This window comes from Oreochromis niloticus, unplaced genomic scaffold (genome assembly GCF_001858045.2).
Source record: "Oreochromis niloticus isolate F11D_XX unplaced genomic scaffold, O_niloticus_UMD_NMBU tig00007295_pilon, whole genome shotgun sequence".
NCBI lineage: Eukaryota > Metazoa > Chordata > Actinopteri > Cichliformes > Cichlidae > Oreochromis > Oreochromis niloticus.
The window spans coordinates 1-56339 of NW_020328469.1; the positions used below are offsets into that span (position 1 = coordinate 1).

Here is a 56339-nt window from a genome sequence, read left to right on the forward strand (position 1 = left end):
CTTATTACAGACATGGAAATATTAACAGCAGTAAAATATAAAAACACACCCTCTAACCGGTTGCAGCAGATAGCCGCCCCTCCCTGAGCCTGGATCTGCTGGAGGTTTTTCCTGTTCAAAGGGAGTTTTCCTTCCCACTGTCGCCATGTGCTTGCTCATAGGGGATCATTTGATTGTTGGGGGGTTTTTTTCACAACAACAGTTGTGAAAATATCAAACTGTTGTTGTGAAAATATAACTGTTGTTGTGAAAAAATTCACAACAACAGTTATATTGCAAATTCTTCACCATCCATCAGCCATTACAATACAATTAATAAAAATCTTGAAATACATAAAAATGTTGATGTTTGATTTTGTTTACTACTACGTGTCTGATAGTGATTATCTGAGTAGATAAAACAGTGGTCCTGTACCACCAACATCATTATGGAGATGTGTGAGAATGACTGGGAGATACTGGGACTACTGTGAAATCAGAAAAAGCAGAGTGGGGAGGTACATTGCTCTCCAGCTGTGTAAATTACATTTTTCTCAGCAGCAACAGCTTTGGGGTTAGGAGAATACCAGGACCAGTCAGTGCACAATTACCAATTCATCAGCTGCATAACAGCAGCTGGAGCCTCACAGCTGGAGCGCACTGTACTGAGTGAAACATTTTCACACTTCGGCGGCTCCGCTTTGTGTTGTCTTTTTTGCACTAGATTCTGAAGCTGCAGGTTTGATCTATCTTCAAACAACCTTGACTGAACCAGCAGCAAACTGTGTGTTGTGAAATATTTATTCCCACTATACAACTTGTAGTCTGCAGAGGTTATGTCTGACCAATAATTCAGACAAAATAATTACAAAGATCTGTTAGTTTATACTTAAACCACAAAGGAGCTCATTTCAGTATCCAGTCAAAGACTCTTGGTTATAGAAAACTTTAGCAATTTTCTTTAGCAGCTGAATTGAATTCGAAACAAATATCACACACAATGGCCTTCGCTCAGTGTTTTACATTGTTTCAACCACTTTTTTTTAACAGTACACAACATCATTAAATCTCACAGTTTACAAAAAGACTTGTAAAACCTGCTCATTTTTTGCCAAAGATTTTATAAGAAAATGGATATCTCGAAGCCATAAAACCAGGGCGTATATTAATATAGGGTGTGTCCTTTTAGTTTTATTTCCTCATAGTTTCTAGAGAAATTTGTTTTAGGATGAACTTTGTTTTTTCTGACAAAGTGTGTTAATCACATTTTTTTTAATGTGAGAACTTTTTTGGTCAAAATGACTACAATAATAAAACACGTTCGTACAAGCCTCACTGTTCAAATCATACTTAAGTGGTGTGGTCATAGCGTGAATGCCAGGTTATGTAATCGTGTCTGTGTAAACTCTAAATCTCCGGAGCAAAGTCAATGATAACGAATGTTCCAGAAAAATCACCCCGAGGCAGTCTAAGCACCTTCCTCTGCCCTTCCCTCAAACAAATGAACTGATTTAGAATCTGTCCGGGACTTTTGAGACTGAATTAAATGTCTGGAAAGGTCTCTTGTGATTCAAGTTTATTTTCTAATGTTCTCCCAAATGTAGAGTAAGACATATTTCCTAATAAGCTCATGAGAAAACAGCTTCTAAAAATATTTATCTATAACATATTTTTATGCACGTGTGTCAGGCTTAAGGCAACGCACTTCGGAGACTTTCTTTCGGTACTTCTTTTTAATGTTTTTAGAAAACCACCTTCCTCAACATCCATCCGGTGTCAGAAAAATAAGAGCACGACTCACCTTCCGGTATACCTTTTCCAAAATAAAACTGTAACCGACATTAAGTTTAACAACAATCCCAGACAATTAAGAATCTCGAATGCAACGAAAAGATAGGGGTAGAGTAGCTTCCAGTGAGCTTTTTAAATTTTATAATACAGAAAAAGCAAATCGTCGTATTTCTAGCAATTATTATTTCACATGAGTACCCCATATGCACGTTAGGTTAACTGGTGACGCTAAATTAGCTGAATGAATGGTTGCCTGTGTGTCTGTATCGACAGACTATCACCTGTTTCAGGTAAAAAAAAGGTAAAAAATGTATAATGGTGGTGGCACACCATTGTTTATTAATTATTAGCTCTAAAGACAAAGGTATTTGTGTGTGTGTGTGTGTGTGGGGGGGGGACTCAAAAGTACCATATGCACTTTCATGGCCATGTGAGGCCTGTTCCCTCATTATCACAATAAAAGCAGATAAACAATCTGGGATTGATTCCGAGGGCTGAATTTCCATTTCATAGCTTTTCACTGACAAACTTAATATAAAGTTGAAAGAAATGTTGATGAAAGTGAAGGAGGCCATCAGGTTTCGTCTCCTGTCCAAGCGCCTTCTTTAGTTTGAGAACAACTGTGGAGACACACAGACCAATATCTCCTCTTTGACTCCCATCACCCACTGAAACACAAACATGGGGTGATCAGGATCCAACACCACTGAGCAGAGAACGTTCCATGTACCTGAGGATTTATACGGGTAATTACGCTGTAGCTACGTTATAGCCACAAAACTCTCTGAAACCCTACGCCAGGGGTCTGCACCTTTTACACCCAAAGAGCCACTTGGACCCGTTTCCACGCAAAGAAAACACTGGGAGCCGCAAATACTTTTTGACATCTAAAATGAAGATAACACTGTATATATATTGTTTTTTGTACCTTTGTGTGAACAACTAAGGTGTGCTGCTTATGAATCCATGAAGTGCTACAGAGAAAATTACATTTTATTTATGTAATCAACACATTTGAACTCTTAAAGAATATAACAAAAGCAAAGACACCCAGCTGAACTAAAATGATCCATGTAGCAAACAAAACTGTTGTGAGCCGCCTCCCTTATATCTCCTTTGGGCTTTTGGAGCCTTGACCTGACTTTTAAAAAATAATTGGTAAAAAAAAGCTCTATGCTGCTGAAAAATTGAAAATAGATATTTGCAAAATTCTGCCTAAATATGTATTTTACCTGGTTAATTCGTGCGGCGGGGGCGTGTCTGCAGCGCCGCTGCAGGGAAGGCGGACGCACCTGAGCGGCACCCCAATCACGCCTCGCCGCCTTAAGTCTGCGCTATCTGTGCTGTTGTGTTGGTGGTGTGTGTCGGGCTGTGAGCTGCGAAGCTACAGCCGGCCGTATGCGTACAGCAACCGCGTGTGAAAAGCGCGTTCATGCAAACATCGTCGGGTCTGCCGTGGTATGTTTACAATGGGACTTCTGCTCCTGAACCTCTGCGCACAGCGTCTGCTAATCGGTGCTGTGCGAAGTCAGTTTACGCAGGACTGTAAGCTGTCATCTGTCGTCTGTGAGGCGTGAGCAGTGTTTGTCTTTAACATAGTTCACGGTGCAGCTGCTGACATAATGTGGATCCGAAGATCCATAATGGCCTACCGGGGTTGAAAGTCTCGATAATGCACGGTGTTTCGGCGGAATACCGGCTTCCGCGAGTGTGACGCTTATATTGAGCGAGGAAAAAATAATAGAATATAATTTTATATTTATATTTCAATATCACAATAATCTTCCAATTTAGAACTACAAGTTTAAAGAACTAACATAAATAAATACACTTCAGCGAAATACTTCTAATTTATTTTCCCAAACCACGCGGAGCCGCACTATAAGGACTAAAGAGCCGCATGCGGCTCCGGAGCCGCGGGTTGCCGACCCTGGTCTGGCCTAATGTCTGTATAGCTATAAGTCAGCACAGGATTAGGATAGAAGGAGGCTGCTGAATGAGTGAGCTTTCACCCAGCCAGCAGACTGGTGTTGATGTTACACCAGCCCATCCATAATTTGTAACAAGAACAAATAGCATTGTTAGCTACTGACACCTGATTGTTTGCATCGTCTGCTGTTTATTAAAGATTCTTCAGGAAGACAGTTTTGGTATCTCAGATTTGTATGCACTACTTTTCATTTGATGTCTAGACTAGAATTTAGCCAGTTACAGTCTGTTGTACAATACACAGAAAATCACTCCTCCCAATTAAGATGCTAAATGGTTACCAACCTGGTCGGTAACAGTAAGATTTAATAAAGATAAATAGGAGGGGAAGTTCCCTCCCTGGGCTCCCGCTTACAGGGATGTTTAACACAGCTATAGCTAAACAGCAGTTCAGAGTTCAGCACCATCATCTGTAATACAGCTTCCTGTCTGTGTTCACTGGCAAGTTAACTATCTCCACATTAAGCCAGAGCTCAAGTAAAAAATGTACAACAAGGTGCATCATATTCTAGGTGGATTATTGGACCCCAACTTTTACAGTTTCAGACTAGTTTTTGGCCTGAATGATGTCCAATCAACTTTTAATGCTCAAAGCAGTGAGCTCAAAATCACTCAGGCAACATGAAGTCTGCCCTCTTTGTTTTTTTAATAATGAGGTGTCAGAGTTTTCCCAGTTTTTCAATTGTTGTGGGTAAATGGCGATTTCACCAAGGCGGGACCTTATACCAGGGTCACAGACTTTATATAAAAGATATACTGTGACTTCACCAATTGATTAGCGTTGTGGCATCATCAGCCAAGGGAGGGGTGGATCTGAATTAGAATCTAAGGGACACTGCCTCTTCCTACGTGGGTGACTTGTAAATCCCATGATGAAGCATACCCTGCTTTATCCTCTATCCTCAAAAGCTACAAAATGACCTTCATGTTTTTTTTTATGTCATCTAAAATTACCAATTAAGAGCATAAATGCATCAGCAAGGTGATGGAGCTCATGTACAAGTCTCATTTCTGCAACCTCAAGAGTTCCCACCTTTCTGGTGATTTAAAGAATTTCATTCAGAATGGCTTTATTTCCAGACCTGGTAGCTACATCTGTTTTTATACACAGTATGTACTCAGTGTGCATTTGTTACATTGTATCTTCGCCCCAAAAGTTAGTCAGATAAATAAGAAAAGATTCATTCCTCTTCTTGCACACAAACAGCACATAAACAGCTGATTCATCACAGAGACGTTGCCCTTAGCCAGAGAGAGCAGAGTAGCAGCAGAGCTGTGGGAACACCCTACCCCGGGTCGCTGAGGTGTTTAATCATCATTATTGTCTAGTCCTACACCCACCTCTCCTGGTCCCTGTAGCCCAGTGTGTTTCCTCTTATTGTATTCAGACAGCATCTACAGCATGTCATATGCGCAAAAACATGCTAGCTTGTAATGTTGTTGTTTTATTGTGTCACTTCCAAAGGCATTGATCTGTAAATGTTTTATAGAAAAACACATTGAGGAAAATAGTCATCTGTTCTTATGGAAACACCAATCTGTCAGTCTGTCATTGAGTTCTGTGTGACAGTGTGATTTAACTGAAATGTAAAACCGTAATAACATTCCAGCTAAATTATGCTAAAGGAGAAAAGATGCTTGAATTAGACGTAATTCAATCCCTAAAACAAAGCACCAAATGTTGCTGTAAACTGCTCCTCCAATCAGTAAAACATATTAGCATGCTTCTAGTCTGTAGTGTAATAAAATAATAAATCTAATATTTTAAATAGCCGCCTTTTTCAGGCATGAAGGGTCAGGTCGGTGGAGGTCAGATTTGTAAGTGAAGGCCACCATCTAGTGGAAGCAACAGATCTCTGCAGACAGTCAGTTAACTGTATTCCTTGAAGCATATTTCCATGTGTAGCTGTGATATTTTTATTATAAAAATGTTTCCTATATCATTAATTACAACTTTCATAGCTTTTTACAGGAATTAGCCCCTGTTATGGAGTGGATAATGAAAAATGTTGTGTTTTTGCCATGATGGGTTTTGATTTCATTGTGTTTTGTTATGTTAAATAAAAGATTTTTTTCCCACAAAACAAGGACAATCGGGTTTGTATGAAGTAAGAGATGATTTAGAAATATGTAATAGGTAAAGGACCCAGTAAAGTATGATAAAGATTTTTAAAAGTATTCCTGTGCAAAAGTCAAAGACCGCTCTGTCCTTTAAGGTGCTATAATAGTTTGGTCACTTCAGGGTTAGAGAGCTACGACTACAACAGAACATTTATGGATTAATATCCTGCCACGCCATGAAACTGGCAGGACATAAATCCCACACATCACCTACAGAATCAAAAAGTCCTTCCTCGTGACGGTTCAAACCCAGGTCACTACTGTGTCCAAACCCCTGAGTACTCTGAGTAGTATGACCTCCGTGCTGTTTGTAACTTGTAAAAAATATCACTGTGTGTTTGGCTCCTCCAGGTGATGGCGATGATGACGAGGAGGAAGGTCGTGAGGAGCGCCTTCCATCTTGTTACGACTACGTCATGCATTTCCTCACCGTCTTCTGGAAGGTTCTGTTTGCCTGCGTCCCGCCAACAGAGTACTGGAACGGCTGGGCCTGCTTCTTCGTGTCCATCAGCGCCATCGGGCTCCTCACCGCCATCATCGGGGATTTGGCATCGCATTTCGGCTGCACCGTGGGGCTGCGGGACACTGTGACCGCCGTGGTGTTTGTGGCGCTGGGAACTTCCATTCCAGGTGAGTAAATGTCCCGTTTCACTGTGTGAGAGCAAGAAAAGGCAGAAAGGAGCGTGGATGATTTGATTGTTTTGAGTATTGGATGGATTATGGGAGAATACCCAGATTTATGAGTGCATGTAGTGTCACTTTGTAACTTTGTAGTTGTTTTGTGTCCTTCAGTCATTTTGCATCATTTTGCATCTGTTTATAATCATCTATTTGTATCTTTTGTGTGATTTTGTAGGTGGTTTGTTGCTCTTTCTGGCCATTTTATGTCTCTTTGTCATTTTGCATCTTTTTAATTGTTTTTAGTCACTTTTTGTCATTTTTGTGTCTCTGAATCATTTCAATCATTTTCAGTCATCTTACTGGACACAAGCTTTGCGCCTCTTTAAAGTAATTTTGGATCTCTCTGTAGTTGCTTTGACTTTCTGTCAATCATTTTGTACCTTTGCAGTTGTTTTTTGTATCTTTTGGTCATTGTTTGTCTCTTTGGAATCATCTAATTGCTTTCTATTTAAAAAATTTCTGGGGTGTGAAGGTGTGTGACTCACATTTTCCACCTTTTCCTTCTCCAGACACCTTTGCTAGCAAAGTGGCTGCCATACAAGACCAGCATGCCGACGCATCGGTTGGAAATGTCACTGGCAGCAACGCAGTCAACGTGTTCCTGGGGATCGGAGTGGCATGGTCAGTGGCCGCCGTGTACTGGAGAATTAAAGGAAAGGAGTTCCGGGTGGATCCTGGATCACTGGCGTTCTCCGTCACGCTCTTCACCATCTTCACGTTCATCTGCATGTCCGTGCTATTGTTCAGACGCCGGCCCTCCATCGGCGGAGAGCTTGGCGGCCCGAAAGTGTCCCGCCTCCTGACCACCCTCCTGTTCCTGGGTCTGTGGTTCCTCTACATCCTCTTCTCCAGCCTAGAGGCCTACTGTCACATCAACGGCTTTTAAAGAGGAGATGAAGAATGTTCCAGAAGAATTTTGCACAGCAGCACACACAAAATCGTTGACTCTCAGTCCATTTAGTCCACGGTTTAACACAAAACAAGTGTAAGATTCATCTGGTTAATAGGGCTTCAGATACATGTTCACAAACACTACATTTAAGCATGTGTAAACAGCGCATTTTAAACACATTCATTGTTACTTGGAAGATGAGGGTTAAGAGGAAGTATTTTTGGAGGGTGAGAGCGTGAAAACGAAAGGTTACTGCGGATAGTTAACGGGGAGCAGACGGAGAGTGACAGAGAATGACTGTGACGGGAGATTCAGAGGTGAAAAGAAGGTCAGGTCAGTCAGAGGAGTGCTGCTTTATTCACTTTAAAGCCAGGTGTGTTTATTTTGGGTTGAGGAGCTCACTTCCAGGATCAGACCACTGAGACGGATCACAAACCTGTGAGCATTGAAGGAAAAATACCTTTGTTTTCCTTTAGTCTCTCATTCAAACCATCAACTCTGCAGCTTCATGTTTCTTCACTGAGGAAGTGGAGGAGCACTGCATCAAATAAGGAGTCGAATGTTTACAACAACATTACATTTGTTTACTACTAGAGGTTCTTGTATAGTGGTGATGCTTGTCTAATACGCAGTATAGCTGAAGGTGGCTCTCCACACGCGCTGTAAATAGTACAAACCGTTGTACATATAGAGTGTAGTAATTTCACAGGGCAGGCTGCCACACAAAAGGATGCAGAGACAGAAATGCCAGGTTTCTACTGTCGCTGTCAGCAAAGCTTCGATGATTTTCATTGCACAGGCTGGAACACTGGTAGTTGCAAATATTACAAATGTCAGCGGCTTTAGTTTTAGCGACATGCTAAGTGGAAAATAAAAGTTTTAGCAACCAAAACAAGTAAATAAGAAGCTGCATAAGTGTAACACTGACTAAAAGAACATCTTTGTACTAATCTCTTTACCGGACCACAGCCTCTGACAGGGGCTTGCATATAAAGCTGAAGGATTAGTTTTTGCATGTATAGCCATGTACAGAGCATCTTCACATTATATGTCATGTACATGCTATGAAAAAGGGAATAACCAGCCTAATTATCCACCTGTAAATTACATCCCTGTGTTTTTGTGTCGACTCGGTGAACAGAAACTGTCAGCTAGTCCTTGATGTTAAATCTTCCTGTATAAACAGAAGAAGCCGTTTGGTCCGGGAGGAACAAAAAGGACATTTTCCTCTCCTGAAGGACCAAATATGCGCTCACACACTCCTGATGTGTGCAGTGTCATTTAAAAACTTTGTCTGAGGCAGTCAGATGGGCTGATGAGCTGCAGTCAGCCATCGCTGTGTTACTGTTAGTGGCAGACTCGTCCATTCCTTTATCTTAAGTGACAGCAGCATGGGCAGACAAACATGTACGGGTGGTTAACAAGACTCAACAGTGTTAGTTTACTCTCAAAAATAAAGTCTCTAAAGTTGCTGATTGCCATCATCAGCATCCGGTCTGCAGCGTTTGTTAGGAAAAAGCTAATAATCTACACATTAATTAGGCTGCAGGACTGTAGTCTACAGCACACTAATGCTTTAAGATAGCAAACAAAGAATGCCTTAAGGGAAGCTCAAGTAAAAAAATCTAGTATTCAAGATTTCTGCTGTACAAACTGCCCAGGCTGCACTTTATTTAACGTAACTAAAACACTGTGTTGTGCTTATCTTTTCCTCCATCATTCTATAAGTGGTTACTGTGCAATATACGAAGGGAGAACTGTCTCGTGTTTCCACTGGTTCGGATAACACCAGATCCAGGTGGACCCATCATGTTGTCTATTCATGTCTGCTTAGAGCACATGTACCAAACATGTTAAAAATTTACTTTCCTTCTTTATGGAAAGCCAGCGCATCGTTTGTAATAACAAAAAAAGAAGGTTCTGATTAAAGACCAGAGGGTCTACCTGAAACGAGGATGTCTACACGGGAGCAGCACAGTCATCATAGTGCCACAGCAGGAAACATGGCTCTGCAAGGCATGCATGTGTTGCTCAGTATTGCATGGCAGACTTGGAACAAATGTTCACAAGCTACTGAAGAAACCGGCTGCTAAATACACCATAAAACACTGGATGGTGTGCGAACACGCTCTAATTCGTTTCGACATTTCCACGCTGGCACTTCAGGGCTACTATGTTCAGCACTGAGATGCATGAAGCAGGAAAGCCAGCGTGTGAAAAATGTCACAACAAACAGCAGTAAGATTGTCTTATAATAATAATAATGACTAGAAGCTTTAATTATTATCATTATTATTATTATTATTATAACTGCCTAATTTCAGTCCCATTAAATATATTTCTTTGAGGACATTGCATTATAAACCTCTCACCCACAGATGATAAGTGCTATACAAGTGGAACTCTTTATTATTGTTGTTAAACATGATAATTTGAAAAGGATTTGATTGGTTAACCCTGACTAACTTTGTAAACTTTCTAAAATCCAGTTTTGTATCTTTTTCCTTGCAGATGTAGCCAAGGTAGATTATTTTGTATTTCTAAACAACATTTAGGATAGTTTCAGTGTATAAAGCTGGTATGTAGACTACATGGTGTCTGAATTTAGTGGGTTAGACTTTGATATATTTTCCACAGTGAGAAATCTCCCCTTTAACGGTGTAGTAGTGCATCATAACCAAACTTTAAAGCATCTAATTTACTGAAATAGATGGTCCGCTAACTCATTTGTGTCTTTGTTTTTCATGTATAGTAGATAATTTATATATTTATTTATTTATAGAAGATTATTTCTCTAAGCATAAGATGTGCTGCAGGTCCTTGAGGAGAACAGTTTGGAGTTTATTTGAGCAATTAGGTTTCAATGTGCAATACGAGAAAAGGTTCCGCTGCAGCTTACATTGTTCGAGCTCAGTCCGTGTCTTTTTTTCTGCCGCAGTGTTTGTCATAACCCTCCGCCAGTGTACACTTCTTCATGTCGTCCTTGTGACGGAGGAACTTTGAGTGTAAGTAGCATGTTTACATAAAGAAACAGTGTGGAACATTGCCAGTATAATTGTCAGTCTCAGGCTGTTGTGAGCTGAAGTTTTGTAGATATTAGCCGTGGCTGTGAGGCAGGTTTGTTGTGTGTGAGGTTCAAACAATCCCCTGAACAGTAGTTTACTCACTCAAACCACCAGGTGGGACCAACAATAGATATGACACACACACACATGCAGAGGTCTGCTGAACTCTTGTGTAATGACCAGCACCAGCAGGAACAGAGCGAATCACCTCCACAATGTGTGCATTTGTGACCTCGGTGTGGCCCAGGAGCCAAAAACAGAACTGTCTACAATGTCCGGACAATGTTCCATGTTTCCACAAACTTCTGTACTAACTGTCGGCCTTTGGCCTTCGCTGTTCTGTAGCTAGATGTAATGCCCCCACCCCCAGCTCTTTTCAGCCTCCCCTCCTTACCTGATCCTTCCCAGTGTGCATCCATGTTTGCTTCCCCTCCTGTGTTCCCCTGCACATGCATGATGAAGCCCGGTGTACGTACGTTATAGCAGCATGGTCTACTGTGATGGATGCCTGTAGGTTATTCTGTCGGATCGATTCCCCACAGTAGGATTTCAAAACATCTGAGTCTTCTTGTGAAATAAAGTGAGCAAGTGTGACACGCACAACCACAGCTCGGTTCAGACAGACTGAGCAGAAACACAAACAAGCGCCATTCCTGGAGTCAGTCTCCTCCTCACCTGTTTCTGTAGAAGCTGTGAAAAGAGATCCTGCTGTGCTGGGTCCAGGCTACATCCCAGGTCATCTTTTTGTTTTTTGGTGTATGATATTTCAGTGTCTGTGTTTGTGTTCAGCCTCCTCTCCTCCCCTCCCAGGTCTTGCTCTCTTCAGTGTGTCTCTTTGTGAAGTCGTTTCCTGTGATGATGAAAATTTCTCTCTGCCTGAATCTTTGTAGGGAAATATTGACTGAAATTACTACAATGTCATGTGATAGACATATACATTTATTCGATACTGTAATAAATTAACTGAAGATGATATTTAAGGTTTTCTTTATGAAATGCAAGAAAAAAAATCTTAGAAAAAACTCGGTTTTGAATCATGGCATGAGGTGTAACGTGTTCCTGAAAGAAAACGAAGGTCTTTAATCAAGTGAAGTTGACCTTATTTAAATATAGTTTATTTATTTTCAAGGTTCAACGTGTCTGAGTCATTATTTTATAACTGAACAATATAACAATCAAAGTCAGTGATTCATCGAGTCATCCAGCTATCAAACACCTGTAATCTGAAACTTAGAGGACATTTTTCATGTCTCGACTCATAAATACAGTGAAACTTTTTGCAGATTAATAAGTAGTGATGGTCGCCTCACAGTAAGAGGGTCCTGGATTTGAATCAGTGAGCTGGGCCTCTCCCATGTGTACGCACATGAGTACCCCATATGCACGTTAGGTTAACTGGTGACGCTAAATTAGCTGAATGAATGGTTGCCTGTGTCTCTGTATCGACAGACTGATCACCTGTTTCAGGTAAAAAAAGGTAAAAATGTATAATGGTGGTGGCACACCATTGTTTATTAATTATTAGCTCTAAAGACAAAGGTATTTGTGTGTGTGTGGGGGGGGGGGGGACTCAAAAGTACCATATGCACTTTCATGGCCATGTGAGGCCTGTTCCCTCATTATCACAATAAAAGCAGATAAACAATCTGGGATTGATTCCGAGGGCTGAATTTCCATTTCATAGCTTTTCACTGACAAACTTAATATAAAGTTGAAAGAAATGTTGATGAAAGTGAAGGAGGCCATCAGGTTTCGTCTCCTGTCCAAGCGCCTTCTTTAGTTTGAGAACAACTGTGGAGACACACAGACCAATATCTCCTCTTTGACTCCCATCACCCACTGAAACACAAACATGGGGTGATCAGGATCCAACACCACTGAGCAGAGAACGTTCCATGTACCTGAGGATTTATACGGGTAATCTACGCTGTAGCTACGTTATAGCCACAAAACTCTCTGAAACCCTACGCCAGGGGTCTGCAACCTTTTACACCCAAAGAGCCACTTGGACCCGGTTTCCACGCAAAAGAAAACACTGGGAGCCGCAAATACTTTTTGACATCTAAAATGAAGATAACACTGTATATATATTGTTTTTTGTACCTTTGTGTGAACAACTAAGGTGTGCTGCTTATGAAATCCATGAAGTGCTACAGAGAAAATTACATTTTATTTATGTAATCAACACATTTTGAACTCTTAAAGAAATATAACAAAAGCAAAGACACCCAGCTGAACTAAAATGATCCATGTAGCAAACAAAAACTGTTGTGAGCCGCCTCCCTTATATCTCCTTTGGGCTTTTGGAGCCTTGACCTGACTTTTAAAAAATAATTGGTAAAAAAAAAAGCTCTATGCTGCTGAAAAATTGAAAATAGATATTTGCAAAATTCTGCCTAAATATGTATTTTACCTGGTTAATTCGTGCGGCGGGGGCGTGGTCTGCAGCGCCGCTGCAGGGAAGGCGGACGCACCTGAGCGGCACCCGCAATCACGCCTCGCCGCCTTAAAGTCTGCGCTATCTGTGCTGTTGTGTTGGTGGTGTGTGTCGGGCTGTGAGCTGCGAAGCTACAGCCGGCTGTATGCGTACAGCAACCGCGTGTGAAAAGCGCGTTCATGCAAACATCGTCGGGTCTGCCGTGGTATGTTTACAATGGGACTTCTGCTCCTGAACCTCTGCGCACAGCGTCTGCTAATCGGTGCTGTGCGAAGTCAGTTTACGCAGGACTGTAAGCTGTCATCTGTCGTCTGTGAGGCGTGAGCAGTGTTTGTCTTTAACATAGTTCACGGTGCAGCTGCTGACATAATGTGGATCCGAAGATCCATAATTGGCCTACCCGGGGTTGAAAGTCTCGATAAATGCACGGTGTTTCGGTGGGAATACCGGCTTCCGCGAGTGTGACGCTTATATTGAGCGAGGAAAAAATAATAGAATATAATTTTATATTTATATTTCAATATCACAATAATCTTCCAATTTAGAACTACAAGTTTAAAAGAACTAACATAAATAAAATACACTTCAGCGAAATACTTCTAATTTATTTTCCCAAACCACGCGGAGCCGCACTATAAGGACTAAAGAGCCGCATGCGGCTCCGGAGCCGCGGGTTGCCGACCCCTGGCCTGGATGAACCAGCTCCCCCTGCTGGATTCAATCCAGTTTCAGCAGGCATTCAGTCTGGCTGCCAACGTCACCCTACTAGCTGTCAACATTCGTAATGACAGGCTCATCATGACAGGAAGTGGCATCTACACCCCTTTTTCTGCCACCTACCACCACGCCAGGAAAGGGGACCCAGAGGAGGGCAGGCTGCTGGTGGCCAGAGTGCCAGTTTTGGAGCCACTTGAGGTAAAACAAAGTGCAGCCAAAGAGGTGGAGGCTGGTGGTGGGGAGTCAACAATATCAGCGGCTACAGACTCTGGATACTGCTACCAAGATAGCTGTGATGACCCTCCTCCTCCCTCCTACCCCACCTTCATCTCCTCTATGATGTATGACACATTTACATTTGTCCTCTTAAATGAGACACAAGGCGACATTAAAGTGTGCAACGGCACTTTCTGCTGCCGCCTGCAGTACAGGTGGTTACTGCAAGACCATAAAGAGCTCTATGCTTTCGGCGCACTTGCAGGAACACACACCGTCAACGGACGTTACGCATGCAGGCAAGAATCACATGAATTTGAATATTTCTAAAAAGGTTAAAACTGACAACTCACTACTTTTATTTGCCACATGTTAAATATCTACAGGTTTGTGCAGTAGTCTGTTGTGCAGGGTTGGATCAGAGCTCTTGTGGACAGGAAGCGGAAGAAGCAGAGTCTAAAATGGACTTCCTGTTGGAGGGGAACTTTGACACCAAATACGTGTACCCATCTATTCTGACAAGCCGAATGTTCCTGGAGCAGCCAGAGAGTCTGGAGAAAGCTGCAGACGGGAGACTGACCATGAAACATTCAAACACGAAGGGTGGCCTGGTCACTGCCTGCCTGTATGGACGAATGTACCACCTGGACAATGAATAAACTTTAGAGGGATCAGGAAAATAAAGTTCAGTGTTATGGTTAAGAGCTGCTCCAACCTTCAGCTGTTACACATTTCTTTTATCTCTTATAAAATAAACCAAAACAAATGTCTTTATTCATCTGTTACTTAATCTTTACAGTACAAACATTCCACCAAGTAGCATTTATCCTCTGTTTGAATGTTGCATATTCCTCAAAAGGCAATATTTAATAGTTTCTCTCTCTCTCTCACACACACACACACACACACACACACACACACACACAAACAAATCCACACAGTGACAGCCACCTTCTCTTGTCTCCTGTACACAACACAAACATTAAGAAGTTACAGCATTGCAAGTTATCCATTCCTTGGGCTGCTCATTCAGTTCATCAGTTGTACAGTACATTGGTCTTACATCCACCTGCTGTCACAATCTGCTCTCAACGATTCAATCTCCACCTGGAATAAATACGTAGGTTTCAATATTGACTTTCTCTCCTAGGAATCAAGAAGTCGATCCTAATCATGAATGCAGCATTATAAGTGTCCCAGAGTGACAGTCAGTGGCTGCTGTGAAAGCTCAAAGAACTCTGAATAAAATCTCAAGTACAGTAGGGAAAACGCTTCTTCAGCTGGTCCCATAAGATTGTCCCTCAGTTTCTGTATCTTAACAAAGAAAAAAAAAGCAGTCCTCTGAGCTTTTCTTCACCAGATGCTCCATTAGTAAATGTGAATGAAAAATCTTTGAAAAGATTTAAAACTGTATCCTCAAACAGAAAGAGTTCAACGTAAAAATAAAACCACTGCTTTACATTGAAAAGGACGCTGACCATGTTACTGATCGTACAGTGATGCCGTGGAAAAAAAAAGTGGCAAATTATTCTTTATTTTACCAAATTATTACATTAGTGCATCTTTTCCACTGTGTATGCACCTGAAGGAAGCAAGCATGTGGTTCAGACGAGGATTATTTTTAGATTTGAAGAGACTTACCTAAGAATACTCTGCTTGTATTTACTGCCCTGTCAAGCTTTTGTCAGTGATCTATTAAGGCTCCTGAGTGGCTGGCTAACCTGCCAGTATTGAGGTTCCACTAGTCCTCAGTACGTTTCTGAATCTGAGTCATTCATTTCATCATCTCCGGAGACAGAGGACAGCAGGCGTTCTGGCCTGCAGTAGGAGGCGTGGTCAGGTCTCAGTGGGGCTGGAGTATCAAAGGCCACACCTTTGGAAATGTGGTTTGAGATAGGGTGGTGGTTGATGACTGTTTGAGTAAGCGAGAGAGTGGGCAAAGCTGCTATGGTGACCATGGGTGAGGTGGGCATCATTGAGTTGAGGATGAGGGCCAAGCAGTCAGCTACATCCCGATTGGGAGCACAAGCCAAAGCTGGAGTGTAACCTGGGAATAAAAGGAGGAAAAGGGTTCATAGTACACATTAGAATTACACCTGAAGAGTATGTGTGAGTACAGTGAGATGAAAGCTGACCATTCTCATCCACAGCTAACACACTGGCTCCTTTCACCAGCAGCTCCTGGACCACCACTGTCAATCCCTTCCTGGCTGCTACATGCAAGGGCCTGCAGGTAGAAGAGTGTTACAGTAAGTTCACAGTGGGTTTTGCAGGTTATCCTACTGTTTACAGTAGGTGCAACCTTCAGGTTCTACATACGTCTGCAGAGCAGCGTTGGTGCAGTTAATGAGATTCCTGTCGCTGATTTTCTCCAGAATCAACAAGGCACTTGTCTCGTGACCCTGAGAAGAACAGAGAGTACCAAAGTCATCTGCAGTGACCACATGAGATGTGCAACAATCCTGCCTTTGTCAGTATGTTAAAGAGATGACGTTCTGAGCTTCACATAAACGTTAATCTCGCGCAAAGCTTTAAAAGCTCTTTGTGTGACAGTTACGGACCAGTGCGTGTGTGTGTGGCAAATATTATTGTTCACAATAATATGACATTCTCCAAATTGTGCCTTTAGTGATGCAAGTGAAACATGTGATGATGTGGTTAAATGTGTCTGCCAGATGTGTCCAAAGTGATACATAAATGTTCCAAGGGCCAGGGCCAAAACATACACGTCCCACACATTGCAAAAATATAAAATCTGAATTGTAACTACTTTCAACTTTAAATTTTTAATACTGAATGACTAAAGAACATTTCCTGTCTCTGAATAGCCCTTACCTTGCTGCAAGCCAAATGCAATGCTGTGTTCCTGTCTGCATCTTGCAGTGCCAAGTCTGCCTTAGCACCGCTCACCATCACCTCTGTAACACAACACAACAGTGGAGATAAATACAAGTGAAAGGTTAAGAAATCAGGGACCATTATTTCCACAAGTTTATCCCAGGATCAGTTAGTGTACTGACCCACAGCATTGGTCTGTCCATTTAGAGCTACCATCATCAGTGGTGTTCTGTGCATGTGGGTGTCAACAACATTTGCCTGAGCTCCATGGCTCAGAAGAAGGGAAACGCACTCCACATGGTCAGAAAAAGCTGCAGCATGAAGAGGAGTCCTGCATCAACATCAACACAGTTATTGTAATACGTTCCTGCTCACTAAGAACAAATACAAAAAAAAAACCCCTTCCACACAAGATGTTAAGTCTGTCTGCATCTCTTACCTGCCCTTGGAGTCCGTTGCATTCACAATATTTGCACCCAGGGAGTCAATTAACATCTCTGCCACTCCCTCATTATCGTTTATCCTAAAACACATAACGCAGCCTGTCACACACCCTCAGAGCAAATCGATCCTCATAAGCATTCGGTCACTATTGAAAAGGAAGCCCTTGCTTTGTTGTTAGCCCTGCAGCATTTCGAGGTGTATATTGGATCCAGCTCTATACCTGTTCAAGTATTCACTGACCACAACCCATTGGTGTTTCTCTCCCAGATGCAAAACTCAAATCAGAGACTTATGCGTTGGTCCCTTCTTTTGCAAGATTTTAATCTGCAAATCAAACATAAGAAAGGGACGGAAAATGTTATCGCTGATGCCCTGTCTCTTAGTTTGGAAATTAAACAATAGGAGGGTTGTTTAATTCTTATGGAAGGGGGTGTTACGAACTTGTATTTTCATGTGTTTGTTCTGGGCAGGTAATATTTGTTTATGTTAATTCAGCTGTGCCAGGGCTCTGCTCCGATTGGTGCGTGGATACACCGCCCTGACGCGACTGGTTCCAGCTGGAGGACCCGCCCATTAAAAGGAGGCTGGAGTGCTACGGCTGGAGAGGTCCTCGCGTTTCCCCTCAGCACCCAGCAGTGTACCTGTGGCAGTCGTTGGCTGCAGTGTTGTCTGAAAAGTTGTGGAAGTGGAGTGGGTAGGGGTGAGCTGCCGTTTCTTTTGATCACCCGTTTTCTCCTGTTTTGAATTAGTTAAGGAGGTCAGACTCTGTCTTTATTTTTGACTTTATTTTGGTAAGGTCAGGGGTGCGGGATTTGTGTAGATTTGTTTTGTTTATTATTTTGGCCTTGGCTCGCCCTGAAGTGTTGACACTCCCGTTCTGTTGTTCCTCTTCTTTCTTCCACCTTGTAAATAAATCACAATATAACGAACGGATTTGTTTCCTGTGGCTGCTTGGGTCTTGGGGGGAGCGAGTGCCTCGTTCATGTTATTGCCTGGCCCTAGACGGGTCGTAACAGTAGCTTCCAGTGAGTTTTTTTTTAAATTTTATAATACAGAAAAAGCAAATCGTCGTATTTCTAGCAATTATTATTAGATTTGACTTGTATATATCAGTAGTTGTTTGTTTTTTTTGTTTTTTTACAGTACTTAGTTTTTAGAGCACATGTTCCTACTTTGGGAAGTACCCCTGATATGCCTCTTTGTAACTAAAACAAAGTCATTCTCCTGCTCAAGAGAGTAGCTTTAATGCGTGAAAACTGGAAAGGTGTTGAAGACAGTGTGTTGGTTTTACACTCATTAGGGGTATTTAGCACTGGACTCTATAAGGTTCAGTTGTTAGTTCAGTGTTGGGGGTGTTTGGGGAGGGATGAAATTTTATTATGTATGTATTTATTTATTTGCAACGGAAACAAAACTATACTGCTAGCAGGAATAACAACGACGTATGACTGAAAAATAACGCTTTTAATTTCAATTCAAGTTAGATTTTTTCTTTGTGCGCAACGCAGATTTTCTGTGCGCAGAGACCGTGCCAGCGCACTGCGCAGCTTAGAGGGAACATTGGATACAGCCTATGGCGTTTGGTGTGAACAGAGACGTTGCACCTGCTGCTAATTAACAGCACAAGGGGCGGGGCTTACGCTCAGCTCAAAGGCCTTTGCAACGTCACAATAAAGGAACTTCAAAGGAGCTTCCAAACCAAGGGCTTAAATAGAGCCTTAGCGACGCTATACTCTCTACACAAGTGAACTACAAAGTTGTTCCGTCTAAAATACCGCTGAAAGTCTAAAATACCAGTGAAAGTCAACCTTTATTAAATATGTCTCACATTTATGCTAGAGCTAATGATCGCCATGGTCCAAACTTCAACAAGGCCCTCCAAACGTCCTCAGTTCAAATGCCAAACAAGGTACTGGCAGAGCTTAAAAAATTCAGAGCTCAAAAAGAGAAAGAACTAAAAATTAGAGAGGGAATGAATATATCCGACATATTAATTCAAAATAATCAGCACAACGATATTCTAAGAAAAGCCAGGTTTAAGTCACTCCACAACAGCTGGGAGGACGCAATCAGGCTAAAGAAAGAGATAATGCAGGAGGAACAAAGGGAAAGTCGGGAGTGGAGAGAGGCCGGCAGGAAGGCTGACGTGATATTATTGGCAAAGCATATGGAAGAGGCGCAAAAAAGGCGTGAAAAATGCATTGAACTTTGCCAATATAATAACGAGACAGTCAAAGAAAAACGTGCTTTGGCTGAACTTGAGAAAGAAATTGAAACACAGCATTTGTTAAAGCAACGACGTCAGGCCACCGAGAACGAACGCCGTCTTCGCGATATGGAGCTGGAACTTCTCAAAGCCGCTCGTAAAAACATCCCAGTTTTAGACAGAACAGAGGGGAAGAAACATAGTGTGGTTTTAGAAAAGGAAGGTTCAGATGACTTTCAACCAAAGCAAAAGAAGCATTCCTGCAAACTTGTACTGGTCGGGTTCGTTTCTTCCGTTGTCAGCAACGCAGCAGCTCAGAACAAACAACACCTAAAACGGACGAGTTCGGCTGCCAACAATTAATAAAACAAACAGGCTTGTGTCTGTAGCGAAAGACTCGCCAGCTAATGCTAAAAAACTCATTCCCACACCCCCCCCCCTGTCTGAGAAACCACAGAAAACACAGCGTGCCCCCATTATTAAAAACCAATACAAGGTTGTTGCACTTTACGCACCACGCTTATTAGAGACGTGGGACATAAACACAAATAAAAATTTACTCCCACCCCCGCCTCCTCTTCCTATTAAACCACAGAAAACACTGTGTGCCCCCATTATTACAAATTAAGACAGGGTTCTTGCACCTTGCTTATCACGCTTATTACAGACATGGAAATATTAACAGCAGTAAAATATAAAAAACACACCCTCTAACCGGTTGCAGCAGATAGCCGCCCCTCCCTGAGCCTGGATCTGCTGGAGGTTTCTTCCTGTTCAAAGGGAGTTTTTCCTTCCCACTGTCGCCATGTGCTTGCTCATAGGGGATCATTTGATTGTTGGGGGGTTTTTTTTCACAACAACAGTTGTGAAAATATTCACAACTGTTGTTGTGAAAATATAACTGTTGTTGTGAAAAAATTCACAACAACAGTTATATTGCAAATTCTTCACCATCCATCAGCCATTACAATACAATTAATAAAAATCTTGAAATACATAAAAATGTTGATGTTTGATTTTGTTTACTACTACGTGTCTGATAGTGATTATCTGAGTAGATAAAACAGTGGTCCTGTACCACCAACATCATTATGGAGATGTGTGAGAATGACTGGGAGATACTGGGACTACTGTGAAATCAGAAAAAGCAGAGTGGGGAGGTACATTGCTTCTCCAGCTGTGTAAATTACATTTTTCTCAGCAGCAACAGCTTTGGGGTTAGGAGAATACCAGGACCAGTCAGTGCACAATTACCAATTCATCAGCTGCATAACAGCAGCTGGAGCCTCACAGCTGGAGCGCACTGTACTGAGTGAAACATTTTCACACTTCGGCGGCTCCGCTTTGTGTTGTCTTTTTTGCACTAGATTCTGAAGCTGCAGGTTTGATCTATCTTCAAACAACCTTGACTGAACCAGCAGCAAACTGTGTGTTGTGAAATATTTATTCCCACTATACAACTTGTAGTCTGCAGAGGTTATGTCTGACCAATAATTCAGACAAAATAATTACAAAGATCTGTTAGTTTATACTTAAACCACAAAGGAGCTCATTTCAGTATCCAGTCAAAGACTCTTGGTTATAGAAAACTTTAGCAATTTTCTTTAGCAGCTGAATTGAATTCGAAACAAATATCACACACAATGGCCTTCGCTCAGTGTTTTACATTGTTTCAACCACTTTTTTTTAACAGTACACAACATCATTAAATCTCACAGTTTACAAAAAGACTTGTAAAACCTGCTCATTTTCTTGCCAAAGATTTTATAAGAAAATGGATATCTCGAAGCCATAAAACCAGGGCGTATATTAATATAGGGTGTGTCCTTTTAGTTTTATTTTCCTCATAGTTTCTAGAGAAATTTGTTTTAGGATGAACTTTGTTTTTTCTGACAAAGTGTGTTAATCACATTTTTTTTAATGTGAGAACTTTTTTTGGTCAAAATGACTACAATAATAAAACACGTTCGTACAAGCCTCACTGTTCAAATCATACTTAAGTGGTGTGGTCATAGCGTGAATGCCAGGTTATGTAATCGTGTCTGTGTAAACTCTAAATCTCCGGAGCAAAGTCAATGATAACGAATGTTCCAGAAAAATCACCCCGAGGCAGTCTAAGCACCTTCCTCTGCCCTTCCCTCAAACAAATGAACTGATTTAGAATCTGTCCGGGACTTTTGAGACTGAATTAAATGTCTGGAAAGGTCTCTTGTGATTCAAGTTTATTTTCTAATGTTCTCCCAAATGTAGAGTAAGACATATTTCCTAATAAGCTCATGAGAAAACAGCTTCTAAAAATATTTATCTATAACATATTTTTATGCACGTGTGTCAGGCTTAAGGCAACGCACTTCGGAGACTTTCTTTCGGTACTTCTTTTTAATGTTTTTAGAAAACCACCTTCTTCCTCAACATCCATCCGGTGTCAGAAAAATAAGAGCACGACTCACCTTCCGGTATACCTTTTCCAAAATAAAACTGTAACCGACATTAAGTTTAACAACAATCCCAGACAATTAAGAATCTCGAATGCAACGAAAAGATAGGGGTAGAGTAGCTTCCAGTGAGCTTTTTAAATTTTATAATACAGAAAAAGCAAATCGTCGTATTTCTAGCAATTATTATTTCACATGAGTACCCCATATGCACGTTAGGTTAACTGGTGACGCTAAATTAGCTGAATGAATGGTTGCCTGTGTGTCTGTATCGACAGACTAATCACCTGTTTCAGGTAAAAAAAAGGTAAAAAATGTATAATGGTGGTGGCACACCATTGTTTATTAATTATTAGCTCTAAAGACAAAGGTATTTGTGTGTGTGTGTGTGTGGGGGGGGGGGACTCAAAAGTACCATATGCACTTTCATGGCCATGTGAGGCCTGTTCCCTCATTATCACAATAAAAGCAGATAAACAATCTGGGATTGATTCCGAGGGCTGAATTTCCATTTCATAGCTTTTCACTGACAAACTTAATATAAAGTTGAAAGAAATGTTGATGAAAGTGAAGGAGGCCATCAGGTTTCGTCTCCTGTCCAAGCGCCTTCTTTAGTTTGAGAACAACTGTGGAGACACACAGACCAATATCTCCTCTTTGACTCCCATCACCCACTGAAACACAAACATGGGGTGATCAGGATCCAACACCACTGAGCAGAGAACGTTCCATGTACCTGAGGATTTATACGGGTAATCTACGCTGTAGCTACGTTATAGCCACAAAACTCTCTGAAACCCTACGCCAGGGGTCTGCAACCTTTTACACCCAAAGAGCCACTTGGACCCGGTTTCCACGCAAAAGAAAACACTGGGAGCCGCAAATACTTTTTGACATCTAAAATGAAGATAACACTGTATATATATTGTTTTTTGTACCTTTGTGTGAACAACTAAGGTGTGCTGCTTATGAAATCCATGAAGTGCTACAGAGAAAATTACATTTTATTTATGTAATCAACACATTTTGAACTCTTAAAGAAATATAACAAAAGCAAAGACACCCAGCTGAACTAAAATGATCCATGTAGCAAACAAAAACTGTTGTGAGCCGCCTCCCTTATATCTCCTTTGGGCTTTTGGAGCCTTGACCTGACTTTTAAAAAATAATTGGTAAAAAAAAGCTCTATGCTGCTGAAAAATTGAAAATAGATATTTGCAAAATTCTGCCTAAATATGTATTTTACCTGGTTAATTCGTGCGGCGGGGGCGTGGTCTGCAGCGCCGCTGCAGGGAAGGCGGACGCACCTGAGCGGCACCCGCAATCACGCCTCGCCGCCTTAAAGTCTGCGCTATCTGTGCTGTTGTGTTGGTGGTGTGTGTCGGGCTGTGAGCTGCGAAGCTACAGCCGGCCGTATGCGTACAGCAACCGCGTGTGAAAAGCGCGTTCATGCAAACATCGTCGGGTCTGCCGTGGTATGTTTACAATGGGACTTCTGCTCCTGAACCTCTGCGCACAGCGTCTGCTAATCGGTGCTGTGCGAAGTCAGTTTACGCAGGACTGTAAGCTGTCATCTGTCGTCTGTGAGGCGTGAGCAGTGTTTGTCTTTAACATAGTTCACGGTGCAGCTGCTGACATAATGTGGATCCGAAGATCCATAATTGGCCTACCCGGGGTTGAAAGTCTCGATAAATGCACGGTGTTTCGGCGGGAATACCGGCTTCCGCGAGTGTGACGCTTATATTGAGCGAGGAAAAAATAATAGAATATAATTTTATATTTATATTTCAATATCACAATAATCTTCCAATTTAGAACTACAAGTTTAAAAGAACTAACATAAATAAAATACACTTCAGCGAAATACTTCTAATTTATTTTCCCAAACCACGCGGAGCCGCACTATAAGGACTAAAGAGCCGCATGCGGCTCCGGAGCCGCGGGTTGCCGACCCCTGGTCTGGCCTAATGTCTGTATAGCTATAAGTCAGCACAGGATTAGGATAGAAGGAGGCTGCTGAATGAGTGAGCTTTCACCCAGCCAGCAGACTGGTGTTGATGTTACACCAGCCCATCCCATAATTTGTAACAAGAACAAATAGCATTGTTAGCTACTGACACCTGATTGTTTGCATCGTCTGCTGTTTATTAAAGATTCTTCAGGAAGACAGTTTTGGTATCTCAGATTTGTATGCACTACTTTTCATTTGATGTCTAGACTAGAATTTAGCCAAGTTACAGTCTGTTGGTACAATACACAGAAAATCACTCCTCCCAATTAAGATGCTAAATGGTTACCAACCTGGTCGGTAACAGTAAGATTTAATAAAGATAAATAGGAGGGGAAGTTCCCTCCCTGGGCTCCCGCTTACAGGGATGTTTAACACAGCTATAGCTAAACAGCAGTTCAGAGTTCAGCACCATCATCTGTAATACAGCTTCCTGTCTGTGTTCACTGGCAAGTTAACTATCTCCACATTAAGCCAGAGCTCAAGTAAAAAAATGTACAACAAGGTGCATCATATTCTAGGTGGATTATTGGACCCCAACTTTTACAGTTTCAGACTAGTTTTTGGCCTGAATGATGTCCAATCAACTTTTAATGCTCAAAGCAGTGAGCTCAAAATCACTCAGGCAACATGAAGTCTGCCCTCTTTGTTTTGTTTTAATAATGAGGTGTCAGAGTTTTCCCAGTTTTTCAATTGTTGTGGGTAAAATGGCGATTTCACCAAGGCGGGACCTTATACCAGGGTCACAGACTTTATATAAAAGATATACTGTGACTTCACCAATTGATTAGCGTTGTGGCATCATCAGCCAAGGGAGGGGTGGATCTGAATTAGAATCTAAGGGACACTGCCTCTTCCTACGTGGGTGACTTGTAAATCCCATGATGAAGCATACCCTGCTTTATCCTCTATCCTCAAAAGCTACAAAATGACCTTCATGTTTTTTTTTTATGTCATCTAAAATTACCAATTAAGAGCATAAATGCATCAGCAAGGTGATGGAGCTCATGTACAAGTCTCATTTCTGCAACCTCAAGAGTTCCCACCTTTCTGGTGATTTAAAAGAATTTCATTCAGAATGGCTTTATTTTCCAGACCTGGTAGCTACATCTGTTTTTATACACAGTATGTACTCAGTGTGCATTTGTTACATTGTATCTTCGCCCCAAAAGTTAGTCAGATAAATAAGAAAAGATTCATTCCTCTTCTTGCACACAAACAGCACATAAACAGCTGATTCATCACAGAGACGTTGCCCTTAGCCAGAGAGAGCAGAGTAGCAGCAGAGCTGTGGGAACACCCTACCCCGGGTCGCTGAGGTGTTTAATCATCATTATTGTCTAGTCCTACACCCACCTCTCCTGGTCCCTGTAGCCCAGTGTGTTTCCTCTTATTGTATTCAGACAGCATCTACAGCATGTCATATGCGCAAAAACATGCTAGCTTGTAATGTTGTTGTTTTATTGTGTCACTTCCAAAGGCATTGATCTGTAAATGTTTTATAGAAAAAACACATTGAGGAAAATAGTCATCTGTTCTTATGGAAACACCAATCTGTCAGTCTGTCATTGAGTTCTGTGTGACAGTGTGATTTAACTGAAATGTAAAACCGTAATAACATTCCAGCTAAATTATGCTAAAGGAGAAAAAGATGCTTGAATTAGACGTAATTCAATCCCTAAAAACAAAGCACCAAATGTTGCTGTAAACTGCTCCTCCAATCAGTAAAACATATTAGCATGCTTCTAGTCTGTAGTGTAATAAAAATAATAAATCTAATATTTTAAATAGCCGCCTTTTTCAGGCATGAAGGGTCAGGTCGGTGGAGGTCAGATTTGTAAGTGAAGGCCACCATCTAGTGGAAGCAACAGATCTCTGCAGACAGTCAGTTAACTGTATTCCTTGAAGCATATTTCCATGTGTAGCTGTGATATTTTTATTATAAAAATGTTTCCTATATCATTAATTACAACTTTTCATAGCTTTTTACAGGAATTAGCCCCTGTTATGGAGTGGATAATGAAAAATGTTGTGTTTTTGCCATGATGGGTTTTGATTTCATTGTGTTTTGTTATGTTAAATAAAAGATTTTTTTTCCCACAAAACAAGGACAATCGGGTTTGTATGAAGTAAGAGATGATTTAGAAATATGTAATAGGTAAAGGACCCAGTAAAAGTATGATAAAGATTTTTAAAAGTATTCCTGTGCAAAAGTCAAAGACCGCTCTGTCCTTTAAGGTGCTATAATAGTTTGGTCACTTCAGGGTTAGAGAGCTACGACTACAACAGAACATTTATGGGATTAATATCCTGCCACGCCATGAAACTGGCAGGACATAAATCCCACACATCACCTACAGAATCAAAAAGTCCTTCCTCGTGACGGTTCAAACCCAGGTCACTACTGTGTCCAAACCCCTGAGTACTCTGAGTAGTATGACCTCCGTGCTGTTTGTAACTTGTAAAAAATATCACTGTGTGTTTGGCTCCTCCAGGTGATGGCGATGATGACGAGGAGGAAGGTCGTGAGGAGCGCCTTCCATCTTGTTACGACTACGTCATGCATTTCCTCACCGTCTTCTGGAAGGTTCTGTTTGCCTGCGTCCCGCCAACAGAGTACTGGAACGGCTGGGCCTGCTTCTTCGTGTCCATCAGCGCCATCGGGCTCCTCACCGCCATCATCGGGGATTTGGCATCGCATTTCGGCTGCACCGTGGGGCTGCGGGACACTGTGACCGCCGTGGTGTTTGTGGCGCTGGGAACTTCCATTCCAGGTGAGTAAATGTCCCGTTTCACTGTGTGAGAGCAAGAAAAGGCAGAAAGGAGCGTGGATGATTTGATTGTTTTGAGTATTGGATGGATTATGGGAGAATACCCAGATTTATGAGTGCATGTAGTGTCACTTTGTAACTTTGTAGTTGTTTTGTGTCCTTCAGTCATTTTGCATCATTTTGCATCTGTTTATAATCATCTATTTGTATCTTTTGTGTGATTTTGTAGGTGGTTTGTTGCTCTTTCTGGCCATTTTATGTCTCTTTGTCATTTTGCATCTTTTTAATTGTTTTTAGTCACTTTTTTGTCATTTTTGTGTCTCTGAATCATTTCAATCATTTTCAGTCATCTTACTGGACACAAGCTTTGCGCCTCTTTAAAGTAATTTTGGATCTCTCTGTAGTTGCTTTGACTTTCTGTCAATCATTTTGTACCTTTGCAGTTGTTTTTTGTATCTTTTTGGTCATTGTTTGTCTCTTTGGAATCATCTAATTGCTTTCTATTTAAAAAATTTCTGGGGTGTGAAGGTGTGTGACTCACATTTTCCACCTTTTCCTTCTCCAGACACCTTTGCTAGCAAAGTGGCTGCCATACAAGACCAGCATGCCGACGCATCGGTTGGAAATGTCACTGGCAGCAACGCAGTCAACGTGTTCCTGGGGATCGGAGTGGCATGGTCAGTGGCCGCCGTGTACTGGAGAATTAAAGGAAAGGAGTTCCGGGTGGATCCTGGATCACTGGCGTTCTCCGTCACGCTCTTCACCATCTTCACGTTCATCTGCATGTCCGTGCTATTGTTCAGACGCCGGCCCTCCATCGGCGGAGAGCTTGGCGGCCCGAAAGTGTCCCGCCTCCTGACCACCCTCCTGTTCCTGGGTCTGTGGTTCCTCTACATCCTCTTCTCCAGCCTAGAGGCCTACTGTCACATCAACGGCTTTTAAAGAGGAGATGAAGAATGTTCCAGAAGAATTTTGCACAGCAGCACACACAAAATCGTTGACTCTCAGTCCATTTAGTCCACGGTTTAACACAAAACAAGTGTAAGATTCATCTGGTTAATAGGGCTTCAGATACATGTTCACAAACACTACATTTAAGCATGTGTAAACAGCGCATTTTAAACACATTCATTGTTACTTGGAAGATGAGGGTTAAGAGGAAGTATTTTTGGAGGGTGAGAGCGTGAAAACGAAAGGTTACTGCGGATAGTTAACGGGGAGCAGACGGAGAGTGACAGAGAATGACTGTGACGGGAGATTCAGAGGTGAAAAGAAGGTCAGGTCAGTCAGAGGAGTGCTGCTTTATTCACTTTAAAGCCAGGTGTGTTTATTTTGGGTTGAGGAGCTCACTTCCAGGATCAGACCACTGAGACGGATCACAAACCTGTGAGCATTGAAGGAAAAATACCTTTGTTTTCCTTTAGTCTCTCATTCAAACCATCAACTCTGCAGCTTCATGTTTCTTCACTGAGGAAGTGGAGGAGCACTGCATCAAATAAGGAGTCGAATGTTTACAACAACATTACATTTGTTTACTACTAGAGGTTCTTGTATAGTGGTGATGCTTGTCTAATACGCAGTATAGCTGAAGGTGGCTCTCCACACGCGCTGTAAATAGTACAAACCGTTGTACATATAGAGTGTAGTAATTTCACAGGGCAGGCTGCCACACAAAAGGATGCAGAGACAGAAATGCCAGGTTTCTACTGTCGCTGTCAGCAAAGCTTCGATGATTTTCATTGCACAGGCTGGAACACTGGTAGTTGCAAATATTACAAATGTCAGCGGCTTTAGTTTTAGCGACATGCTAAGTGGAAAATAAAAGTTTTAGCAACCAAAACAAGTAAATAAGAAGCTGCATAAGTGTAACACTGACTAAAAGAACATCTTTGTACTAATCTCTTTACCGGACCACAGCCTCTGACAGGGGCTTGCATATAAAGCTGAAGGATTAGTTTTTGCATGTATAGCCATGTACAGAGCATCTTCACATTATATGTCATGTACATGCTATGAAAAAGGGAATAACCAGCCTAATTATCCACCTGTAAATTACATCCCTGTGTTTTTGTGTCAACTCGGTGAACAGAAACTGTCAGCTAGTCCTTGATGTTAAATCTTCCTGTATAAAACAGAAGAAGCCGTTTGGTCCGGGAGGAACAAAAAGGACATTTTCCTCTCCTGAAGGACCAAATATGCGCTCACACACTCCTGATGTGTGCAGTGTCATTTAAAAACTTTGTCTGAGGCAGTCAGATGGGCTGATGAGCTGCAGTCAGCCATCGCTGTGTTACTGTTAGTGGCAGACTCGTCCATTCCTTTATCTTAAGTGACAGCAGCATGGGCAGACAAACATGTACGGGTGGTTAACAAGACTCAACAGTGTTAGTTTACTCTCAAAAATAAAGTCTCTAAAGTTGCTGATTGCCATCATCAGCATCCGGTCTGCAGCGTTTGTTAGGAAAAAGCTAATAATCTACACATTAATTAGGCTGCAGGACTGTAGTCTACAGCACACTAATGCTTTAAGATAGCAAACAAAGAATGCCTTAAGGGAAGCTCAAGTAAAAAAATCTAGTATTCAAGATTTCTGCTGTACAAACTGCCCAGGCTGCACTTTATTTAACGTAACTAAAACACTGTGTTGTGCTTATCTTTTCCTCCATCATTCTATAAGTGGTTACTGTGCAATATACGAAGGGAGAACTGTCTCGTGTTTCCACTGGTTCGGATAACACCAGATCCAGGTGGACCCATCATGTTGTCTATTCATGTCTGCTTAGAGCACATGTACCAAACATGTTAAAAATTTACTTTCCTTCTTTATGGAAAGCCAGCGCATCGTTTGTAATAACAAAAAAAGAAGGTTCTGATTAAAGACCAGAGGGTCTACCTGAAACGAGGATGTCTACACGGGAGCAGCACAGTCATCATAGTGCCACAGCAGGAAACATGGCTCTGCAAGGCATGCATGTGTTGCTCAGTATTGCATGGCAGACTTGGAACAAATGTTCACAAGCTACTGAAGAAACCGGCTGCTAAATACACCATAAAACACTGGATGGTGTGCGAACACGCTCTAATTCGTTTCGACATTTCCACGCTGGCACTTCAGGGCTACTATGTTCAGCACTGAGATGCATGAAGCAGGAAAGCCAGCGTGTGAAAAATGTCACAACAAACAGCAGTAAGATTGTCTTATAATAATAATAATGACTAGAAGCTTTAATTATTATCATTATTATTATTATTATTATAACTGCCTAATTTCAGTCCCATTAAATATATTTCTTTGAGGACATTGCATTATAAACCTCTCACCCACAGATGATAAGTGCTATACAAGTGGAACTCTTTATTATTGTTGTTAAACATGATAATTTGAAAAGGATTTGATTGGTTAACCCTGACTAACTTTGTAAACTTTCTAAAATCCAGTTTTGTATCTTTTTCCTTGCAGATGTAGCCAAGGTAGATTATTTTGTATTTCTAAACAACATTTAGGATAGTTTCAGTGTATAAAGCTGGTATGTAGACTACATGGTGTCTGAATTTAGTGGGTTAGACTTTGATATATTTTCCACAGTGAGAAATCTCCCCTTTAACGGTGTAGTAGTGCATCATAACCAAACTTTAAAGCATCTAATTTACTGAAATAGATGGTCCGCTAACTCATTTGTGTCTTTGTTTTTCATGTATAGTAGATAATTTATATATTTATTTATTTATAGAAGATTATTTCTCTAAGCATAAGATGTGCTGCAGGTCCTTGAGGAGAACAGTTTGGAGTTTATTTGAGCAATTAGGTTTCAATGTGCAATACGAGAAAAGGTTCCGCTGCAGCTTACATTGTTCGAGCTCAGTCCGTGTCTTTTTTTCTGCCGCAGTGTTTGTCATAACCCTCCGCCAGTGTACACTTCTTCATGTCGTCCTTGTGACGGAGGAACTTTGAGTGTAAGTAGCATGTTTACATAAAGAAACAGTGTGGAACATTGCCAGTATAATTGTCAGTCTCAGGCTGTTGTGAGCTGAAGTTTTGTAGATATTAGCCGTGGCTGTGAGGCAGGTTTGTTGTGTGTGAGGTTCAAACAATCCCCTGAACAGTAGTTTACTCACTCAAACCACCAGGTGGGACCAACAATAGATATGACACACACACACATGCAGAGGTCTGCTGAACTCTTGTGTAATGACCAGCACCAGCAGGAACAGAGCGAATCACCTCCACAATGTGTGCATTTGTGACCTCGGTGTGGCCCAGGAGCCAAAAACAGAACTGTCTACAATGTCCGGACAATGTTCCATGTTTCCACAAACTTCTGTACTAACTGTCGGCCTTTGGCCTTCGCTGTTCTGTAGCTAGATGTAATGCCCCCACCCCCAGCTCTTTTCAGCCTCCCCTCCTTACCTGATCCTTCCCAGTGTGCATCCATGTTTGCTTCCCCTCCTGTGTTCCCCTGCACATGCATGATGAAGCCCGGTGTACGTACGTTATAGCAGCATGGTCTACTGTGATGGATGCCTGTAGGTTATTCTGTCGGATCGATTCCCCACAGTAGGATTTCAAAACATCTGAGTCTTCTTGTGAAATAAAGTGAGCAAGTGTGACACGCACAACCACAGCTCGGTTCAGACAGACTGAGCAGAAACACAAACAAGCGCCATTCCTGGAGTCAGTCTCCTCCTCACCTGTTTCTGTAGAAGCTGTGAAAAGAGATCCTGCTGTGCTGGGTCCAGGCTACATCCCAGGTCATCTTTTTGTTTTTTGGTGTATGATATTTCAGTGTCTGTGTTTGTGTTCAGCCTCCTCTCCTCCCCTCCCAGGTCTTGCTCTCTTCAGTGTGTCTCTTTGTGAAGTCGTTTCCTGTGATGATGAAAATTTCTCTCTGCCTGAATCTTTGTAGGGAAATATTGACTGAAATTACTACAATGTCATGTGATAGACATATACATTTATTCGATACTGTAATAAATTAACTGAAGATGATATTTAAGGTTTTCTTTATGAAATGCAAGAAAAAAAATCTTAGAAAAAAACTCGGTTTTGAATCATGGCATGAGGTGTAACGTGTTCCTGAAAGAAAACGAAGGTCTTTAATCAAGTGAAGTTGACCTTATTTAAATATAGTTTATTTATTTTCAAGGTTCAACGTGTCTGAGTCATTATTTTATAACTGAACAATATAACAATCAAAGTCAGTGATTCATCGAGTCATCCAGCTATCAAACACCTGTAATCTGAAACTTAGAGGACATTTTTCATGTCTCGACTCATAAATACAGTGAAACTTTTTGCAGATTAATAAGTAGTGATGGTCGCCTCACAGTAAGAGGGTCCTGGATTTGAATCAGTGAGCTGGGCCTCTCCCATGTGTACGCACATGAGTACCCCATATGCACGTTAGGTTAACTGGTGACGCTAAATTAGCTGAATGAATGGTTGCCTGTGTCTCTGTATCGACAGACTGATCACCTGTTTCAGGTAAAAAAAGGTAAAAAATGTATAATGGTGGTGGCACACCATTGTTTATTAATTATTAGCTCTAAAGACAAAGGTATTTGTGTGTGTGTGTGTGGGGGGGGGGGGACTCAAAAGTACCATATGCACTTTCATGGCCATGTGAGGCCTGTTCCCTCATTATCACAATAAAAGCAGATAAACAATCTGGGATTGATTCCGAGGGCTGAATTTCCATTTCATAGCTTTTCACTGACAAACTTAATATAAAGTTGAAAGAAATGTTGATGAAAGTGAAGGAGGCCATCAGGTTTCGTCTCCTGTCCAAGCGCCTTCTTTAGTTTGAGAACAACTGTGGAGACACACAGACCAATATCTCCTCTTTGACTCCCATCACCCACTGAAACACAAACATGGGGTGATCAGGATCCAACACCACTGAGCAGAGAACGTTCCATGTACCTGAGGATTTATACGGGTAATCTACGCTGTAGCTACGTTATAGCCACAAAACTCTCTGAAACCCTACGCCAGGGGTCTGCAACCTTTTACACCCAAAGAGCCACTTGGACCCGGTTTCCACGCAAAAGAAAACACTGGGAGCCGCAAATACTTTTTGACATCTAAAATGAAGATAACACTGTATATATATTGTTTTTTGTACCTTTGTGTGAACAACTAAGGTGTGCTGCTTATGAAATCCATGAAGTGCTACAGAGAAAATTACATTTTATTTATGTAATCAACACATTTTGAACTCTTAAAGAAATATAACAAAAGCAAAGACACCCAGCTGAACTAAAATGATCCATGTAGCAAACAAAAACTGTTGTGAGCCGCCTCCCTTATATCTCCTTTGGGCTTTTGGAGCCTTGACCTGACTTTTAAAAAATAATTGGTAAAAAAAAAAGCTCTATGCTGCTGAAAAATTGAAAATAGATATTTGCAAAATTCTGCCTAAATATGTATTTTACCTGGTTAATTCGTGCGGCGGGGGCGTGGTCTGCAGCGCCGCTGCAGGGAAGGCGGACGCACCTGAGCGGCACCCGCAATCACGCCTCGCCGCCTTAAAGTCTGCGCTATCTGTGCTGTTGTGTTGGTGGTGTGTGTCGGGCTGTGAGCTGCGAAGCTACAGCCGGCTGTATGCGTACAGCAACCGCGTGTGAAAAGCGCGTTCATGCAAACATCGTCGGGTCTGCCGTGGTATGTTTACAATGGGACTTCTGCTCCTGAACCTCTGCGCACAGCGTCTGCTAATCGGTGCTGTGCGAAGTCAGTTTACGCAGGACTGTAAGCTGTCATCTGTCGTCTGTGAGGCGTGAGCAGTGTTTGTCTTTAACATAGTTCACGGTGCAGCTGCTGACATAATGTGGATCCGAAGATCCATAATTGGCCTACCCGGGGTTGAAAGTCTCGATAAATGCACGGTGTTTCGGTGGGAATACCGGCTTCCGCGAGTGTGACGCTTATATTGAGCGAGGAAAAATAATAGAATATAATTTTATATTTATATTTCAATATCACAATAATCTTCCAATTTAGAACTACAAGTTTAAAAGAACTAACATAAATAAAATACACTTCAGCGAAATACTTCTAATTTATTTTCCCAAACCACGCGGAGCCGCACTATAAGGACTAAAGAGCCGCATGCGGCTCCGGAGCCGCGGGTTGCCGACCCCTGGCCTGGATGAACCAGCTCCCCCTGCTGGATTCAATCCAGTTTCAGCAGGCATTCAGTCTGGCTGCCAACGTCACCCTACTAGCTGTCAACATTCGTAATGACAGGCTCATCATGACAGGAAGTGGCATCTACACCCCTTTTTCTGCCACCTACCACCACGCCAGGAAAGGGGACCCAGAGGAGGGCAGGCTGCTGGTGGCCAGAGTGCCAGTTTTGGAGCCACTTGAGGTAAAACAAAGTGCAGCCAAAGAGGTGGAGGCTGGTGGTGGGGAGTCAACAATATCAGCGGCTACAGACTCTGGATACTGCTACCAAGATAGCTGTGATGACCCTCCTCCTCCCTCCTACCCCACCTTCATCTCCTCTATGATGTATGACACATTTACATTTGTCCTCTTAAATGAGACACAAGGCGACATTAAAGTGTGCAACGGCACTTTCTGCTGCCGCCTGCAGTACAGGTGGTTACTGCAAGACCATAAAGAGCTCTATGCTTTCGGCGCACTTGCAGGAACACACACCGTCAACGGACGTTACGCACTGCAGGCAAGAATCACATGAATTTGAATATTTCTAAAAAGGTTAAAACTGACAACTCACTACTTTTATTTGCCACATGTTAAATATCTACAGGTTTGTGCAGTAGTCTGTTGTGCAGGGTTGGATCAGAGCTCTTGTGGACAGGAAGCGGAAGAAGCAGAGTCTAAAATGGACTTCCTGTTGGAGGGGAACTTTGACACCAAATACGTGTACCCATCTATTCTGACAAGCCGAATGTTCCTGGAGCAGCCAGAGAGTCTGGAGAAAGCTGCAGACGGGAGACTGACCATGAAACATTCAAACACGAAGGGTGGCCTGGTCACTGCCTGCCTGTATGGACGAATGTACCACCTGGACAATGAATAAACTTTAGAGGGATCAGGAAAATAAAGTTCAGTGTTATGGTTAAGAGCTGCTCCAACCTTCAGCTGTTACACATTTCTTTTATCTCTTATAAAATAAACCAAAACAAATGTCTTTATTCATCTGTTACTTAATCTTTACAGTACAAACATTCCACCAAGTAGCATTTATCCTCTGTTTGAATGTTGCATATTCCTCAAAAGGCAATATTTAATAGTTTCTCTCTCTCTCTCACACACACACACACACACACACACACACACACACACACACACACACAAACAAATCCACACAGTGACAGCCACCTTCTCTTGTCTCCTGTACACAACACAAACATTAAGAAGTTACAGCATTGCAAGTTATCCATTCCTTGGGCTGCTCATTCAGTTCATCAGTTGTACAGTACATTGGTCTTACATCCACCTGCTGTCACAATCTGCTCTCAACGATTCAATCTCCACCTGGAATAAATACGTAGGTTTCAATATTGACTTTCTCTCCTAGGAATCAAGAAGTCGATCCTAATCATGAATGCAGCATTATAAGTGTCCCAGAGTGACAGTCAGTGGCTGCTGTGAAAGCTCAAAGAACTCTGAATAAAATCTCAAGTACAGTAGGGAAAACGCTTCTTCAGCTGGTCCCATAAGATTGTCCCTCAGTTTCTGTATCTTAACAAAGAAAAAAAAAAGCAGTCCTCTGAGCTTTTCTTCACCAGATGCTCCATTAGTAAATGTGAATGAAAAATCTTTGAAAAGATTTAAAACTGTATCCTCAAACAGAAAGAGTTCAACGTAAAAATAAAACCACTGCTTTACATTGAAAAGGACGCTGACCATGTTACTGATCGTACAGTGATGCCGTGGAAAAAAAAAAGTGGCAAATTATTCTTTATTTTACCAAATTATTACATTAGTGCATCTTTTCCACTGTGTATGCACCTGAAGGAAGCAAGCATGTGGTTCAGACGAGGATTATTTTTAGATTTGAAGAGACTTACCTAAGAATACTCTGCTTGTATTTACTGCCCTGTCAAGCTTTTGTCAGTGATCTATTAAGGCTCCTGAGTGGCTGGCTAACCTGCCAGTATTGAGGTTCCACTAGTCCTCAGTACGTTTCTGAATCTGAGTCATTCATTTCATCATCTCCGGAGACAGAGGACAGCAGGCGTTCTGGCCTGCAGTAGGAGGCGTGGTCAGGTCTCAGTGGGGCTGGAGTATCAAAGGCCACACCTTTGGAAATGTGGTTTGAGATAGGGTGGTGGTTGATGACTGTTTGAGTAAGCGAGAGAGTGGGCAAAGCTGCTATGGTGACCATGGGTGAGGTGGGCATCATTGAGTTGAGGATGAGGGCCAAGCAGTCAGCTACATCCCGATTGGGAGCACAAGCCAAAGCTGGAGTGTAACCTGGGAATAAAAGGAGGAAAAGGGTTCATAGTACACATTAGAATTACACCTGAAGAGTATGTGTGAGTACAGTGAGATGAAAGCTGACCATTCTCATCCACAGCTAACACACTGGCTCCTTTCACCAGCAGCTCCTGGACCACCACTGTCAATCCCTTCCTGGCTGCTACATGCAAGGGCCTGCAGGTAGAAGAGTGTTACAGTAAGTTCACAGTGGGTTTTGCAGGTTATCCTACTGTTTACAGTAGGTGCAACCTTCAGGTTCTACATACGTCTGCAGAGCAGCGTTGGTGCAGTTAATGAGATTCCTGTCGCTGATTTTCTCCAGAATCAACAAGGCACTTGTCTCGTGACCCTGAGAAGAACAGAGAGTACCAAAGTCATCTGCAGTGACCACATGAGATGTGCAACAATCCTGCCTTTGTCAGTATGTTAAAGAGATGACGTTCTGAGCTTCACATAAACGTTAATCTCGCGCAAAGCTTTAAAAGCTCTTTGTGTGACAGTTACGGACCAGTGCGTGTGTGTGTGGCAAATATTATTGTTCACAATAATATGACATTCTCCAAATTGTGCCTTTAGTGATGCAAGTGAAACATGTGATGATGTGGTTAAATGTGTCTGCCAGATGTGTCCAAAGTGATACATAAATGTTCCAAGGGCCAGGGCCAAAACATACACGTCCCACACATTGCAAAAATATAAAATCTGAATTGTAACTACTTTCAACTTTAAATTTTTAATACTGAATGACTAAAGAACATTTCCTGTCTCTGAATAGCCCTTACCTTGCTGCAAGCCAAATGCAATGCTGTGTTCCTGTCTGCATCTTGCAGTGCCAAGTCTGCCTTAGCACCGCTCACCATCACCTCTGTAACACAACACAACAGTGGAGATAAATACAAGTGAAAGGTTAAGAAATCAGGGACCATTATTTCCACAAGTTTATCCCAGGATCAGTTAGTGTACTGACCCACAGCATTGGTCTGTCCATTTAGAGCTGCCATCATCAGTGGTGTTCTGTGCATGTGGGTGTCAACAACATTTGCCTGAGCTCCATGGCTCAGAAGAAGGGAAACGCACTCCACATGGTCAGAAAAAGCTGCAGCATGAAGAGGAGTCCTGCATCAACATCAACACAGTTATTGTAAATACGTTCCTGCTCACTAAGAACAAATACAAAAAAAAAAACCCCTTCCACACAAGATGTTAAGTCTGTCTGCATCTCTTACCTGCCCTTGGAGTCCGTTGCATTCACAATATTTGCACCCAGGGAGTCAATTAACATCTCTGCCACTCCCTCATTATCGTTTATCCTAAAACACATAACGCAGCCTGTCACACACCCTCAGAGCAAATCGATCCTCATAAGCATTCGTGGATACAAACAGACAGAGCCTTACACAGCACAGTGCAGTGGGCTGAATGAGTTCCCTGTAATTTTCCTGAACACCTCCTGATCTAACAACACCTCCACACATGCGTCATACCCTGGAAAACAGAGAAAGACAGATGTAAAAACAGAAGAAAGTACAGTGCTGTGTCTTTAAAAAAAAAAAACCCAGGTTGACATGGTTCTCGAACATTTCATGTTGTGTCCCAATACCGTTATAGCAGGCCCAGTGCAGTGGTGTGTAGCCCTTGCTGTCAGTGAGGTGTGTGTGACTGTGTGAAGTGCTGGTGGCCTGCAGCAGGGCACCCAGGGCACCCACACGGCCAGAGGCAGATGCCAGGTGCAGGGCGGAGCGGCCCCGGATGTCCTTTACACTCACGCTGGCTCCCCGCTGAAGAAGGGCCTCTACACATTCCTCCTGGCCTGTCACAGCCTATGTGAAACATACAGAAAATGCTAGAGAGTATAAATACCAAAAGAAATTTTTAAAAAGCATATATTAAAATTGAATATGTGATCTCAGTAGGCACGTGTGCCTATCTCACCCCTCGGTGTAGTGCTGTCCTGCCCCAGCGGTCCTGATTCTCCACACTGGCTCCTTGACTGAGCAGAGAGTACACACAGTCTGTATGTCCGCTCAACACTGCCAACATCAGAGGAGTCCTGAACACAGTGTGGAGATCAGGCACAACTCAGTAAGAATATTTAAGTGATCAGTTGAATCGCCAAAAACAGTAGCCTACGATTTAAATTTTTATTTATTTAAACACACATGCACACACTCACTGTCCGTTGCTGTCTTGTGCATCCACATCAATGTGTTGGTCATTGTTGTTCAACAGCAGGCGCAGGCACTCTGGGTGGCCATTCATAGCTACAGCAAAATGAAATTTTAACTTTAAAAGCCAGAAAATTCCCCCTTTTCACGCGATGGGAAGGCGACTGCCTGCTTATATACCTGCGGTATGTATGGCTGTCTGTTGGTGAATGTAATCCCGAGTCATGGGTGAGGCGCCATGGTGCAGCAGCAGAGACACACACTCCTGATGACCTCTTGAGCAGGCCAGAATGAGGGGGGTGCATCCCTCTGGGCTACGAACGTCCACATCAAGCAGGAATGACAAGAGCACCTCTAAGGCTCCACAGTGTCCATGATAAGCCTGGACAAAGGGAAAAAGCACACACACACTATGTTAAATGGGGTGAAAGTGGCTTACTAAACTGAATTTTGGTGGTTCAATACCCAGCTCCTCTATCTAACGCTCAAAGGATGAGAGTGTGACATTAAAATTGCTTGAGCGTAGGAGAAAGTGCTTGTATGAGTGTGTGAGTGCTCAGATAGAATAGAAAAGCCCTAAATAAGTACTAATCCTTATTTAATGAATGCAGAGTCGAAGATGGATAGAAAAGAAAACATGCTTTAAAGAATAAATCTTAAAACTCACTGCCAGATGGAGTGGACTAATGGGAGCGTGGCTCTCTGAATCACTCAGCATGTCTGTTCCTGATGTCTCCATTAGCTGAAACAGCAATATTACTCATTTCAGGTTCAGGTTTGCACAAATGCCAGCTGCTGTATGTGCTGGAAGAGGGAGGCAGGAGATGGGGAGGGAAGGAAGGGAGGGGCAAGTGACCCCTCCCTGGGGCCAGCTCCCCCCCTGACCCCAGTAGGCACCCCCATACTCTGCAACCCGCCAGGGAAAGGGGGGCCCAGGCCCATCCGGACCGGGGCCCAGTTCAGCAGCGCCGCCCGGCCCCACAGAGCCCGGGACAGCCCACCCGACCCCACCACAGGGAAAACTGCACCCACCCCGTCATCCACTCATCTTCCAGACTACACAAGACAATAGACGCCCAGGCTGAGATCTTCCTACACCTCTCCTATATCTCCCCCTCCTGCAGAGTGAGTTCCTGAAGAGAGGAGACCTCCTGCAAGATGTAACAGCCTCCCCCACCAGTTGAAGAGCCTCCCAGGTGGCTCGATGCACCGGCAGCACCCTGCGCCAGGGCTGGGCCCCCAGACACCCACCTGCCCGGCAACACACCAACCAGAACCCAAGCCCCCAAGGCCCAGCCAGGGCCCCAGCCCAGAGCCAGAACCCCACGCCCGTCTCGGACCCACCCAGGGGCAGCCAGGCTACCAGGTCAGTAACCCACGTCCGTCAGCACAGACCCTCCCCTAGCCCCGCTGCACGCAGCCACGAGGAAACCGTCATCTAAGAGCCAACAGAGCCCTTAATAGGCCATGACCGCAACCCCGGGTTGAGCCCTCCAAGGAAGATGCTCCTGGGGAATCCCCCGACACCCCAAGTCTGTCCCTACCCCCACACCAATCATAACAGCGATGGTGGGACCAAACAATGACCCCCAACTAGGTGATAGAGCTGATCAAAGGAGCCCAGAGCAATTGATCTGATGTGGTGGCACTGTGCTGTGTAAGGCTCTGTCTGTTTGTATCCACGAATGCTTATGAGGATCGATTTGCTCTGAGGGTGTGTGACAGGCTGCGTTATGTGTTTTAGGATAAACGATAATGAGGGAGTGGCAGAGATGTTAATTGACTCCCTGGGTGCAAATATTGTGAATGCAACGGACTCCAAGGGCAGGTAAGAGATGCAGACAGACTTAACATCTTGTGTGGAAGGGGTTTTTTTTTTTGTATTTGTTCTTAGTGAGCAGGAACGTATTTACAATAACTGTGTTGATGTTGATGCAGGACTCCTCTTCATGCTGCAGCTTTTTCTGACCATGTGGAGTGCGTTTCCCTTCTTCTGAGCCATGGAGCTCAGGCAAATGTTGTTGACACCCACATGCACAGAACACCACTGATGATGGCAGCTCTAAATGGACAGACCAATGCTGTGGGTCAGTACACTAACTGATCCTGGGATAAACTTGTGGAAATAATGGTCCCTGATTTCTTAACCTTTCACTTGTATTTATCTCCACTGTTGTGTTGTGTTACAGAGGTGATGGTGAGCGGTGCTAAGGCAGACTTGGCACTGCAAGATGCAGACAGGAACACAGCATTGCATTTGGCTTGCAGCAAGGTAAGGGCTATTCAGAGACAGGAAATGTTCTTTAGTCATTCAGTATTAAAAATTTAAAGTTGAAAGTAGTTACAATTCAGATTTTATATTTTTGCAATGTGTGGGACGTGTATGTTTTGGCCCTGGCCCTTGGAACATTTATGTATCACTTTGGACACATCTGGCAGACACATTTAACCACATCATCACATGTTTCACTTGCATCACTAAAGGCACAATTTGGAGAATGTCATATTATTGTGAACAATAATATTTGCCACACACACACGCACTGGTCCGTAACTGTCACACAAAGAGCTTTTAAAGCTTTGCGCGAGATTAACGTTTATGTGAAGCTCAGAACGTCATCTCTTTAACATACTGACAAAGGCAGGATTGTTGCACATCTCATGTGGTCACTGCAGATGACTTTGGTACTCTCTGTTCTTCTCAGGGTCACGAGACAAGTGCCTTGTTGATTCTGGAGAAAATCAGCGACAGGAATCTCATTAACTGCACCAACGCTGCTCTGCAGACGTATGTAGAACCTGAAGGTTGCACCTACTGTAAACAGTAGGATAACCTGCAAAACCCACTGTGAACTTACTGTAACACTCTTCTACCTGCAGGCCCTTGCATGTAGCAGCCAGGAAGGGATTGACAGTGGTGGTCCAGGAGCTGCTGGTGAAAGGAGCCAGTGTGTTAGCTGTGGATGAGAATGGTCAGCTTTCATCTCACTGTACTCACACATACTCTTCAGGTGTAATTCTAATGTGTACTATGAACCCTTTTCCTCCTTTTATTCCCAGGTTACACTCCAGCTTTGGCTTGTGCTCCCAATCGGGATGTAGCTGACTGCTTGGCCCTCATCCTCAACTCAATGATGCCCACCTCACCCATGGTCACCATAGCAGCTTTGCCCACTCTCTCGCTTACTCAAACAGTCATCAACCACCACCCTATCTCAAACCACATTTCCAAAGGTGTGGCCTTTGATACTCCAGCCCCACTGAGACCTGACCACGCCTCCTACTGCAGGCCAGAACGCCTGCTGTCCTCTGTCTCCGGAGATGATGAAATGAATGACTCAGATTCAGAAACGTACTGAGGACTAGTGGAACCTCAATACTGGCAGGTTAGCCAGCCACTCAGGAGCCTTAATAGATCACTGACAAAAGCTTGACAGGGCAGTAAATACAAGCAGAGTATTCTTAGGTAAGTCTCTTCAAATCTAAAAATAATCCTCGTCTGAACCACATGCTTGCTTCCTTCAGGTGCATACACAGTGGAAAAGATGCACTAATGTAATAATTTGGTAAAATAAAGAATAATTTGCCACTTTTTTTTTTCCACGGCATCACTGTACGATCAGTAACATGGTCAGCGTCCTTTTCAATGTAAAGCAGTGGTTTTATTTTTACGTTGAACTCTTTCTGTTTGAGGATACAGTTTTAAATCTTTTCAAAGATTTTTCATTCACATTTACTAATGGAGCATCTGGTGAAGAAAAGCTCAGAGGACTGCTTTTTTTTTTCTTTGTTAAGATACAGAAACTGAGGGACAATCTTATGGGACCAGCTGAAGAAGCGTTTTCCCTACTGTACTTGAGATTTTATTCAGAGTTCTTTGAGCTTTCACAGCAGCCACTGACTGTCACTCTGGGACACTTATAATGCTGCATTCATGATTAGGATCGACTTCTTGATTCCTAGGAGAGAAAGTCAATATTGAAACCTACGTATTTATTCCAGGTGGAGATTGAATCGTTGAGAGCAGATTGTGACAGCAGGTGGATGTAAGACCAATGTACTGTACAACTGATGAACTGAATGAGCAGCCCAAGGAATGGATAACTTGCAATGCTGTAACTTCTTAATGTTTGTGTTGTGTACAGGAGACAAGAGAAGGTGGCTGTCACTGTGTGGATTTGTTTGTGTGTGTGTGTGTGTGTGTGTGTGTGTGTGTGTGTGTGTGTGTGTGTGTGTGTGTGTGTGAGAGAGAGAGAGAAACTATTAAATATTGCCTTTTGAGGAATATGCAACATTCAAACAGAGGATAAATGCTACTTGGTGGAATGTTTGTACTGTAAAGATTAAGTAACAGATGAATAAAGACATTTGTTTTGGTTTATTTTATAAGAGATAAAAGAAATGTGTAACAGCTGAAGGTTGGAGCAGCTCTTAACCATAACACTGAACTTTATTTTCCTGATCCCTCTAAAGTTTATTCATTGTCCAGGTGGTACATTCGTCCATACAGGCAGGCAGTGACCAGGCCACCCTTCGTGTTTGAATGTTTCATGGTCAGTCTCCCGTCTGCAGCTTTCTCCAGACTCTCTGGCTGCTCCAGGAACATTCGGCTTGTCAGAATAGATGGGTACACGTATTTGGTGTCAAAGTTCCCCTCCAACAGGAAGTCCATTTTAGACTCTGCTTCTTCCGCTTCCTGTCCACAAGAGCTCTGATCCAACCCTGCACAACAGACTACTGCACAAACCTGTAGATATTTAACATGTGGCAAATAAAAGTAGTGAGTTGTCAGTTTTAACCTTTTTAGAAATATTCAAATTCATGTGATTCTTGCCTGCAGTGCGTAACGTCCGTTGACGGTGTGTGTTCCTGCAAGTGCGCCGAAAGCATAGAGCTCTTTATGGTCTTGCAGTAACCACCTGTACTGCAGGCGGCAGCAGAAAGTGCCGTTGCACACTTTAATGTCGCCTTGTGTCTCATTTAAGAGGACAAATGTAAATGTGTCATACATCATAGAGGAGATGAAGGTGGGGTAGGAGGGAGGAGGAGGGTCATCACAGCTATCTTGGTAGCAGTATCCAGAGTCTGTAGCCGCTGATATTGTTGACTCCCCACCACCAGCCTCCACCTCTTTGGCTGCACTTTGTTTTACCTCAAGTGGCTCCAAAACTGGCACTCTGGCCACCAGCAGCCTGCCCTCCTCTGGGTCCCCTTTCCTGGCGTGGTGGTAGGTGGCAGAAAAAGGGGTGTAGATGCCACTTCCTGTCATGATGAGCCTGTCATTACGAATGTTGACAGCTAGTAGGGTGACGTTGGCAGCCAGACTGAATGCCTGCTGAAACTGGATTGAATCCAGCAGGGGGAGCTGGTTCATCCAGGCCAGGGGTCGGCAACCCGCGGCTCCGGAGCCGCATGCGGCTCTTTAGTCCTTATAGTGCGGCTCCGCGTGGTTTGGGAAAATAAATTAGAAGTATTTCGCTGAAGTGTATTTTATTTATGTTAGTTCTTTTAAACTTGTAGTTCTAAATTGGAAGATTATTGTGATATTGAAATATAAATATAAAATTATATTCTATTATTTTTCCTCGCTCAATATAAGCGTCACACTCGCGGAAGCCGGTATTCCCACCGAAACACCGTGCATTTATCGAGACTTTCAACCCCGGGTAGGCCAATTATGGATCTTCGGATCCACATTATGTCAGCAGCTGCACCGTGAACTATGTTAAAGACAAACACTGCTCACGCCTCACAGACGACAGATGACAGCTTACAGTCCTGCGTAAACTGACTTCGCACAGCACCGATTAGCAGACGCTGTGCGCAGAGGTTCAGGAGCAGAAGTCCCATTGTAAACATACCACGGCAGACCCGACGATGTTTGCATGAACGCGCTTTTCACACGCGGTTGCTGTACGCATACAGCCGGCTGTAGCTTCGCAGCTCACAGCCCGACACACACCACCAACACAACAGCACAGATAGCGCAGACTTTAAGGCGGCGAGGCATGATTGCGGGTGCCGCTCAGGTGCGTCCGCCTTCCCTGCAGCGGCGCTGCAGACCACGCCCCCGCCGCACGAATTAACCAGGTAAAATACATATTTAGGCAGAATTTTGCAAATATCTATTTTCAATTTTTCAGCAGCATAGAGCTTTTTTTTTTTACCAATTATTTTTTAAAAGTCAGGTCAAGGCTCCAAAAGCCCAAAGGAGATATAAGGGAGGCGGCTCACAACAGTTTTTGTTTGCTACATGGATCATTTTAGTTCAGCTGGGTGTCTTTGCTTTTGTTATATTTCTTTAAGAGTTCAAAATGTGTTGATTACATAAATAAAATGTAATTTTCTCTGTAGCACTTCATGGATTTCATAAGCAGCACACCTTAGTTGTTCACACAAAGGTACAAAAAACAATATATATACAGTGTTATCTTCATTTTAGATGTCAAAAAGTATTTGCGGCTCCCAGTGTTTTCTTTTGCGTGGAAACCGGGTCCAAGTGGCTCTTTGGGTGTAAAAGGTTGCAGACCCCTGGCGTAGGGTTTCAGAGAGTTTTGTGGCTATAACGTAGCTACAGCGTAGATTACCCGTATAAATCCTCAGGTACATGGAACGTTCTCTGCTCAGTGGTGTTGGATCCTGATCACCCCATGTTTGTGTTTCAGTGGGTGATGGGAGTCAAAGAGGAGATATTGGTCTGTGTGTCTCCACAGTTGTTCTCAAACTAAAGAAGGCGCTTGGACAGGAGACGAAACCTGATGGCCTCCTTCACTTTCATCAACATTTCTTTCAACTTTATATTAAGTTTGTCAGTGAAAAGCTATGAAATGGAAATTCAGCCCTCGGAATCAATCCCAGATTGTTTATCTGCTTTTATTGTGATAATGAGGGAACAGGCCTCACATGGCCATGAAAGTGCATATGGTACTTTTGAGTCCCCCCCCCCCCACACACACACACACACAAATACCTTTGTCTTTAGAGCTAATAATTAATAAACAATGGTGTGCCACCACCATTATACATTTTTTACCTTTTTTTACCTGAAACAGGTGATCAGTCTGTCGATACAGAGACACAGGCAACCATTCATTCAGCTAATTTAGCGTCACCAGTTAACCTAACGTGCATATGGGGTACTCATGTGCGTACACATGGGAGAGGCCCAGCTCACTGATTCAAATCCAGGACCCTCTTACTGTGAGGCGACCATCACTACTTATTAATCTGCAAAAAGTTTCACTGTATTTATGAGTCGAGACATGAAAAATGTCCTCTAAGTTTCAGATTACAGGTGTTTGATAGCTGGATGACTCGATGAATCACTGACTTTGATTGTTATATTGTTCAGTTATAAAATAATGACTCAGACACGTTGAACCTTGAAAATAAATAAACTATATTTAAATAAGGTCAACTTCACTTGATTAAAGACCTTCGTTTTCTTTCAGGAACACGTTACACCTCATGCCATGATTCAAAACCGAGTTTTTTTCTAAGATTTTTTTTTCTTGCATTTCATAAAGAAAACCTTAAATATCATCTTCAGTTAATTTATTACAGTATCGAATAAATGTATATGTCTATCACATGACATTGTAGTAATTTCAGTCAATATTTCCCTACAAAGATTCAGGCAGAGAGAAATTTTCATCATCACAGGAAACGACTTCACAAAGAGACACACTGAAGAGAGCAAGACCTGGGAGGGGAGGAGAGGAGGCTGAACACAAACACAGACACTGAAATATCATACACCAAAAAACAAAAAGATGACCTGGGATGTAGCCTGGACCCAGCACAGCAGGATCTCTTTTCACAGCTTCTACAGAAACAGGTGAGGAGGAGACTGACTCCAGGAATGGCGCTTGTTTGTGTTTCTGCTCAGTCTGTCTGAACCGAGCTGTGGTTGTGCGTGTCACACTTGCTCACTTTATTTCACAAGAAGACTCAGATGTTTTGAAATCCTACTGTGGGGAATCGATCCGACAGAATAACCTACAGGCATCCATCACAGTAGACCATGCTGCTATAACGTACGTACACCGGGCTTCATCATGCATGTGCAGGGGAACACAGGAGGGGAAGCAAACATGGATGCACACTGGGAAGGATCAGGTAAGGAGGGGAGGCTGAAAAGAGCTGGGGGTGGGGGCATTACATCTAGCTACAGAACAGCGAAGGCCAAAGGCCGACAGTTAGTACAGAAGTTTGTGGAAACATGGAACATTGTCCGGACATTGTAGACAGTTCTGTTTTTGGCTCCTGGGCCACACCGAGGTCACAAATGCACACATTGTGGAGGTGATTCGCTCTGTTCCTGCTGGTGCTGGTCATTACACAAGAGTTCAGCAGACCTCTGCATGTGTGTGTGTGTCATATCTATTGTTGGTCCCACCTGGTGGTTTGAGTGAGTAAACTACTGTTCAGGGGATTGTTTGAACCTCACACACAACAAACCTGCCTCACAGCCACGGCTAATATCTACAAAACTTCAGCTCACAACAGCCTGAGACTGACAATTATACTGGCAATGTTCCACACTGTTTCTTTATGTAAACATGCTACTTACACTCAAAGTTCCTCCGTCACAAGGACGACATGAAGAAGTGTACACTGGCGGAGGGTTATGACAAACACTGCGGCAGAAAAAAAGACACGGACTGAGCTCGAACAATGTAAGCTGCAGCGGAACCTTTTCTCGTATTGCACATTGAAACCTAATTGCTCAAATAAACTCCAAACTGTTCTCCTCAAGGACCTGCAGCACATCTTATGCTTAGAGAAATAATCTTCTATAAATAAATAAATATATAAATTATCTACTATACATGAAAAACAAAGACACAAATGAGTTAGCGGACCATCTATTTCAGTAAATTAGATGCTTTAAAGTTTGGTTATGATGCACTACTACACCGTTAAAGGGGAGATTTCTCACTGTGGAAAATATATCAAAGTCTAACCCACTAAATTCAGACACCATGTAGTCTACATACCAGCTTTATACACTGAAACTATCCTAAATGTTGTTTAGAAATACAAAATAATCTACCTTGGCTACATCTGCAAGGAAAAAGATACAAAACTGGATTTTAGAAAGTTTACAAAGTTAGTCAGGGTTAACCAATCAAATCCTTTTCAAATTATCATGTTTAACAACAATAATAAAGAGTTCCACTTGTATAGCACTTATCATCTGTGGGTGAGAGGTTTATAATGCAATGTCCTCAAAGAAATATATTTAATGGGACTGAAATTAGGCAGTTATAATAATAATAATAATAATGATAATAATTAAAGCTTCTAGTCATTATTATTATTATAAGACAATCTTACTGCTGTTTGTTGTGACATTTTTCACACGCTGGCTTTCCTGCTTCATGCATCTCAGTGCTGAACATAGTAGCCCTGAAGTGCCAGCGTGGAAATGTCGAAACGAATTAGAGCGTGTTCGCACACCATCCAGTGTTTTATGGTGTATTTAGCAGCCGGTTTCTTCAGTAGCTTGTGAACATTTGTTCCAAGTCTGCCATGCAATACTGAGCAACACATGCATGCCTTGCAGAGCCATGTTTCCTGCTGTGGCACTATGATGACTGTGCTGCTCCCGTGTAGACATCCTCGTTTCAGGTAGACCCTCTGGTCTTTAATCAGAACCTTCTTTTTTGTTATTACAAACGATGCGCTGGCTTTCCATAAAGAAGGAAAGTAAATTTTTAACATGTTTGGTACATGTGCTCTAAGCAGACATGAATAGACAACATGATGGGTCCACCTGGATCTGGTGTTATCCGAACCAGTGGAAACACGAGACAGTTCTCCCTTCGTATATTGCACAGTAACCACTTATAGAATGATGGAGGAAAAGATAAGCACAACACAGTGTTTTAGTTACGTTAAATAAAGTGCAGCCTGGGCAGTTTGTACAGCAGAAATCTTGAATACTAGATTTTTTTACTTGAGCTTCCCTTAAGGCATTCTTTGTTTGCTATCTTAAAGCATTAGTGTGCTGTAGACTACAGTCCTGCAGCCTAATTAATGTGTAGATTATTAGCTTTTTCCTAACAAACGCTGCAGACCGGATGCTGATGATGGCAATCAGCAACTTTAGAGACTTTATTTTTGAGAGTAAACTAACACTGTTGAGTCTTGTTAACCACCCGTACATGTTTGTCTGCCCATGCTGCTGTCACTTAAGATAAAGGAATGGACGAGTCTGCCACTAACAGTAACACAGCGATGGCTGACTGCAGCTCATCAGCCCATCTGACTGCCTCAGACAAAGTTTTTAAATGACACTGCACACATCAGGAGTGTGTGAGCGCATATTTGGTCCTTCAGGAGAGGAAAATGTCCTTTTTGTTCCTCCCGGACCAAACGGCTTCTTCTGTTTTATACAGGAAGATTTAACATCAAGGACTAGCTGACAGTTTCTGTTCACCGAGTCGACACAAAAACACAGGGATGTAATTTACAGGTGGATAATTAGGCTGGTTATTCCCTTTTTCATAGCATGTACATGACATATAATGTGAAGATGCTCTGTACATGGCTATACATGCAAAAACTAATCCTTCAGCTTTATATGCAAGCCCCTGTCAGAGGCTGTGGTCCGGTAAAGAGATTAGTACAAAGATGTTCTTTTAGTCAGTGTTACACTTATGCAGCTTCTTATTTACTTGTTTTGGTTGCTAAAACTTTTATTTTCCACTTAGCATGTCGCTAAAACTAAAGCCGCTGACATTTGTAATATTTGCAACTACCAGTGTTCCAGCCTGTGCAATGAAAATCATCGAAGCTTTGCTGACAGCGACAGTAGAAACCTGGCATTTCTGTCTCTGCATCCTTTTGTGTGGCAGCCTGCCCTGTGAAATTACTACACTCTATATGTACAACGGTTTGTACTATTTACAGCGCGTGTGGAGAGCCACCTTCAGCTATACTGCGTATTAGACAAGCATCACCACTATACAAGAACCTCTAGTAGTAAACAAATGTAATGTTGTTGTAAACATTCGACTCCTTATTTGATGCAGTGCTCCTCCACTTCCTCAGTGAAGAAACATGAAGCTGCAGAGTTGATGGTTTGAATGAGAGACTAAAGGAAAACAAAGGTATTTTTCCTTCAATGCTCACAGGTTTGTGATCCGTCTCAGTGGTCTGATCCTGGAAGTGAGCTCCTCAACCCAAAATAAACACACCTGGCTTTAAAGTGAATAAAGCAGCACTCCTCTGACTGACCTGACCTTCTTTTCACCTCTGAATCTCCCGTCACAGTCATTCTCTGTCACTCTCCGTCTGCTCCCCGTTAACTATCCGCAGTAACCTTTCGTTTTCACGCTCTCACCCTCCAAAAATACTTCCTCTTAACCCTCATCTTCCAAGTAACAATGAATGTGTTTAAAATGCGCTGTTTACACATGCTTAAATGTAGTGTTTGTGAACATGTATCTGAAGCCCTATTAACCAGATGAATCTTACACTTGTTTTGTGTTAAACCGTGGACTAAATGGACTGAGAGTCAACGATTTTGTGTGTGCTGCTGTGCAAAATTCTTCTGGAACATTCTTCATCTCCTCTTTAAAAGCCGTTGATGTGACAGTAGGCCTCTAGGCTGGAGAAGAGGATGTAGAGGAACCACAGACCCAGGAACAGGAGGGTGGTCAGGAGGCGGGACACTTTCGGGCCGCCAAGCTCTCCGCCGATGGAGGGCCGGCGTCTGAACAATAGCACGGACATGCAGATGAACGTGAAGATGGTGAAGAGCGTGACGGAGAACGCCAGTGATCCAGGATCCACCCGGAACTCCTTTCCTTTAATTCTCCAGTACACGGCGGCCACTGACCATGCCACTCCGATCCCCAGGAACACGTTGACTGCGTTGCTGCCAGTGACATTTCCAACCGATGCGTCGGCATGCTGGTCTTGTATGGCAGCCACTTTGCTAGCAAAGGTGTCTGGAGAAGGAAAAGGTGGAAAATGTGAGTCACACACCTTCACACCCCAGAAATTTTTTAAATAGAAAGCAATTAGATGATTCCAAAGAGACAAACAATGACCAAAAAGATACAAAAAACAACTGCAAAGGTACAAAATGATTGACAGAAAGTCAAAGCAACTACAGAGAGATCCAAAATTACTTTAAAGAGGCGCAAAGCTTGTGTCCAGTAAGATGACTGAAAATGATTGAAATGATTCAGAGACACAAAAATGACAAAAAAGTGACTAAAAACAATTAAAAAGATGCAAAATGACAAAGAGACATAAAATGGCCAGAAAGAGCAACAAACCACCTACAAAATCACACAAAAGATACAAATAGATGATTATAAACAGATGCAAAATGATGCAAAATGACTGAAGGACACAAAACAACTACAAAGTTACAAAGTGACACTACATGCACTCATAAATCTGGGTATTCTCCCATAATCCATCCAATACTCAAAACAATCAAATCATCCACGCTCCTTTCTGCCTTTTCTTGCTCTCACACAGTGAAACGGGACATTTACTCACCTGGAATGGAAGTTCCCAGCGCCACAAACACCACGGCGGTCACAGTGTCCCGCAGCCCCACGGTGCAGCCGAAATGCGATGCCAAATCCCCGATGATGGCGGTGAGGAGCCCGATGGCGCTGATGGACACGAAGAAGCAGGCCCAGCCGTTCCAGTACTCTGTTGGCGGGACGCAGGCAAACAGAACCTTCCAGAAGACGGTGAGGAAATGCATGACGTAGTCGTAACAAGATGGAAGGCGCTCCTCACGACCTTCCTCCTCGTCATCATCGCCATCACCTGGAGGAGCCAAACACACAGTGATATTTTTACAAGTTACAAACAGCACGGAGGTCATACTACTCAGAGTACTCAGGGTTTGGACACAGTAGTGACCTGGGTTTGAACCGTCACGAGGAAGGACTTTTTGATTCTGTAGGTGATGTGTGGGATTTATGTCCTGCCAGTTTCATGGCGTGGCAGGATATTAATCCCATAAATGTTCTGTTGTAGTCGTAGCTCTCTAACCCTGAAGTGACCAAACTATTATAGCACCTTAAAGGACAGAGCGGTCTTTGACTTTTGCACAGGAATACTTTTAAAAATCTTTATCATACTTTTACTGGGTCCTTTACCTATTACATATTTCTAAATCATCTCTTACTTCATACAAACCCGATTGTCCTTGTTTTGTGGGAAAAAAAATCTTTTATTTAACATAACAAAACACAATGAAATCAAAACCCATCATGGCAAAAACACAACATTTTTCATTATCCACTCCATAACAGGGGCTAATTCCTGTAAAAAGCTATGAAAAGTTGTAATTAATGATATAGGAAACATTTTATAATAAAAATATCACAGCTACACATGGAAATATGCTTCAAGGAATACAGTTAACTGACTGTCTGCAGAGATCTGTTGCTTCCACTAGATGGTGGCCTTCACTTACAAATCTGACCTCCACCGACCTGACCCTTCATGCCTGAAAAAGGCGGCTATTTAAAATATTAGATTTATTATTTTATTACACTACAGACTAGAAGCATGCTAATATGTTTTACTGATTGGAGGAGCAGTTTACAGCAACATTTGGTGCTTTGTTTTTAGGGATTGAATTACGTCTAATTCAAGCATCTTTTTCTCCTTTAGCATAATTAGCTGGAATGTTATTACGGTTTTACATTTCAGTTAAATCACACTGTCACACAGAACTCAATGACAGACTGACAGATTGGTGTTTCCATAAGAACAGATGACTATTTTCCTCAATGTGTTTTTTCTATAAAACATTTACAGATCAATGCCTTTGGAAGTGACACAATAAAACAACAACATTACAAGCTAGCATGTTTTTGCGCATATGACATGCTGTAGATGCTGTCTGAATACAATAAGAGGAAACACACTGGGCTACAGGGACCAGGAGAGGTGGGTGTAGGACTAGACAATAATGATGATTAAACACCTCAGCGACCCGGGGTAGGGTGTTCCCACAGCTCTGCTGCTACTCTGCTCTCTCTGGCTAAGGGCAACGTCTCTGTGATGAATCAGCTGTTTATGTGCTGTTTGTGTGCAAGAAGAGGAATGAATCTTTTCTTATTTATCTGACTAACTTTTGGGGCGAAGATACAATGTAACAAATGCACACTGAGTACATACTGTGTATAAAAACAGATGTAGCTACCAGGTCTGGAAAATAAAGCCATTCTGAATGAAATTCTTTTAAATCACCAGAAAGGTGGGAACTCTTGAGGTTGCAGAAATGAGACTTGTACATGAGCTCCATCACCTTGCTGATGCATTTATGCTCTTAATTGGTAATTTTAGATGACATAAAAAAAAAACATGAAGGTCATTTTGTAGCTTTTGAGGATAGAGGATAAAGCAGGGTATGCTTCATCATGGGATTTACAAGTCACCCACGTAGGAAGAGGCAGTGTCCCTTAGATTCTAATTCAGATCCACCCCTCCCTTGGCTGATGATGCCACAACGCTAATCAATTGGTGAAGTCACAGTATATCTTTTATATAAAGTCTGTGACCCTGGTATAAGGTCCCGCCTTGGTGAAATCGCCATTTTACCCACAACAATTGAAAAACTGGGAAAACTCTGACACCTCATTATTAAAACAAAACAAAGAGGGCAGACTTCATGTTGCCTGAGTGATTTTGAGCTCACTGCTTTGAGCATTAAAAGTTGATTGGACATCATTCAGGCCAAAAACTAGTCTGAAACTGTAAAAGTTGGGGTCCAATAATCCACCTAGAATATGATGCACCTTGTTGTACATTTTTTACTTGAGCTCTGGCTTAATGTGGAGATAGTTAACTTGCCAGTGAACACAGACAGGAAGCTGTATTACAGATGATGGTGCTGAACTCTGAACTGCTGTTTAGCTATAGCTGTGTTAAACATCCCTGTAAGCGGGAGCCCAGGGAGGGAACTTCCCCTCCTATTTATCTTTATTAAATCTTACTGTTACCGACCAGGTTGGTAACCATTTAGCATCTTAATTGGGAGGAGTGATTTTCTGTGTATTGTACCAACAGACTGTAACTTGGCTAAATTCTAGTCTAGACATCAAATGAAAAGTAGTGCATACAAATCTGAGATACCAAAACTGTCTTCCTGAAGAATCTTTAATAAACAGCAGACGATGCAAACAATCAGGTGTCAGTAGCTAACAATGCTATTTGTTCTTGTTACAAATTATGGATGGGCTGGTGTAACATCAACACCAGTCTGCTGGCTGGGTGAAAGCTCACTCATTCAGCAGCCTCCTATCCTAATCCTGTGCTGACTTATAGCTATACAGACATTAGGCCAGACCAGGGTCGGCAACCCGCGGCTCCGGAGCCGCATGCGGCTCTTTAGTCCTTATAGTGCGGCTCCGCGTGGTTTGGGAAAATAAATTAGAAGTATTTCGCTGAAGTGTATTTTATTTATGTTAGTTCTTTTAAACTTGTAGTTCTAAATTGGAAGATTATTGTGATATTGAAATATAAATATAAATTATATTCTATTATTTTTCCTCGCTCAATATAAGCGTCACACTCGCGGAAGCCGGTATTCCCGCCGAAACACCGTGCATTTATCGAGACTTTCAACCCCGGGTAGGCCAATTATGGATCTTCGGATCCACATTATGTCAGCAGCTGCACCGTGAACTATGTTAAAGACAACACTGCTCACGCCTCACAGACGACAGATGACAGCTTACAGTCCTGCGTAAACTGACTTCGCACAGCACCGATTAGCAGACGCTGTGCGCAGAGGTTCAGGAGCAGAAGTCCCATTGTAAACATACCACGGCAGACCCGACGATGTTTGCATGAACGCGCTTTTCACACGCGGTGCTGTACGCATACGCCGGCTGTAGCTTCGCAGCTCACAGCCCGACACACACACCAACACAACAGCACAGATAGCGCAGACTTTAAGGCGGCGAGGCGTGATTGCGGGTGCCGCTCAGGTGCGTCCGCCTTCCCTGCAGCGGCGCTGCAGACCACGCCCCCGCCGCACGAATTAACCAGGTAAATACATATTAGGCAGAATTTTGCAAATATCTATTTTCAATTTTTCAGCAGCATAGAGCTTTTTTTTACCAATTATTTTTAAAAGTCAGGTCAAGGCTCCAAAAGCCCAAAGGAGATATAAGGGAGGCGGCTCACAACAGTTTTGTTTGCTACATGGATCATTTTAGTCAGCTGGTGTCTTTGCTTTTGTTATTTCTTTAAGAGTTCAAAATGTGTTGATTACATAATAAAATGTAATTTCTCTGTAGCACTTCATGGATTCATAAGCAGCACACCTTAGTTGTTCACACAAAGGTACAAAAAACAATATATATACAGTGTTATCTTCATTTAGATGTCAAAAAGTATTGCGGCTCCCAGTGTTTTCTTTTGCGTGGAAACCGGGTCCAAGTGGCTCTTTGGGTGTAAAAGGTGCAGACCCCTGGCGTAGGGTTCAGAGGTTTTGTGGCTATAACGTAGCTACAGCGTAGATTACCCGTATAAATCCTCAGGTACATGGAACGTTCTCTGCTCAGTGGTGTTGGATCCTGATCACCCCATGTTTGTGTTCAGTGGGTGATGGAGTCAAAGAGGAGATATTGGTCTGTGTGTCTCCACAGTTGTTCTCAAACTAAGAAGGCGCTTGGACAGGAGACGAAACCTGATGCCTCCTTCACTTTCATCAACATTTCTTTCAACTTTATATAAGTTGTCAGTGAAAGCTATGAATGGAAATTCAGCCCTCGGAATCAATCCCAGATTGTTTATCTGCTTTATTGTGATAATGAGGGAACAGGCCTCACATGGCCATGAAAGTGCATATGGTACTTTTGAGTCCCCCCCCCCCCACACACACACACACACAAATACCTTGTCTTTAGAGCTAATAATTAATAAACAATGGTGTGCCACCACCATTATACATTTTTTACCTTTTTTTACCTGAAACAGTATAGTCTTCGATACAGACACAGGCAACCATTCATTCAGCTAATTTAGCGTCACCAGTAACCTAACGTGCATATGGGTACTCATGTGAAATAATATGCTAGAAATACGACGATTTGCTTTTCGTATTATAAAATTTAAAAAGCTCACTGGAGCTACTCTACCCCTATCTTTCGTGCATTCGAGATTCTTAATTGTCTGGGATTGTTGTTAAACTTAATGTCGGTTACAGTTTTATTTTGGAAAGTATACGGAAGGTGAGTCGTGCTCTTATTTTTGACACCGGTGGATGTTGAGGAAGAAGGTGGTTTTCTAAAAACATAAAAGAAGTACCGAAAGAAAGTCTCCGAAGTGCGTTGCCTTAAGCCTGACACACGTGCATAAAAATATGTTATAGATAAATATTTTAGAGCTGTTTCTCATGAGCTTATAGAAATATGTCTACTCACATTTGGAGAACATTAGAAATAAACTTGAATCACAGAGACCTTTCCGACATTTAATTCAGTCTCAAAAGTCCCGGACAGATTCTAATCAGTTCATTTGTTTGAGGAAGGGCAGAGGAAGGTGCTTAGACTGCCTCGGGTGATTTTTCTGGAACATCGTTATCATTGACTTTGCTCCGGAGATTTAGAGTTACACAGACACGATTACTAACCTGGCATTCCGCTATGACCACACCACTTAAGTATGATTTGAACAGTGAGGCTGTACGAACGTGTTTTATTTTGTAGTCATTTTGACCAAAAAAAGTTCTCACATTAAAAAAAATTGATTAACACACTTTGTCAGAAAAACAAAGTTCATCCTAAACAAATTTCTCTAGAAACTATGAGGAAAATAAACTAAAAGACACACCCTATATAATATACGCCCTGGTTTTATGGCTTCGAGATATCCATTTTCTTATAAAATCTTTGGCAAGAAAATGAGCAGGTTTTACAAGTCTTTTTGTAACTGTGAGATTTAATGATGTTGTGTACTGTTAAAAAAAGTGGTTGAAACAATGTAAACACTGAGCGAAGGCCATTGTGTGTGATATTTGTTTCGAATTCAATTCAGCTGCTAAAGAAAATTGCTAAAGTTTTCTATAACCAAGAGTCTTTGACTGGATACTGAAATGAGCTCCTTTGTGGTTTAAGTATAAACTAACAGATCT

General features: G+C 42.4%; 9 protein-coding genes across 10 annotated transcripts; 5 read left to right on the forward strand and 4 right to left on the reverse strand.

Moving 5' to 3' along the window:
• Positions 1 to 6197: 6197 nt before the first annotated feature.
• On the forward strand, positions 6198 to 8216 carry LOC109200910 (sodium/calcium exchanger 2-like; the record flags this gene model as incomplete). The annotated part of the gene is made up of 2 exons (XM_025904820.1): positions 6198 to 6510; positions 7071 to 8216. Coding segments are annotated over 2 exons (690 nt in total), but the record flags the coding sequence as incomplete, so codon positions are not given.
• A 4197-nt stretch (positions 8217 to 12413) lies between these two features.
• Positions 12414 to 14547, forward strand: LOC109200911 (biotinidase-like). Its single transcript, XM_019356489.1, has 3 exons — positions 12414 to 12435; positions 13623 to 14183; positions 14300 to 14547. Exons 1-3 carry the CDS (start codon positions 12414 to 12416, stop codon positions 14545 to 14547), a joined length of 831 nt encoding a protein of 276 aa, XP_019212034.1.
• A 941-nt stretch (positions 14548 to 15488) lies between these two features.
• LOC109200909 (serine/threonine-protein phosphatase 6 regulatory ankyrin repeat subunit A-like) lies at positions 15489 to 17294 on the reverse strand. Of its 2 annotated transcripts, none has more exons than XM_019356487.2 (6): positions 17166 to 17294; positions 16909 to 17057; positions 16724 to 16806; positions 16208 to 16290; positions 16024 to 16115; positions 15489 to 15935 (listed from the first exon to the last, which is right to left on the reverse strand). In XM_019356487.2, the coding sequence occupies exons 1-6, from the start codon at positions 17258 to 17260 to the stop codon at positions 15637 to 15639; spliced, it is 801 nt and encodes a 266-aa protein (XP_019212032.2). In that variant the 5' UTR covers positions 17261 to 17294; the 3' UTR covers positions 15489 to 15636. The 2 variants fall into 2 exon arrangements, with proteins under 2 accessions (XP_019212032.2, XP_025760602.1); XM_025904817.1 differs by having other exon boundaries at positions 16909 to 17037; positions 17166 to 17250.
• An 8986-nt stretch (positions 17295 to 26280) lies between these two features.
• On the forward strand, positions 26281 to 28301 carry LOC109200912 (sodium/calcium exchanger 2-like; the record flags this gene model as incomplete). Its single annotated transcript, XM_025904818.1, has 2 exons — positions 26281 to 26593; positions 27156 to 28301. Coding segments are annotated over 2 exons (690 nt in total), but the record flags the coding sequence as incomplete, so codon positions are not given.
• A 4203-nt stretch (positions 28302 to 32504) lies between these two features.
• LOC109200913 (biotinidase-like) lies at positions 32505 to 34753 on the forward strand. The gene is made up of 3 exons (XM_019356491.2): positions 32505 to 32526; positions 33713 to 34278; positions 34366 to 34753. The coding sequence occupies exons 1-3, from the start codon at positions 32505 to 32507 to the stop codon at positions 34636 to 34638; spliced, it is 861 nt and encodes a 286-aa protein (XP_019212036.1). The 3' UTR covers positions 34639 to 34753.
• An 838-nt stretch (positions 34754 to 35591) lies between these two features.
• LOC109200907 (serine/threonine-protein phosphatase 6 regulatory ankyrin repeat subunit A) lies at positions 35592 to 39035 on the reverse strand. The gene is made up of 12 exons (XM_019356485.2): positions 38877 to 39035; positions 38390 to 38591; positions 38218 to 38305; positions 37977 to 38094; positions 37645 to 37864; positions 37442 to 37529; positions 37271 to 37354; positions 37012 to 37160; positions 36827 to 36909; positions 36311 to 36393; positions 36127 to 36218; positions 35592 to 36038 (listed from the first exon to the last, which is right to left on the reverse strand). The coding sequence occupies exons 1-12, from the start codon at positions 38946 to 38948 to the stop codon at positions 35740 to 35742; spliced, it is 1578 nt and encodes a 525-aa protein (XP_019212030.1). The 5' UTR covers positions 38949 to 39035; the 3' UTR covers positions 35592 to 35739.
• Positions 39036 to 39860: 825 nt separating this feature from the next.
• Positions 39861 to 41716, forward strand: LOC109200908 (serine/threonine-protein phosphatase 6 regulatory ankyrin repeat subunit A-like). Its single transcript, XM_019356486.2, has 7 exons — positions 39861 to 39866; positions 39954 to 40037; positions 40148 to 40296; positions 40399 to 40481; positions 40915 to 40997; positions 41090 to 41181; positions 41270 to 41716. Exons 2-7 carry the CDS (start codon positions 39982 to 39984, stop codon positions 41566 to 41568), a joined length of 762 nt encoding a protein of 253 aa, XP_019212031.1. The 5' UTR covers positions 39861 to 39866; positions 39954 to 39981; the 3' UTR covers positions 41569 to 41716.
• An 852-nt stretch (positions 41717 to 42568) lies between these two features.
• On the reverse strand, positions 42569 to 44818 carry LOC109200914 (biotinidase-like). Its single transcript, XM_019356492.2, has 3 exons — positions 44797 to 44818; positions 43044 to 43609; positions 42569 to 42956 (listed from the first exon to the last, which is right to left on the reverse strand). Exons 1-3 carry the CDS (start codon positions 44816 to 44818, stop codon positions 42684 to 42686), a joined length of 861 nt encoding a protein of 286 aa, XP_019212037.1. The 3' UTR covers positions 42569 to 42683.
• Positions 44819 to 48574: 3756 nt separating this feature from the next.
• On the reverse strand, positions 48575 to 51696 carry LOC109200915 (sodium/calcium exchanger 2-like). Its single transcript, XM_025904819.1, has 3 exons — positions 51666 to 51696; positions 50732 to 51010; positions 48575 to 50169 (listed from the first exon to the last, which is right to left on the reverse strand). Exons 1-3 carry the CDS (start codon positions 51694 to 51696, stop codon positions 49793 to 49795), a joined length of 687 nt encoding a protein of 228 aa, XP_025760604.1. The 3' UTR covers positions 48575 to 49792.
• Positions 51697 to 56339: the final 4643 nt, after the last annotated feature.

Coding starts and splice junctions, on each gene's coding strand:
- LOC109200908 (XM_019356486.2), top strand. CDS start 39,982: ATGTTAATTGACTCCCTGGGTGCAAATATTGTGAATGCAACGGACTCC. Junction 40,998..41,089: donor ACCAACGCTGCTCTGCAGAC/GTATGTAGAACC, acceptor TTCTACCTGCAG/GCCCTTGCATGTAGCAGCCA. Junction 41,182..41,269: donor GTTAGCTGTGGATGAGAATG/GTCAGCTTTCAT, acceptor TTTTATTCCCAG/GTTACACTCCAGCTTTGGCT.
- LOC109200913 (XM_019356491.2), top strand. CDS start 32,505: ATGTACCTGAGGATTTATACGG. Junction 32,527..33,712: donor GTACCTGAGGATTTATACGG/GTAATCTACGCT, acceptor GCGGCTCCGGAG/CCGCGGGTTGCCGACCCCTG. Junction 34,279..34,365: donor ACGGACGTTACGCACTGCAG/GCAAGAATCACA, acceptor AAATATCTACAG/GTTTGTGCAGTAGTCTGTTG.
- LOC109200907 (XM_019356485.2), bottom strand. CDS start 38,948: ATGGAGACATCAGGAACAGACATGCTGAGTGATTCAGAGAGCCACGCT. Junction 37,355..37,441: donor AGCCCACTGCACTGTGCTGT/GTAAGGCTCTGT, acceptor TATGTGTTTTAG/GATAAACGATAATGAGGGAG. Junction 37,161..37,270: donor GCAACGGACTCCAAGGGCAG/GTAAGAGATGCA, acceptor ATGTTGATGCAG/GACTCCTCTTCATGCTGCAG.
- LOC109200911 (XM_019356489.1), top strand. CDS start 12,414: ATGTACCTGAGGATTTATACGG. Junction 12,436..13,622: donor GTACCTGAGGATTTATACGG/GTAATCTACGCT, acceptor GCGGCTCCGGAG/CCGCGGGTTGCCGACCCCTG. Junction 14,184..14,299: donor CGTCAACGGACGTTACGCAT/GCAGGCAAGAAT, acceptor TCTGTTGTGCAG/GGTTGGATCAGAGCTCTTGT.
- LOC109200909 (XM_019356487.2), bottom strand. CDS start 17,260: ATGTGTTTTAGGATAAACGATAATGAGGGAGTGGCAGAGATGTTAATT. Junction 16,807..16,908: donor TGGACAGACCAATGCTGTGG/GTCAGTACACTA, acceptor GTTGTGTTACAG/AGGTGATGGTGAGCGGTGCT. Junction 16,116..16,207: donor ACCAACGCTGCTCTGCAGAC/GTATGTAGAACC, acceptor TTCTACCTGCAG/GCCCTTGCATGTAGCAGCCA.
- LOC109200914 (XM_019356492.2), bottom strand. CDS start 44,818: ATGTACCTGAGGATTTATACGG. Junction 43,610..44,796: donor GTACCTGAGGATTTATACGG/GTAATCTACGCT, acceptor GCGGCTCCGGAG/CCGCGGGTTGCCGACCCCTG. Junction 42,957..43,043: donor ACGGACGTTACGCACTGCAG/GCAAGAATCACA, acceptor AAATATCTACAG/GTTTGTGCAGTAGTCTGTTG.
- LOC109200915 (XM_025904819.1), bottom strand. CDS start 51,696: ATGAAGGGTCAGGTCGGTGGAGGTCAGATTT. Junction 51,011..51,665: donor GGTCGGTGGAGGTCAGATTT/GTAAGTGAAGGC, acceptor TGGCTCCTCCAG/GTGATGGCGATGATGACGAG. Junction 50,170..50,731: donor GCTGGGAACTTCCATTCCAG/GTGAGTAAATGT, acceptor TTCCTTCTCCAG/ACACCTTTGCTAGCAAAGTG.